The following is a 72,089-nucleotide window of genomic DNA, read 5'->3' as shown; positions in this document are numbered from 1 at the left end:
GTTTCTACCTACACCATTTCCAAGTTTCAACACTGACAGTTCGTAGAGGTGACCACCAAACTCCCAGAAAGACAGGAAAATGGGTGGAGGTCACCCATTCCCAACTCCCATGAGAGCCTGGGGATTTTGGTCACTCCTGATATCCATCTTGTCTGACTTCACATTCTCTAGCAGATCCCCACTGCTAAACTGAGACAAGCAATGAATTCCTACCAGAAGAGCACAGATAGGCAGGAAAATATCTTTGGAGGAACTTCCAGTGGAGCTGAATACCACTACTACGTTCCAGCTCTTGCTTACCATGACTGATGATGGTCTCCAAAATGGATATCGCCCACAGCAAGACTGATCCCTGGCTTGTCTACTACAACCACTACAATCCTTGAAATGCTGACCCCAGATTTCTCTTTTCTTGAGGGCTATGGAATTCCAAGGACTTCATTATTCTTGTACAACATGTCTTCAAGAGCTGGGTCCCTCTATGCAATGCATTAAGTTGACAATAGATAGAAATCTGACCAGTGTTCCCAGTAATGGTCCAACTACTCGTTGTAAACAGGAACTGCATACCATGCAAGAAGGATAAACTTACCTGCTGCTTTGTCTGTTCTCCCACTATAATATGTCTGATGGTGGCTGGAGAGGTACCACAGTTGACTTTTGGCTGGAAATGTGACAGTAACTCCTGCAATCCAGATGTCTTTCATTAGGGAAGCTCACAGGCCTAAGTGACAGAAGTAATCTGGTACAGCATCACAATGACCAGAGCAGAATCAACCACAATTTTTCTCAACTCATGGTGACTTCTAGGCCAGGGATAGCACCAAAAATATATAAAAACATATGTCATGCCCTGTGCCCTAGCATTTGTCATCTCATGGGTGGTTCATGTATTGCTAACACTTCCTAAAATGGTGACTATGCCCACTATAACTCCCAAATCCTTTCTAGAAAGACACATTACTGGATCCTTGTGAACAAATTCCCTCAGAGAGGATCCCCTTGATAAGGCAGATGGAATAGAGAAGGGATCATTAAGAAAATGATGGCTGGAGGAACCAGTTGGGATGGGAGATGCATGCCGAAAGTAGATAATGGACCAAAAATGATGACCTCTCAGTGTCTGTGTTGCAAGCCATAATGCCCAAAAGTAGAGACAGAGTATGAGGACTATTGTCTGCCATAGAGGCAGGGGGAGGGTTTGAAAGGGGGGTGTATACCCAGGATATTGGTGGTGGGGAATGTGCACTGGTGGAGGGATGGGTGTTTGATCATTGTGTGACTGTAACCTAAACATGAAAGTTTGTAACTATCTCACAGTGATTCAGTAATTTTTTTTTAAAAATTACAAAAAAGAGAGGATCCCCTTAGCTCTCAAATTACTTGCAGAGCTGAAGACCAAGGAAGCCAATCTTAACCCACTGCTCCTAGACATCATATAAACACTGCTCCTAGTAAAATCACATGGGTGAAAATAGTTGGTGAATTCTGCTTCAGGAGGATTGTGATGTGGAAGGCTGAAAGGTGTGGCTTCTGTTAATGGTAGGCCTTGACTCCTTTGACAATTTCCCTACTCAGACATGGAATAGACAGTTATCACAGTTCACTGGTAGATAGTATAACAGTCCTCTTTAAATTGCACTCGAAAGTAAATAGTGATATCTCTATCACTGTCCACAACCTCTTGCTAACTCTCTAAGCAAGTAAAGATGATGGGGTCTGAAATATGTTAGCAAACCCAGAGAGAGGGAGCCCTTGCCCACTTTGTGCATCACTGTCTGTGTGTGAGGGGATGGGGTGGAGAGCTTTCACCTTCATTTATGGAGCACTGACCACTGAGGCAGACAAAGAAGCCAATGAAATCATACCTAAGTTTCACTTGGGTGAGAAGACTACACTGCCACTAGGTTCAGTATGCTCAGGATCCAGTGGAAGCCAAGACTCACATGTCCTCCAGGTAGTCAGGTGCAGGATAGCTACACCTCCACTCTCAAACTCGCTCAAGGGCTCCAAATACACTGATCATGCTGAACATCATGATCATGCTGAACATGCTATCTTGGATAACACTGACTGCACTCAGTAAGAAGTAGTAAGTGGCACCCAAGATAATGTGATGGCAAAGTTTTCTGTGCAGATGGAGGCCTTGAACATGCTATGCCCAAGCTTCCAAGTTAGCATGCTGAAGAAACATGATGACACAGTCTCTGTTCAAACAATATTCAGGTCCCATGATTTGGGCCCCAGGTTCCTATCCTGACTTTCCAAGTAACTAAATATGGCCTTACACACTGTCTTCTGTACTCTACGCTTCTACATATCCAGAAGTAAATGTCTATGCAACTTTATCCACTTGGAACATGGTGTTTGCTGTTTACTCTTCCAGTCTTTTGGACCTCAGGATTAAAAACACCACTTAAGTTGTGAGGGATATGCTCCCACTGTGCAATGTATCCCTAAATGTTTTCCACTGTGTAGTTCTGATGACAGGTGTGACTGAGAACACATACACACATATATGTATATATATACATATTTCCCTCTATCTACTGTCTGAATCCTGAATCCCATCAAATATGGTGTATTCATTATGGAAAATCAGTAGGGTGTGTCTTATGATGTGTCGCGCAGATGCTTTCGCGGCCATGCAGTCCAGTAATATGTTCAATCATATGTGAGGCTCAGCCTGAGCTTGTGGAAAGTGTCCTGTAGTGTGGCGGCAGTTGGGTTGTGGAGGTAGGCTGCCAGGGATGGGTCCCAAATGCTCATTAGGAAGAAAATTCTGTACTTACCTGTTATCTCAAGGGACAAGTGAGTCAGCTCTGTTCCATAGCTCCTTACCCCAAGAGAAGTGATCTATTCTTCAAGTGAATTGGAAAATGGCAATTGTGTCCCTTGAAGTATCTTGTAGTAGAGAAGGGTTTTGGAAATGCCTAGTTTCTGCTCATCCAGTTGTAGATATCTATAGTGAATCATTTCTGTAAATGTTGAATCATGTATTTCAACCTTCCCAAAGTGGGAACAGTGATAAATATGATATATACTTGAGAGTTCTAGCAACCCTGGAGTCTAATTAGAATGAGAAGACTTGCTATTGCATCTCTCAGTCTCCAACAAGGCCTTGATAAACTATCACACCTTCCTGTGGATAAGGAGACATATGTCTGTCCACAGACCATGGAAAAGCAGAGTAATTTTGCCTATCTCACCTTGCAATGACTGCATCTAGGACTCCCTTCTGATGCCCTCCAAAGACGTCCATCAGCACTGAGCCCTTGAGGATACTCAGAAGTCATGTGGCTTCCTGGAATTCCACAGCTGAAAAGGATATCCCAAATACCTTAGATGCTCCATTCCCTAAGTGGTCTAAAGGTGACCATATACTCAAGGATTTTGTAACCTCAAATTTCCAACAGAGGCCCATGGTCAAAATCTTAAAGTTGTTGTTCTGGTATAATGCTTAACCAAAAAAATAAGACACTGTGGAATTACCGACTTATGTTCCCCAATTCAGCAATGGTGCCCATTTACCATATTTTCTGCTCTGAAAATGCTTGTTGCTTGCCTTTATGTGTTTCCCATGGTCAGGCAAAATCGTAACCCATTGTTTCAAAGTGACTTTCCCTCTTCTGTGTGATTTTGCATAACACTTTTACAACCTCGGCAATTATGACGTCCCAAAATTCAATGAAGTTCAAGGTGGTTGTGGAGGGTAATCAAGTCAAACATGCCTTCCAACTTTGGACCAACATCACACAAAATGAACATGGCAGAACTTTTTAAGGACCAGAGTGCCTGGTCCTACTGGGAGTGTTCTCGTTGTGGATGATCAGACAAGCATTGTGCTCTCTCTCCACCGTTTGTCTGTTGCTTGACTTTTTTTGTGAACCAGTCCATATTTGCCCCTAAGACTTCAGAAGACTCAGTTATGATAACTTCCATGTGTATTTTGCCATGGAAAATAACACAGCTCTGGTCACTGTAATAGGGTAATATCATAAGTACTGAGTCAAAGAGAAAGAAAGGGATCACATTCTCTTTTGCCCTGCAGGGTAATTCCATTACTCTTCTCTCCTGACTGGGTGTCATTCTGTGGAAAATACGCAAGACTCTGCTATATAAATTGCTCAATACCAACTGTGAAACAGAACATACACTGTTTGCTCCAAAGAGAAAGTTTGTGATCTCTGGCCCTGAAAGAGGTTTCATGGTTGGAGGATCCACTCATTATGTCAATCTTGTCTGACTTCACTTTATCTGAAACTTCCCCATTTCCAACTGAGACAAACAATGGGTTCCTATTATAAAGGATTCAGCCAGGAGATAAAATTCTGACAGGACTTGTAAGTGCAGTTCATCTTGTCTCCTTGAGCTCCTAGACCCTGCTGTCCATGCCCTCTGTAACTTGGGTCCCTACTCTATGGAAAGTTGAGCCCTCACTACTTCCTGTTCGAACTTCCTAGTTGTGATGCTGGAACTGCTTTTTTTCCCTCTGAGAACATGGCAGTCTAGGAATATGAAAATGTACCTTGCAGGGCTACATATCTCTGAAGCTGATTTTCTCAGTTTCCCTATTAACTTTCACATGGACAGGAAAGAATGCTGTCAGCACATAAGAAGGTTCCATACTCACAAAAAAATGGGGATTTTTATGAAATGTACAAAAGTCATGATTCTAAACTGCATTGTAGCCAAAACCCCAAGGGTTTGTTATCCTACATATATAGAACTTCTGAAGCAACTGGAAAGTGGCACCTAGGAGCTTGGTGAACTTCCTGAACCCTACTGTCTTTTAAAACATAAAGAGCTTTCATATGAGAAGCTCACAGCCTTAGTAGATCTACAGACCTGCACCAATGTGAAACTTCTGAAAAAGCACTCCAACCAGAGATGACACAATCACATATCGTCTCAAAAGACTGGTGTCCCTAGGGCGTGGGGTGGCTCTGAAGGTAGATTAAAGAAAAAAAACATACCCCATGCCCATGAATTTATCATCAGATGTGTGGCCTATACACCCACAGCCCTGGCTATGATAGTTCCTTTTTCCAGTATGAGCCCATATCCATTCTAAAACAACACAGTTATGTTGAGTTGCAAACAAACTTACCTCAGAGGAGATCTCTCTCAGCTATCTACTTAACTTTAAAAGTTGAGGAGAGTGTAAGGCAGTCTTAGAACACTGTTTCTGACCATCTTAGTCATGCTCTCCTCTGGGTCAGAAGCACACGTATGGGATGAGTCGCTGAGTTATCTTTCAGGAGGATCATGATGTGGAAGGCTGCCAGGAGTTTCTGATGTCTAGGTAAGGTGTTCAGTTCCTTTGTAGACAGGAATAAAAGAAATTTTTGTCCGTTTGCTGAGATAGAAAGGAGGCAGCAGAAAATCATGAAATATTTATCTCTCTCTGCCATGATTGCTACCTGTGCCAACAATTGAGGGTGATGGGGCTCAACACGTAAGAAAACACTGCAAGGCAGAGCCTGTGCACACTATGTACATCCATAACTCTGCAACACAGCCAACCCACTGCCTGACTCCTTGTAAAGAAATGTTCATCAGAGCCTATTTCGTAAATACTGCTAACTTCCCTGTAGGTCTGATGATCCAGAAAGCCAGAATTATACCATAGTCCATTACCAGAGAAGCTCACCTCCTCGTTGGTTTCATCACTTGTATCACTTGTCTTCCTGTTGATCTTCAATTTGCTCGAGCAGGCACCTGTAACGTCTCCATTTGTCCCTGTTGTGTGCTAGGGTAGCCCAATGATATCTGCTCTCTCCAGGAACAGGAAGAACCTCAAACCGTTCATTCAGGGTTTTTTTTTTCTTTTTGTGTCACACTCGGCAATGCACAGGGGTTACTCCTGGCTCTTCACTCAGGAATTACTCCTGGAGGTGCTCGGGGGACCATATGGGATACTGCGAATTGAACCCGGGTAAGCTGCGTCGAAGACAAATGCCCAGCCCACTGTGCTATCACTCCAGGCCCCATTCAGGGTTTTAACGAAGAAGTCTGACCATCTCATTGGTGGGCGGCCACCGCGGTCTTTTGACACCCCTTGGAATCCAGACCGTAATAGCTCTAGTCCAGCAGTCATCTCTGAATCACATTACATGGCCGGCCCATCTGATTTTTGATGTCTTGGCAAAGGAGACAGCATCCCTGATTCTTGACCGGCAACAGAGGTCAGAACTCCGGATTCCTTCTCTCACTTGAGTGAGACGTGATACTCCTAGCATAGCTCTTTCGATTCCTCTTTGGGATATCTGAATAGCTTTCTCATCCTGTTTGTGTAGGGCCCAGGTCTGTGAGCTGTACGTTAGCGCAAAAAGAATGGTGGAATAGAAAAGATGTGCCCGGAATCGGAGGTTCTTCGTTTTCTTAACCACTTCTTCAATGTTCTTGTAGGCGTTTCACACTGCTCTCTTCCTCCTGCACAGTTCTGGCGACAAATTGTTCCTCATGTTGAGTTCTCAACTTAGGTACACAGAGCTGCTGCATTTGGAGATGTTCGTTCCATTGAGAGCAAATGGAGCGTGAGGGACTAGTTCGTTTTTCATGAGCATCGTCTTGTTAAAGTTCCGCTGCAATCTGACCTTTCCACACTCGTGGTGGAAGTCGGCCAGCATTTTTGCCGCTTGGCTAATGTTTGGCATTATGAGAACAATGTAATCAGCAAAGCAGAGGTGGTGTAGTTGTTCACTCCCATTTCTTCCCATTCCAGTTATCGCATGAAGTTCTCGAGGGTGGCACTGAAGAGTTTCGGTGAAATGGTATCACCCTGCCGCACCCCTATCTTTACGTCAATGATCACTTCCTTGTAGAATGATGAGATCTTGGTGGTGAATCCATAATGCAGCTCACGGAGGATCCTGATGTACTGAGTCTGAACACTCTGTTTGGCTAGGGCTTCGATGACCAATTCATATAGATGGGAAAGGCCCATTGGATCCAATTACATAAATTCGTGGTGGAGAAGGTTGTCACAATTGCCTTGGAATCAAACCATGCACCTGTGGACATCTGTACTTGCAATTCAGAAAAGTTATTGATTTGGTTGAATATCAATAGGTGACAGACAGGTCATCTTTGCTTCATGAGAGGTAGGCAACGGTCAACAATCAAAGGGAAGGCCAATACTGCCAGTGTCATTATTGTATTGCAATAAAGTTTTTCTATCTCCATTCACCTCACATAGGTGACAGTATAGTTGGTGTCTGTGCAAAAGGACTTGAAAGGAAAAGTAGAAGTGAGAGATAGAATAAAGGCGCCTGCAATAGAGGCAGGTGGGGTGGGAGTGGGGGGTGATGGGAGGGAACTTGGGGATACTGGTACTAAGAAAGGTACACTGGTGGAAGAATGGGTGTTGGGATACTGCATGACTAAAATCCAATCATGAACAGCTTTGTAATGGTCTATCTCACAGTGATTCAATAAAAAAGTTTTTAAAAAAGAAATACTGACCTATTTTCTTGCCTTGCCTGCCATACTTGCATCATGCTCCCTGTGGACGTGCTCAACAATCTTCCTTACCATGGGCTCTTGAGCATACTAGGGAGCTATCTGGTTTCAGGATCTTCCCAGTTTAAGAGAAGAAGAATTGAAATATCACAGAGACTCCATGCCCTCAGTCGTCTCAAGATCACCATATATATGGAGTTTTCAGAACCTAAAGCTCCCACAAGAATTCCATAAGCTAAGATTATAAAGTTTTAGAATTCTCTTGGGGTTGTATGCAGTCAATGAATGAAATCAATGGTGTTTAATTGTGGTTATTACTAGTTCCAATATTCCTCTTACCAATGGTTTACACTAGCCCCATTTCCATCTCCTCCACCCACCCCCCAGTACATGCCCCTATATCTTTTACATCCCAAAGTAAAATCATGATCCTCTGATTACCAAGAGACTTTGCATAGTGCTCTTAATATGCATCAAAGAGCATTAATTGAAGGTAGCTTCAGAATACAGTGAGAATGAAGATACTTCCTGGTGTCTACACAAGTTCTTCTGGCTTACTTTCCCTCCAAATGCTGCACCAAATGTGTGCCAAGTATCTGAGATATATTACTTTGTGGATCTTTCCAGATTTTGACCTTGTGAGTAGTTTTGTTTGATATGAGTGTAATTACCCAAACCCCACACTCTGAAATGTAGATATATCTCACGCTGACCCATACCGCCGAAATGAACACTAAGCCATGAATTCCATTTACTATACCCCATAGAGCTGTCTATGAGGGATGTCTTGAGTGGCAGGCACTGTGGTGGGCTAGGTGCATGGTCCTGGTGTTAGAGGGACCATAGCGACACTTTCCTATGATTTGCCTGGAAAAGTCCTTGCTCTTTCATAACTATGTTTATTCCAGTCTGCAGACTGGAGATAGGATAATATTCTGTGTGTAAGAAGCTCAAGCTCCAGCTGTCTGCTAGAATAGGTTAATATGTCCTGGAATTTGACTGCTTAAGATCCTTGGACATTAAAGTCATTGTTCTACCAGGAAAGCCCGCTCCTGACATCGATCTTATCTGACTTCATGCTCTCTGGCAGGTTCCCGTTGTCAACTGAGACAAACAAGGGATTCCTATCAGAAAGTGTGAAGATAGTAGAAATACACGTGAAGGGCCAGTCAGTATAGTTGAGTACTATCATGGAGTTTCAGGACTTGACCACGACAACTGATGATCTACAACACAGTTCCCCATCTTCCAGGAAAATTGGACCATAGTCTGCTCACACACTCCCTTGAAATACTGCACTAGTTTTATCTATCTCTGGAGACTATGCAAATCCAAGACTATTTTTTTCTTGGCTAAGCTGTTTCTTTCTGAGGCTGTTTCTCTACTTAATCCACTAAGTGGACTGTAGATGGACCACTGTCATCATAGATTGTTGCTTCAGCTCTGTCCTAAACAGTTGCTTGATGCAATGTAAAGAGAGCAAAGGCTCCTGCTGTGTTATCTCCAAAGTACCAGGCTTGTTGGTAGCTGCACTGTCAGCATTCACTGGTTCCCTGTCACAGTGCCTCATGGAACCCAGCAGATTTTCATTTAGGCAGTTCACAGGGCCTAACAGATTGATCTATAGTCTATTACCGAGAGTGCAGCATCACAATGATCAGAGAGGAGCCAATCACACTGTCTGAAGTCACTGGTAACTTATGTGCCAGGGACAGCACCAAAGATGGATCAAAACACAAACCATGCCCCATGCCCCTGTATTTGTTTACTGATAGACATTCGTGAAACTCTACAACTCCCTGTGATGGTGACAATTCATGGAATGGTCCTGAATTATGTCGAGACAGACAAACTACTCTCTATGCAAACAATTTTCCTCACAAAGGTTTTGATTTATCTCTCAAATTAGATGCAGAATTGCACACCAAGGGAGCCAGTATTAACTGATTACTTGTAGTCATCTCATAAACACTCTTCCTAGTGGAAACATAGAGATTTGAAAGAGATGGTGGATTCTCCTTCAGGAAGATCATGATATGGATGGCTGAAAGGAGCGGGTTCGATTGAGGTGAGGCTTTGACTGCTTTGAATATTGTCCTACCAAGACATGGGATAAACTAACAGTTTGCCCCAGGTCTCTGAGACATGAGACACTATGCTTTGTCTAAGTGGACTCTGAGGAAACTCATTCTCTATTACGTGCATCTCTGTCTATGATAAAGTTTGGGTGTTGGAGCCTACACCATCATCTATGGAAAGGTGACTTTAGAGATGACCTAAAAGCCATGGAAAGCCCATCTAGATTTCACCATGAACAGAAGACTTCACTGCCAACAGCCACGGGATACTCAGTATCCAGGTGGATTCCAGGATTCACATGTCCTTGAGACAGCTAATCATGGGATGGTTGCACCTCTCCTCTCTAACTTGGCCCCAAGACCTCCAAAGATGCTGATCTTGCGGGACATCATGCTACCCTAACTGACAGTGATTTCATACTGTAAGAGAGAATCAGTGACCCCCAAGGCAGTGTGCTGCAAACCTTTCTGTGTATATGGATAATAGAATATTACTCTACCTAGAAATGGGATAAATGAGTTTGTCTCAGTTTGCTGAGAGGTAAAACACTGTCCTCCTTCAAACTGAACTCAGAGAAAATTCGTAGAATCTTTAAGTTCAAAAACTTTAACTATTTCTCCAAACATGTCAGGATTACGGAATCCAAAATATCAGCAAATGTAGACAAGGTAGAGCCTTAGACTATTACGTGCATAATCGTTTGTGAGGGCAGGTAGAGGGGAATTTTCATTTTGAACAATGGAAATAGGCATTTGAGTTTTCTGAGAAGTCATGGAAATCATAACTAGTCTTACCTGGGTGGAAAAATTCCTAAGCTATTTGCTTCAGTATTCTCAGGATCTACATGGAATTCAGAACTCACATGTCAACCAGAAAGTCAGACTGAGACTGGCTGAGTCCCTCCTCTGCAAGTAGCCCAAAGGCCTCCAAAGACGCTGATTTTGCTGAACATCATGCTATCCTGAATGACACTGATTGCATATTGTATAAAGCAATCAGCAGCATCCAAGAGAGCGCGCTGCCCAACCTCTATGCATATAGATACTGATATTTCCCTCCCCAGCCATGGGACAAATGAGATTGTCTCAGCTTGATGGGAGGTAGAAAACCATCCTCTTTTGAAGAGAATCAGAGAAAATTTGTACAGTTTCTATGCAATGAACTCTCAATATTTGCCCAATATGTCAAGATTATGGAGACAAAAATGTTTGAGCAAATGCAGGGAAGGTAGAGCCCTGGACTGCTCTGTGCATCACTGCTGGTGAAGGCAAGAAGCAGGAAGCCGCGACTTTTTTTTTTTTAATTTTTGCTTGTTGGTTCACACCTGGCGGTGCACAGGGGTCACTCTTGGCTCTGCACTCTGGAATTATCGCTGGTGGTGCTCAGGGGACCATATGGGATGCTGGGAATCGAACCCAGGTCGGCCGCGTGCAAGGCAAACGCCCTACCCGCTGTGCTATCGCTCCTGAACCAGGAAGCCGTGACTTTCACCAGGGCAACACAAAGATCTTTTGTTGCCTGGAGCCATAGAAAACCAAGCTAGATTTCACCTTGGTGGAAACACTTCAAAGCAATCTCCCAGATAGTGCGCTGTCTGACCTCTCTGTTGATAGGGTATTATATATTTCTCTACCCAGACATGGAATAAATCAGTATGTCTCAGCTAGTTGAGAGGCAAAACACTGTCCTATTTCTAACTGGTTTCAGAGGAAAATTACTTGGTCCCTATGCCAAGCAATTCCATTTCTCCCAACATGACAAGATTATGAAGCCCAAAAGGTCTCAGAAAATGTGGTATGGTAGAACCCTTGACCACTATATGCATCATAGACCCAAGGGCAGTAGGAGGGGAGCCTCTGTTCTCACTGGTGGAGAGCAAAAAACTTTGAGGTGCCTGAGAAGTCATGGGAATCCTAACTAGGATTCCCCTGGTTGGAAACATTCCATTGCAACTAATTTCAGGAAGCTCTGGACTCAGGGGTACTTCAGAACTCACATGTCCTCCAGGAAGCCAACCACAGGATGGCTGCAACCCTCCTCTTTAACTACACCAAGGCTTCCAAAGATGCTGATCTTAGTGAACATCACGCTATTGTGACTGATAATGATCGCATACTGAAAGAAGCCATCAGTGACCAACTAGAGAGTTTGCTACACTATTTCTCTTTACATATGGTTATAAGATATTGCTCTACCGAGATATATGATAAGTGTGTCTCAACTAGCTCAATGGTAGAAGTCTTTGTTCTTTTGAACTGGACTAAAAGGAAAATCACAAAGTCTCCATTTCCAAAAATGATCACTATATCTCCCCCCAAATGTCAGAATTACAAAGCCCAAAATGTCTCAGAAAATGTGGTAGGGTAGAGCCCTTGACCACTATTTGCATCATAGACTCAAGGGCAGGAAGAGGGGAATCTCAACTTTCACAAGTAGAGAGCACAAAACTCTGAGGTGCCTGAGAAACCATGGGAACTGTAATTAGGTTACCCCTGGATGGAAACATTCCAACTGCAACTAACTTCAGGGTGCTCAGGATCCAGGGGGACGCCAGTACTCACCTGTCCTCCAGGAAGCCAGCCTCAGGATGGCTGCAACCCTCATCTTCAACTACCTCAAACCCTCCAATCATGCTGATCGTGCTGAATTTCACACTCTCCTGACTGACAGAGAGCATACTGAAAGAAGCAATCCATGAACGTCAAGAGAGTACACTGCCCGACTTCTCTTTGCATATGGTTATGAGATATTAATCTATAGATATATAGGATTAATGAGTGTGTTTCAGCTAGCTCATTGGTAGAACTCCTTCCTCTTTCGAACTGGACTAAAAGGAAAATCACAAAGTCTCTATGTCCAAAAACTATCACTATTTCTCCCCAAAAATGTCAGAATTATGAAGCCCAAAACGTCTCAGAAAATGTGGTAGGGTAGAGTCCTTGACCACTCTCTGCATCATAGACTCTAGGGCAGGGAATGGAGAGTCTCCATTTTCACTGGTGGAGAGAATAAAACTTTGAGGTGAAAGGGGAGCTATAGGAATTCTAACTAGGTTTCCCCAGGGTGGAAACATTCCAACTGCATCTAAATTTGGGATGCTCAGGATCCAGGGGGATGCCAGTACTCACCTGTCCTCCAGGAAGCCAGCTTCAGGATGGCTGCAACCCTCCTCTTCAACTACCCCAAGGCCTCCAGAGACGCTGATCTTGCTGAACATCACGCAATCCAGACAGGCACTGATTGCATACTGAAGAAGCCTAGAAAGTGTGCTGCCCAATCTCTGTTCATCCGGACATTAGAATATTTTCCTATCCAGACATCAGATAGATGAGTTCATCCCTGCTTATTGAGTTAGAACACTTCTTACAAACTGGACTGTAAAGAATACCGCAAAGCCTCTATATCCACAAACTCTCACTACTCATCCACAAATGTAACAATAATTAAGCCCAAATTGTCTCAGCACATGCAGTGTAGATAGAGCCCTTGACCACTATGTTCATCAATGCCTTTGAGATCACAAATAGAGGAATTTCCACTTTCACCAGTCTGGAGCTCAGACCCTCGAGGTGCATGAGAAGCCATGCGAATCAAAACTGAGTTTCAACTGGGAGGAAGAAGTACTCCCTCACTAGCCTCAGGATGCTCAGGATCCAGGTGGAATCTAGGACTAATAGGTTCCTCCAGTAGCCAGTTTCGGGATACTTGCATTCCTCCAAATAACTTCCCCCAAGGCACACAAAGATGCTGATTTTTTGTCCTTTATGCTACTCTCACTAGTACCGATGGCACCTGTAAAAAGCAATCAGTGGTCTCCAAGAGAGTGCACTTCCAACATCTAAGCATATGGATATTAGTATTGCTCTACCAAGGAACAGGTTAAATTAGTTTGTCTCAGCTTATTGAAAGGTTTCTTCTTTTGAACTGGACATGGAGGAAGCCCACAAGTCTCTATGTCCACAAGCTCACTCCTTCTCAAAAGATGTCAATATTAGTGAACCTAGAGTGTCTCAGCAAAGACAGGAAATGTAGAACCCTTGACCACAATGCACATAACTGACAGGTGGGGAGCACAGAATCCTAACTAGTTTTCTGGGGATCCTAAATAGTTTTAACCTGGATGGAAGCACTGCCACTAGTCCTAGGAAGCTCAGGATCTAGTTGGAATCCAGGACTTTCATGTATTCCAGGTAATCTGCATTGTTATGTTTGTACTACTCCTTGAAAACTAGCCCATAGGGCTCTGAAGATGCTGATCTTGCTAAACATCATGCCACCATGACTGTCACTGATTGCATGCTAGAAGTGGTTAGTGACTTCCAGAACAGTGCACTGCACAAACACTGTGCATATGGAAATTAGGATGATGCTCTACCCAGCCATGGGATAAAAGAATTGGTCTAGGCTAGCTAACAGGTAAAATACTGACCTCTTTCAAACTGGACTCAAAGGAATCGCGGTCTCTATATCCACAAATTGTCACTATTTCTCCAAATATTTGAGATTATAAGACCCAAAACATCTTAAAAATGCAGGAAACATAGAGCCATTGACCACTATGTGCATCACTCCCTGTGAGGGCAATTAAGTGGGGAGCCTCCACTTTCTCCAGTGGAGAGCACAGACGGTCAAGTTGCCCAAATATCCATGGGAATTCCAACTACTTTTCACCTGGGTGGCATAGTCCATTGCTAGAATCCTAAAGATGTCAGGATCGAGGCAGAGTCCTCGTCTCAAGATGTTCTCCATGCACCCAGCCTCCTAATGCCTACATCTCTCCTTCCTAACTTGCCCCAATACTTCAGGTCATTACACTGATCTTGCTGAACATCACACTCTCCTGACTGACACAGAAAGCATACTGAAAGAAGCAATCAGTGGCTGCCAAGAGAGTGCATTGCCCGGACTCTCTTTTCATATGGTTATTAGATATTCTCTACAGAGATTTTGGTACATGAGTGTGTTTCAGCAAGCTCAGTTGTAGAAATCTTTCCTCTTTCGAACTAGACTAAAAGGAAAATCACGAAGTGTCTATGGCCAAAAACTATCACTATTTCTCCCCCAAAATGTCAGAATTATAAAGCTCAAAATGTCTCAGAAAATGTGGTGAGGTATAGTCCCTTGACCACTATTTGCATCATAGACTCTAGGGCAGGAAATGCGGCATCTCCATTTTCTCTGTTGGAGAGGACAAAATTTTGAGATGCCTAACAAACCATGGGAAATCTAACCAGATTACCCCTTGGTGAAAATACTCCAACTGCTACTAACTTCAGGATGCTCAAGATCCAGGGGGACGCCAGTACTCACCTCTCCTCCAGGAAGCTAGCCTCTGTATGGCTGCAATCCTCCTCTCTAACTACTCCAAGGCCTCCAAGCATGCTGATATGACTGAATATCACACTCTCCCGACTGATACTGACTGCATTCTGTAAGAAGCAATCAGTGATCCCCAAGAGAGTGCACTGTCCGACCTCTCTTTGCATATGGTTGTAAGATATTGTTCTACCGAGATGTGGGATTAATGAATGTGTCTCAGCTAGCTCAGTGGTAGAACTCATTCCTCTTTCAAACTGGACTAAAAGGAAAATCACGAAGTTTCTATGTCCAAAGTCTATCGATATTTTACTCCCAAAATGTCAGAATCATGAAGCCCGAAAAGTCTCAGAAAATGTGGTAAGGTTGAGCCCTTGACCACTGTCTGCATCATAGACTGAAGGGCAGGAAGACGGGAGTCTCCGTTTTCACTGGTAGAGATTACAAAACTTTGAGGTGCCTGAGAAGATATGGGAATCCTAACTATGTTTACCCTGGGTTGAAACACACTCCACTGCAACTAACTTCCAGATGCTGGGGATCCAGGGGAACTTCAGGACTCACCTGTTCTCTAGGAAGCTGTTCACTGGGTGGCTGCATCTCTCCTCTTAAACTCCCCCAAGGCCTCCAAAGATGCTGATCTTGCTGAATATCACGCAATCCTGACAGACACTGATTGCATACTGGAAAAAATCAATCAGTGAACGCCTAGAGAGTGTGTTGTCCTACCTTTCTTTGCAAATGTTTATAAGATATTGCTCTACTGCCCACAGAATGGGAAAGAATATTTATACAACACCCATCTGATAATGGATTAGTATGCGAGGTATACAAGACACTAGTAGAATTATATAAGAAAAAAAACTTCAAGCCCATCAAAAATGGGGAGAAGAAATGAACAGAAGCTTCCTCAAAAAAGAAATACAAATGGCCAAAAGGTACATGAAAAAAAATGCTCCACATCGCTAGTCATAAGTGAGATTCAAATCAAAACAACAATGGGATATCATCTCACACCACAGAGACTGGCACATATTCAAAAGAACAAAAGCAGCCAATGCAGGCGTGGATGTGGGGGAAAAGGGATTCTCTTTCGTTGTTGGTGGAAATGATGACTGGTCCAGCCTTTCTGGAAAATATGGACAGTCCTTCAAAAAATAGAAATTGTGCCTCCATATGACCCCGCAATACCATTTCTGGGAATATATCCCAAGACTGTAAAAATCACAGTAGAAAAGACATCTGTACCTATAGGTTCATTGCAGCACTGTTCACAATAGCCAAAATCTGGAATCAACCCAAGTGCCCGAGAACAGATAACTGGCTAAAGAAACTTTGGTACATCTACACAATGGAATACTACGAAGCTGTTAGGATAGACGAAGTCATGAAATTTGCATGTAAGTGAATAAACATGAAGAGTATCATCCTATGTGAAATGAGTCACAAAGAGAGGGCCAGATATAGAAGGAATGTACTCATTTGTAGAACATAAAATAAACATAACATGAGACCAACACCCAACAATAGTAGATATAAAGGTCAGGAAGTTTGCTCCATAGTTGGAAGCCTACCTCATGAGTGGGTGGGGAGAAGGCAGCTGGAATAAAGAAGGGATCACTAAGAAAATGATGGTTGGAGGAATTAGTCGGGATAGGAATTGTGTGCCGAGTGCCAAAAGTAGAAGGACCAAACATGATAACCTCTCAGTATCTGCATTGCAAACCATAATGCCTGAAAGTAGAGAGAGGATATGGGGAATATTGTCTGCCATGGAGGCAGGGGGAGGGTGGGAAAGGTGAGGGTATACTGGAGATATTGGTGATGGGGAATGTGCACTGGTGTAGGGATTGGTGTTTGATCATTGTGTGATTGTAACTCAAACATGAAAGCTTGTAACTATATCTCATGGTGAATCAATAAAATACAATTTAAAAAGGAAAAGATATTGCTCTGCCGAGATATTGGATTATGATTGTGTCTCAGCTAGCTCAGTGGTAGAAATCTTTCCTCTTTTGAACTGAACTGAAAGGAAAATCACAAAGTATCTATGTCCAACAACTATCACCAATTCTCCCCCCAAATGTCAGAATTATGAATCCCAAAATGTCTCAGATAATGTGGTAAGGTAGAGCCCTTAACCACTATGTGCATCACAGACTGAAGGGCAGGAAGAAGGAGTCTCCATCTACACTGGTGGAGAGCACAAAACTTTGAGGTGCCTGAGAAGACATGGAATTCTAACTAGGTTTCCCCCTGGGTCAAAACACTCCAGTGCAACTATCTTCAGGATTCTCAGTCTTCAGGTATAATTTAGGACTCACCTTGTCCTCCAGGAAGCCAGTTCAGGGTCACTGTACCCCTTCTCTTTTGATCCAATGCCTGCAAAGATGCTGATCTTGCTAAACATCATGCCATACTGACAGACACTGATTGCATGTTCTAAGAAGCAATCAGTGACTTCCAGTACAGCACAATGCCCAGTCTCTGTGGATATGGAAATTACAGTATTGCTCTTACGTGACATGGGATAAATGAGTTGATCTCAGCTAGCTGAGAGGCAGAACACTGTCATCTTTCAAGCTGGACTCAAAGGAAAATCAGAGCATCTCTATTTCCACACACTTTCACTATTTCTCCCAAAAGTATCATAATTATGGAGCCCACAATCTCTCAGCAAGTTCAGGGAAGGTGGAATCCTTAATCACTCTGTGCATCCTTGTCTTTGAAGACAGGAATAGAGGAGCCACAATTTTCACTAGTGGTGAGCACAGATTTTAAGGTTTTGAAGAGCCTTGAATCCTAACTAGGTTTCACCTGGGTGTTAATATTCCACTATCACTATTCTCAGAAGGCTCAGGATTCAGGTGGAGTCCAGGACTCACATGTTTTCCAGGAAGCCAGCCTCCACATGGACGTCTCTCTTCTCTCTAACCAGCCCCAATCTCTCAGTTCCTTACACTTATCTTGCTGAACATCATGCTCCCCTGACTGACATGATTTGTATATTGTAAGGAGCAATCAGTGACCTTTAAGATAGTGGGCTTCCAACCACTGTGCTAGGGAGGCCTTTAACATGTTGTGCCCAAACTCCCAGGTGGTTTTCAGTTATCCACACTGAAGACTCATGATAACCCGGTCCCTGTCCATACAATTCAATTCTCAAAATCAAAAAAGCTGGCCTGGTCTATTGCCCAAGTTTCCTAATATGACTTTCTCAGTAGCTAAGGATGGCCTCACATGCACTCTCCTGATCTTTGCCCTTCTACAGTTTCAGGAGAACTCTCCATGCTAAGTTATCCACTAGGATCATATTACCTGCAGCTTGGCTATCTAGTCTGCCTGACCACAGCAGGAAAATGATCAATTAAGGTTTGAGGTTGCTGCTTCAAGGGTCTAGTGTAACCATAAATGTTTTCAACTGTTGGGTCCAAGTACCATTATCAATCTATTATCAATTTGATTTAAATCCTGGGGAATCTATTTCCTAAAGAGAAATAAGTCACTATCTTAAGAAATTGGTACCCTGTGGCCATCAAAAGTCTCCAAAGATGATTAAAAGCATAAGACCTACAATAACCTACCTCTCACACCTACTGATTCAGGTCTGTTTCAGCCCTACTGTCCAGGGGCCCATGCCCGTGATTTTTCTGCAACCCCTGCAAAGGCAAACCTGCTGGCTCCTTCCTTTCTACAAATGTTATTTAGGGAGTAACCCCTCAAAAATTCCATACTGTTCTGTAATGCACTGGGCTCAATGATATTCTGTTCATAGTTTCTTATGTCAACATAAGTGATCTATTCCAGTCAGTTACAAATGGATGCAATAAGGGAAAATGTGTCCCTTGAAGAGCTCGTGTTACATAAGGGTGCTGGAAACTTCTGGCTTCCACTCACACAGCTGCAGAGGCATAAAGTTGAAGCACTTCTACAGATGTTGAGTCATATGAATATCACCCTTTCCAGACAGGAAACAATGACAAATATAACCCAATTCTGGCAGTTTTTGAAACCCTATTTGTAACTGGAGTCAGAAAACCCACCAGTACTATTACTCTGTCTGCAACAAGCCCTTGATAACCTGCAACACCTAGCTATAGTGAAGGTGTGTACATAGAACCATCCATAGACACTGGAGAATCAGTCACTGTCTGTCTAACCTTGAGTGAATTCTAGCCTCCTCGGCTCCCTTGGGATACTTTCCATGAGTTTCCTTCAAGCACTAAGCCCTTGAGAATGCTCAAAATCCAGGAGGCTTGCAGAACCTAAGCAGCTTAAAATAGCACAAATACCCAGGAGCTCCATTTTCTCAGTATTTCAAGGTCACAATATATTCAGTGCTTTCTTAACTTCACATACACAACAGAGGACCATGACCAAAGCCTATGATGTTTTTGTACTGGGATAATGCTAAACCAACGTGGAATTACTCAGTGTTCCCCTACCTCTCAGGAATGGTGTCCCCTACTTCATCCGGTTTTGAGGCCACCTGCTCCCTGACCTTATGTATCGTCCAATTACAGGGCAAATTCAAGACCCTTTGCCTTGAATCAGGTTCATATTATTGTATGTGATTTCGCCTAATCCTTTATCTACCTGCGAAATTATGAGGTCAGGAAACTGGGTAGAATGTTCCCAGAGGCTGAAGATGGTGGAAAAGAAATGCCTTCCTTCCATCGCTACACAAAGCCCACACCAAACAAACATTGTAGACAAACATTGTATCAGGGCAATGCCAGGGGATGAACCTGCTAGCAGTTTTCTCCCAGTACATGAGCAGACAAGCATTATGCAGTTCCTCCAGTTTTTTCTTTATCTTCTGCTTGATCCTTTTTGTGAAATGGTTCACATTTGTCCTTGATCTTTGAGAAGACCCTTCAGTTATAACACCTATGCATCCCTTACAATGCTGAATGACCTAGCTGTGTGCACTCTGTTGGTGGAGACAGAGAAAAAGACAGGGGTTACATTTTATTTTGCCTTGCAAGGTAAATTCTCTTACTCTTCTCTCCTTGACTAGTTTCTCATGTGCTCGGCAAAATAAGCAAGGCCCTGTGCGTGGATGTCAAGCTCTACCTGTGGACAAGAACACATAGTAATTGTGCCAAAGGAAACAGCTTAAGAACCCTGGCTCTGAAAGATAATCTTGGTCACAGGACTCACTCATGACACTGATCTTGTCTTACTTCACTCTATCTGGAATAGCCCCATTGCCAACTGAGACAAGCAATGGATTCCTATCAAAAAAGAAGCAGCGAACATTAGAAATACAAGACAGACTTCCAAGTGCAGCTGTGTGCTCCCACTGAGATGCTGGCCCCTGCCACCATGTCCCGGTAACTGTCCCCAACATGGGTGCCTACCCTATGGAAATCTGAGCCTTCACTTCTCTCTTTTCTACCTTCCAAAACTGCGATGCTAGTCTCAGCTTTCTCTTAACCCAGAAAATATGGAGCGGATGACAGGGGTTAAAGAATATTGTGTATGCATCTGGTGGGGCAACATGTCTGATGTTGGGTTTCTAGGTGCTCACCATTAACTTTCACATGTACTAGAAAGAAGAGTGTCTGGACATGGGCTAGCTCCATATCCAGAATGAAGGGAGGACTTGCATGCCATGCAAAGGTCAGAGGTCACAAATCCAGTCAGGATTATATTCAAAATGGTTTGTTATCATACTGATCTAGTTTTCTGACACAGCTGGACAGGAACAATTGGGAGCATGGTGGCCTACCTGACCCCAGATGCCTACTGGAACCCAGAGTGCTTTCCATACGGGCAGCTCACAGGCACTAGCTGGTCTCTAGGCCAGCACCAATGTGAACTGTATATAACATCTAACTGTCAAGAGTGGAATCAGGGGCCGGAGCAACAGTACAGCAGGTAAAGCATTTGCCTTGCACGTGGCTGACCCAGGTTCAATCACCAATCACCGCCAGGAGTAATTCCTGAATGCAGAGCCAGGAGTAACTTCTAGGAATCACTGGGTGTGACCCAAAAAAGCAAAAAAAGAGTGGAATCAGTCACACATTGTCTCAAGAGCCTTCTGTCCACTGAGTCTAGTATGGCTATCAGAGTGGATTAAAGCACAAATCATACCCCATGCCCATCTATTCAACAAGTGATGGGTGGCCTGTGAATTCACAGCCCTGGCTATGTTAGTTCCATTCCCAGGTTGAAGTCCCATATTCTTCCTAGATGAAAACAATCCTGTGTACTTGCAAGCATACTTACCTCAGAGAAGACCCCCATAGGCTATCTACATAACCTGCAGAGCTGTGGAGAGAGTATTAGCCTACTTTTCCTACTACTAATTTTTGAGATGCTCTTTTCCAGGACAAAGTCATATGGATTGGAAGAATTGGTGGGTCCTCCTTGAGGAGCATCATGATGTGGAAGGCGGCAGGGAGCTGCTGCTGATATCCAGGCAAGGCATTCAGTACTTTCAACAATGCCCTAGTCATATAGGGAAAAAAAAGTTTCTGTCAGGTTGCTGAGAAACAGATAAGACAAATAAGATACTGCTCTCAATAGAAAGGGAGACAGAGAAACCTTATGAAACCCCTATCTCTCTCTACCATGGTTCCTATCTGTACTGACAAGTGAGGGTGATTTGACACAAAGTGGCAGTCTGCAAACACTGGGAAGGCAGAGTCCTTGCACACTGCATGCAACCCTAATTTGGACTGGAGTCCTGAGGATTTCTTTAGCACAGATGGAGTAGTGAACTTTTACAAGTTTTAGAAGTCATGGAGATTCCCTCACCCCTAGATTTCACCTGGTAGGAACACTGCACTGCCAACAGCCTCAGGATGCTCAGGATCGAGGCAGAAGTTGATAAGGATCCCACTCATCAGCAGTTGAGTCCTGGGAGCCCAAGTCTTGGATTGCTACAGTTCCATTAACTAGTCAAAATGCCTCCAAAGTCACTGATCTTGCTGAGCATTATCAATCCCAGATTGACACTGACTGCAAGCTGCTTGAAGTAATCAGTGACCATGGACTAGTGTGCTGTCCATCCTGTCTGTGCATATGGAGGTCTTAAACACATTGTGCCGACACTCGAAGTTTGATTAGAATGTAACCTCAGGAAGTATCATGTTGACCCAGTCCCTGTCTAAGAGAAGACTGGCCAATCACTCTAGTTTTCTATCTTGAATTTCCAGGGAGCTAAGGATAGCAGGACAAACTCTGTCCCCTACCTATACCCTTCTATATTCCTAAAAGGACAGACCGTACAGCTTTACCTGCTAAGCACTGAATAACTCTGACATTCTGGAATTTCTAACATTAACAGAGAATACACATTCTTGTGGATGTGGAAGACCCAGAGGACCCAGAGGACAGTTGAACACTAAGGTTTATACATAGGTAGCTCATAATAAGAGCCATTAAGCAGGCCAATGCGATGTTTGATCTTGCAGAGCTGTTCTCTGTTGATGAAGGTAAAATTCCCATTATCTCAATAAAGCATAGCCCCCCGGGAAGGGAACTACTTCCTAGTTGGTTCAAAGAACAGGACCTACCAGAGCTCAGCCGTAACTCCTCCACTGGAATATAAATCAGGCACCATGCAGAGTCTTGTCCATGCTTGAGGATTTTTGCAAATCTGAGAAAGCCAAGCTACTACCTACCTCTTTGCAAGCAAATGTTCCTCAGAGACTATTGTTGAAAACTCTAGGCTTCCCTGTATGTCTCATGACCCAACGAACATTAATTATATCACTGCCCATTACCAGAAAAGCTCACCTTACTTGTTTATACATGGACTGGAAAGGGGAAATAGATAAACTTGCACAAACTCACATAAACTCGTGATGGAGAAGGATGCCCTGCCATCAAAGCATGGATCTGCAGACATCTGTACCTGCAATTTAGCAAAGATGTTGACCTGGTTGAACTCCGACCTTCCCAGATGGGAAACAGACAGATCATCTCTACTCCAGGAGATGTAAGCAGCTATCAACGAGCAAGTGGAATGCAGGTACCTATTCGTGCTATCAATCTACAAGATATTGCTGTCTCTATTCACCTCCCATAGATGGGAGTACAGTTGTTGTCTCTCAAAAAAAAAAACTTGAAATTCAAGGCAAAGACAATTAACTTTCACCTTGCCTTTCCTACAATATTTGATTCCTAGATCCTTATGGATGTCCTCAACAACTTCCTTAAATCCATGAGGTCTTGAGTATGCTACAAAGCTGCACTTTTTCAGGAGCTCCCTGGCGGTATCGAAGAATTGAAAGGCCAAGCGATATCCAAGCCTTGAACAGTCTATATACACAGTCTATATACCCTACATACACAGAGATTCCTAAATCTTAAGTTCTCATCCAAGTCCCATAACAAACATAATCAAATTTGGGGGTTGTCTTGGGTTTTAGTGCAGTATGTGGAAAAAATCAATGGCGGATTTTCCCTGCACTGCTAGCACTCTCAGCAATGGTTTTCATGTTATGTCTCCCCACACTATCTGGCAGAGGCCCTGATGTCTATCTGATACCAAGGCAAAATTATGACCCTCTGCTTTCCTCGGGGTTAATAGCTTTAAACAGGAAGTGCATTCCATGCAAAGAAAGCATGATTCTAGGCTGTTTCATCTCCCAAGTACCAACAATCTGCTTCCCCTCAGCATTAACGGGTCTGATAGTGGCTGGATAGGGACCAGTGTTAGCTAAAGCTCCAAAGGTAGTTCATAACACAAGCCATTCCCTGTGCCCCTGCACTTGTCCTCAGGTCAGAAGCGTATGCATCCTTAACATTTCCTATGATGGTGACCTTTCCTAATATAAGTCCCTAATCCTTTGTAGATAGACAAACTACTATGTCTTTTCAAACAAGCTTCCTCAGAGGGGAACTCCTGCAGATCTCAAATTGCCTGCCAAGTGAAGACCAAGGGAGACAGTCTTTGAACACTGCTCATGACCATTGTATAAACACTCTCCTCGTAGTGGAATCACAGGGGTGTGCAAGTTGCTGGATTCTTCAGAAAGATCATATTTTAGAAGGATGAAAGGAACTGTCCCATACAGGAGAGGCTTTGACTCCTTCATGTATTGCCCTACCCAGTCATGGGATAAAATGAGAGTTTGTCTCAGGTCACTGAGAGAAAGCACACTGCTCTATTTTGAAAGGAACTTTGAAAATTTGGGTAATTTCTATCTCTGTCTACATCTCATGCTATCTCTCTCACAGTCAAAATGATGGGGCCCAAACTGTCTGTGAACAAACCAAGGTCAGGCAGTGACCCTGCCTGCTATGTGCATTCCTGCCTCTGAGATGGGCTCAGGAGTATCCACATTCATTAATGGAGCACTGATGGAACAGCCACGGAAATATGAACTCAGATTCACTCATGTGGAAACACTCCACTGACACCAGCCTCAGCATGCTGAGGATCCAGTGCTAGCCAGGATTCACTTGTCTTCGAGGTAGCCAGTCTTGGGATGGCTGCACCTCCACTCCCCAAATCGCTCCAAGGCCTCCAAAGATGGCAATCTTGCTGAACATCATGCTATCCTGATTTATACTAATTGCATACTGTAAGAATCAATCAGTGACCTCCAAGGTATCATGGTGCCCAATCTTTGTGCATATGGAGTCTTTGACCCAGCTTTGCCTACAATCCCGGGTTGCATACAATTTTCCATGCCAAATCCTCATGTTGACAGTGTTTCTATCCAAACAATCCTCAACTAACAAAACTTGTAGAGACCAATTGCCCTCAGCTTCCTAGCCTGACTTTCTAGGTAGCTGAGCATTGCCTCACCTCTTGTCTCCTGAGCTTTGCCCTTCTACATGCCCAGAAAGACCCCTCCATGGAACTTTATCCACATTGAACATACTGTGAACTGTTTTCTAGTATATCTGACCATAGCAGCAAAGTAGCTATTTCGGTTGTGAAGGTGCCGCTGCAAGTGTCCAAAGCAACCCTGACTGTTTTGGGCTCTGTAGCTCTGAGAATATCATCAACTGGTAATCAGTTTATTATGAACCCTGTGAATATCATCTTTTCTAAAGGGAAACCAATCACAGGCTTTGGGAGTCCCTAACTTCTTCCATGGAAAGCCTCCAACATGGCTTGAAATGTAAGAACTACCATAGTCCCAAACTCAACCTTCTTGAGCTAGTCGCATTCAATACTAAGTTATCAAGAACTATATGGTAGTGGAATTTCCATGATCTCAGAAAAGGTTTTCCCACTGACTCCTTCCTTAAATCAAGTGTTCATCAGGGACGAATCCCTCATAAATCTATACTTGTCTATGACCCAAAGGCCTAGAGATCCAGCACTGCTTCAGAGCTCCTTACCTTAAGAAAAATAATCGCTTCAAGTCACATTCAACCAAGTGGGAAAACGGCAATAATCCTGTGTGCCTTGTAGAGTTTCATGGTACAGAAGGGTGCCAGAAATTCTGGGTTTCCACTCAATGGAGATGCGGACACCTACAGTGAAGAGCAATTCCTGATAAACTTTAAACTCTAAGAAAGCAGAGGGTCATCGTTTGCCTTTGTATCGGATAGACACGAGGTCATGCTCCAGGTAATGTGGAAGACAGAAGGTGAAAACCATTGCTGAGAGGCTGGCAGTGCCAGCAAAATCCGCCATTGCTTCTTTCCATATACTGCACTGAAACCCAAGACAACCCAAAAGCTTCATATGACTAACAAGTATCACCCTTCCCAGCCTGGAACCAGTAATAAATATGACCAATCCCTGGCAGTTTCAGTAACACTACAGTCTATTTGGAGTCAGAAAACCCATTCCTTAGTCTCCAACAAGGCCATGATAAACGACCACAACTTGGTAAGGTGAAGGTACACATGTGCCTGTCCATAGATATAGAAAAGCAGAGAGATCACCTGTCTTACTTTGAAATCATTGTTATCTCCCCAGCTCCCTTATGATGCCTTCCACAGATTCCTATAAGTACTGAGCCCATACTCAGAGTCCAAGGGCTTCCAGTACTTCCACAGCTAAATATAACATACATATATGTATATTTGTGTGTATATATACACACAGGACTGGAGCTATAGCACAACACGTAGGGCGTTTGACTTGCATGCAGACAACTGGGTTTGATTCCTCTCCAATAGGGAGCCCGGCAAGCTACCAAGAGTATCCCGCTTGCATGGCAGAGCACAGCAAGCTCCCGGTGGAGTATTCAATATGCCAAAAACAGTAATAACAAGTCTCACAATGGAGAGTTACTGGCACCTGCTTGAGCAAATCGATGAACAATGGGATGACAGTACTGTAATACTGTATATATATATGTATGTATATATATATATAGTACTATATATATAACACTGCAATACTATATATATATGTAGATGGTCATATATATGTGTGTGTGTGCATGTGTGTGTGTGTGAACATCTCAGAATGCAGCAGTTACGTGTACCTGGGTCAAGAACTCACCATGAGGAACGACTTGGCGCCAGAACTGCGCAGGAGGAAGAGAGCAGCATGGAATGCCTTCAAGAGCATCAAAGAAGTGGTTAAGAGGATGAAGAACCTCCGGCTCTGGGCATATCTTTTCGAATCCACCATTCTTCCTGTATTAACATACACCTCAGAGACCTGGGCCCTATGAAAACAGGATAAGAACCCTATTAGGGTATCCCAAAGTGGAATTGGAAGAGCTAAAAATAATATATATATATAAATAACATAAATATGTATATGATAGGTCACTGTCATCCTGTTGCTCATCGATTTGCTCGAGTGGGCACTAGTAACATCTCCATTGTGAGACTTGTTGTTACTGTTTTTGGCATATTGAATATTCCACGGGGAGCTTCCCAGGCTCTGCCGTGTGGGCGATAGGCAGATATCCCAAATACGCTGTGGAGCTCCAGTCCCTTACTGGTCCATAGGTCATCATATATTCAGACATTTTAAACCTCACATTCCAAATAGAGAGAAGTCCATCACCAAACTTTATGAAGTTTTTGTTTGGGGATAATGCTTAACCAATGGTGTATAGCACTGTGAAATTATCTAGTGGTGGTCCTCAAGTTATTAATGGTGTCATATAGACTGTATCTCTTAATGTTACCTGCCTGGACATTCTAAGGCAAAATTATAACTTTTTACCTTCAAAGGGTTTTCAATCATCTGTGTTATTTTGCACTTTTACTTACCTGTGACATGATGAGGTCCTGAGTGATACGAGAAAGTTCATGGTGGCTGTAGATGGTTATCAAGCAAAGGGTTCCTTCCAAATTTGGAAGAACTCTGCACCAAAAGAACTGTTTCAAGATAATATTAGGGGCTTACCCTACTAGTTATTTTCTCCCTGTGCATGACCAGACCAACACTGTGCTCTCTCTCGAGTATTTTTTTTCTGCTTTTGTTTTCGTTTGACTCTGACCATTACGCATCTGTCCCTCACCATAATGAAGAATCAGTTATGACACCTGCAAAGTATCCCTTGTCATGCAGAATCACCTGGTTGTGCACACTCACCTAAATAAGCTTCTCAGCATGAACTAAGAGAGAAAGAAAGGAATTACATTTTCTTATGTGTTGCAATGGAAATCCAGTACTCTCATTTCTAAGTCTCACTTGGTCTGAACAACAGCAAGGCCCTGGTGTATGGATCTTTAATCTCTAGCTCTGCACCATAATAACCAGTTTTTGTTCCAAAAGACCCTTAGCAGTGGAGTATGCATTTTGATTTGAGATCAAACTCATCACGGCATTTTTGCCTGACTTCACTCTATCTGAAAGGTCCCCATTGCCCACTGAGTCAAACAATGGTTTCCCACCAGAAAGAGTGCAATCAACAGAATAAATACAGAGGAACTTGCCAGTGAAGTATTGTTGATCTGGTTGAGATGCTGGCCCAAGCCACCCTCGTGTCTGTCCCCAACATGTTTCCCTACCCTGTGGAAATGTGATTCCTCACTACATCCTCATCTCCATTCCTAACTTGGGATGCTGATACCAGCTTTCTTCTTCCTCTAAAAATATTTAGAATCTACCTAAAATGTCCACATGTCACTGAGGCTAGTTTTCTTGGAGCTCCCCATTAACTTTCAAATGGGAAAGAGAGAACACTGTTAGCACATGGGGTGATTCCATATTCAGAGAGAAGTGGGGACTTGCATGCCATACACAGAGGTCATGGTTCCATGATGTGCGGTATCCAACAGGGAATTGGTTTTTGTTCTACATCTTTAGATCTTCTGACATGACTGAACAGGGTAAACTAGGAGTTTGGTGACCTTTCCCATATCAGTCCATTCTGGAACCCAGAACTCAGTGTGCCTTCTGGAAACTATTTCATGTATGTAGCTCATATGACCTAGGTCTGTAGGCCAGCGCCAATGAAAATCTTGTGAAGCATCACATTGTTCAGAGTAAAACAATTCACATATTGCGTCAAGAGATTTGTGTCCACTGGACCTGGCAGGTCTCCAAAAGTGGAATAAAGTATAAGCTATGCCCCATGCCCATGCATTCAACATCTGGTAGGCGGCCTGTTCATCTACAGCCCCATCAATTTTCCCTATCAGGTATGTCTTACATCCTTTCTAGACCAACACACACTCCTTTTCACGTATAAAAGTACTTACTTCCAAAAAGATTCCCCTTGGCTGTATACTTAACCTGCAGAACTGAAGAGAGAAGGAGCCATTCTTAGTCTACTGTGTCTAGCCATCTTAGAAATGCTACACCCTCACTTAGATTCACAAGGATGGGAAGGGTTTGTGGGTTCTTCTGTCCTAGAATTATGATAGGAAATTCTGTCAGGAGCTGTTGATGTCTAGGCAAAGCATTAAGAGCTTTGAACAATGCCCTACATAGAAAGGGAATAAAAGTTTTTGTCAGTTTGCTGAGATATAGGACATTGTTCTCAATGGAAAGGGAGGTAAGGGAACCCCCTGAAATCTCTCTCTCTGCACTATGTTGTCTATCTGTGACAACCTGTAAGGGTAATGGAGCCTTCTCACTGTGTGAATCCCTGCCCATGGAGAGAAGACCAAAAGCTTCCTCTAGCATAGATGGAGCACTGACCTTGTAACAGCCATGTAAACCCTCCCTAGGTTTCACACGGAAACACTGTATCATCTCCAGCCTCAGGATGATGAGAATCCTATTGTAAGTCAGGTCTCACATGTCTTCCAGGCAAAAACCTCCATTTTCAGCATTTTTGAGGTGTCTGAGAAGCCATGGGAATCCAAGAGTTTTCACATGGGAAGAATCACTCCATTGCCAGGAGCTCCAGGAACTCAGGATCCAGGTGGAATCTAAGCACTCACATTTCCTCCAACAGCTAGCCTTGGGAAGGCTGCACTTGTACTCTCTGACTAACCCCAAAGCCTTCACACCCTCCTTGCTGCATTTCATGTTCTCCTGACTGAAACTGACAGTATAGTGTAACAAGCAATCAGTGACCTGTAATAGAGCACGCTACCCAACTTCTGGTCACATGGTATTAGACTATTACTTTCTCTGACATGGGATAAATGAGTGACTCTCAGCCTGCTGAGAGGTGAAAAAAACACTGTCCTCTTTAAAACTGGATCCAAACAAAACTCGCAAAGTCACTACCTATGTCCACAAAGTCTATTTCTCCCAACATTTCTGGATTAGTTGCCCCCAAATGTCTCAGCAAATATAGGGAAGGCAGAACCCTTGACCACTATGTGCATCACTGCTTATGAGGACAGGAAGAGGGGAGCCTCCTTTTCCATCCATAGAGAGCTCGGACCTTGGAGGTTGCCCAGGAAGCCATGGGAATCCTAATTAGGTTTTACCTGGGTAGAAACACTTCACTGCCACGGGCCTCAGAATGCCCAAGATGCTCAGGATCCAGAGGGAATTGAATATTAACATATCCTAAGGCTGCACCTCAGTATGGATGCACCCTCCTCCCTAAGTAGCCCCAAGGCCCCCCCCAGACGCTAATCTTGCTGAACATCACTGTATTCTGACTGACACTTATTACATACTTTAATAATCAATCAGCACCTCCGTGATAGCACACTGCCCAATCTCTCTGTGTATAGAGACATTAGAATATTGCCATCTGAGTCATGGGATAACAGCTGTCCTCTTTTGAACGGGATTCGGACACTTACAAAGAGTCTATATATGTCCACAAACTCACTATTTCTCCCAACATATCAGGTTTATGGGGCCTAAAATTTCTCAACAAATGCAGAGAAGGTAGAGTCCTTGACCAATATGTGCATCACTTCCTGTGAAGGCAGGAAGAGGGGAGCCTGACTTCATGCTTCCTGGTAAGTCCCCATTGCCAGTTTGAAATAAGCAATAAGGTCCAACCAGAAAGGATGCAGCTGGCAGAAGAAATACTTGTAGAACCTGCCTGTGCAGCTCACGTGCTTTGAACTCAGGCCCCTGCTACTATGTTCTGGTTAAGATTTTCAACCTGTAATCTCTATAATGTAAAAGATTACGTCTAATTGCCTACTGGGCCTCCATTATTACCCTCTGGTCCTGGAACAAGCTTTCTATTTCCACTGAGACTCAGTGGAGAACACAGACCTCTGAGTTTGAGCAGCCATGGGAACTGAAGCTAGTTTTGAACTGGGTGGGAAACACTCCACTGCCACCAGCCGCAGGATGCTCAGGATACAGATGGAATCCAGAACTCACATGTCCTCCAAGGAGCCAGCCTCGGGATGGCTAAGCCTCTTTTCTATCTAGCCCCAAGGTCCCCAGACATGCCGATATCGCTGTACTCAAGCTCTCCTGACTGACACCGAGTGCATACTCTAAGACAATCTGTGACTTCCAAGATAGCCTGCTGTCGGGGGCTGGAGCGATTGTACAGTGGGTAGGGCGTTTGCCTTGCACGCAGCCAACCCGGGTTCGATTTCCAGCATCCCATATGGTCCCCTGAGCACTGCCAGGAGTAATTCCTGAGGGCAGAACCAGGAATAACCCCTGTGCATCTCCAGGTGTGACCCAAAAAGCCAAAAAAAAAGATAGCCTGCTGTCAAGCTGCTGTACAAATAAAGGCCTTGAATATACTATACCCAAACTCCCACACTGCTTCCAATTTTCCATGCTGAATCCTCAGTATAATACATTCTCTGTCCAAATAGTGTTCACACCCCAAGAGTAGGTCTTGACAATTTCTCTCAGCCTCCTCTCCTGACTTTTATAGTAGCTTTGGCTGGCTTCATCTCATCTCTCCTCTGCTCTTCTCATCTACAGTATTGAGAGAACTGCCCATGCAACTTTATCCACTTTGTTCACACTCTCTTTTGTTTGCTTGTCTAGCCTTTATGACCATAGCAAGAGAATGATCGTCTCAGGTGTGAGGGTGCTGTTCCTAGTGTCCAATGTAACCTGAAATGTTTTCAGTTCTGTAGCTGTGAGGACACTGTAGATCTGTAATCACTTTGTTTTGTATTCTGTCCTAAATTGATACAGACCACAGTCTAAAGAAGCAATTATCCTCTGGCCATCTAATACTTCACAAGGTATTTCAAAGCATAAGACCATCCGAAGCAACACTGTCACACCACCTTTGATGGTATACAGTCCATCCCTACTTTCTTTTGGCCCATTTCCTGGGATTGTCACTATTCCCAGACTTAAAGGGCCCACTGACTACTCCCTTGGTTCATCAGGAGGTTCCCCTTAAAAATGCTACTCCTTATTAGTAGAGCAGTAAACTCTATGATCCAGATCCATGTTATAGCATGTTGCCTCCTGAGTAACGATTTAGTTCAGCCCACCCAGAAGTGCACACCTACCTGTTGAACCTTTTCCCTAAGTGTGATGGATGCTCAGACTCCAGCTGTGCACCAGAATACACACTCATTATTCCAAAATAGACAGCTCCATATCTGTACCCTTGGAAGACGTTTCCTGGTAGAAAAAGCCATTCGGGACGTTCATGAGCCTGACTTCATGCTTTCTGGTAGGTCTCCATTGCCAATTTGAATTCAGCAATAGAGTTCAACCAGAAAAGATGCAGCCAGCAGAAGAAATTCTGGTAGAACCTGCCAGTGCAGCTCACGTGCTTTGAACTCGAGGCCCCTGCCACCATGTTCTGGTGAATATTTCCAACCTGTAGTCTCTACAATGTAAAAAGATTATCTCTAATCGCCTACTAGCCTCCATCATTGCCCTCTAATGCTGGCACCAGCTTTCTCTTTCCCCTGAAAATCAGGGGCTGTCCAAGAATATTGGGATTCCACCTGTCATGGTTACATATCTATGAGTCTGAGTTTCTAAGTGATTCTCCACTAACTTTCATATGGAAAATAGAGAATGGTGTCAGCACCTGGGGTTGCTCCATACCTAGATGGAATTATGTACTTGCATGCCCTCTATAGAAGTCACTATTCCATGCTACCTTATATCCAAATACCAACGGTTTATTATCCTATTTCTCTATGCCTTCTGACATAACTGAATTGTGGCAACCAGCAGCTTGGCAAGCTTCCCCAAACCAGTCCTTCTGGAACCCAGAGTGCTTTCAGCTCACAACCATCACAACCCATATTGATCTGTTGGTCACCACCAATGTGAATCTTGTGCATCAACACACTGTCCAGCGTAGAATAAATCACACAATGCCTCAGGAAATTGCTTTCCACTTTTACAAGGATGGCTTCCAAGGTGGATTAAAGCACAATTTATGACCAATGCCCCTGCTTTCGTTTCATTCTGTGGGTGGCCTGTGTATCCCTAGTCCTTCCTGTGATGGTGACCATTTCTCATATAAATCCTGAATCATTTCTTTAAGGACACTGTCCTTCAAACTTGCAAACAATGTTTCCTCAGGGTGGATCCCCAGAAATACTTGTCTTACTTACCTGTGGAGATGAGGACCTGGGGAACTAGTCATAGGCTAATATCCTCACCATCTTAGAAATGTTCTCATTCCAGTCAAAATCACATGGTTTCAAAGGTTGATGGGAACCGCTGAGGAAGCTCATGATGCAGAAGTCTGCCAGAAGCAGGTGATGTCCAGCCAGAGATGTTGTCTCCTCTGCACACTGCCTTACACAGATAGGAAATAACGGAAAGGTTGTCCTTGTTACTTATAGGAACTACATTGCCCACGTCTATAGGGAGAGAGACATCTGGATGTCTTTATGTCTATCAAGCAGCCACCCATCCTCACTATCATACTAGGTTAATGGAATCAAGGGGTCTATCCCCAACCCAAGTATGGTAGAGGGACCTTGCTTTCATGCCAATGTCTCTCCTTGTGTTGTCCTCCAACAGTGTCAATAAGCACTGAACTTTTATGATGCTCAGAAACCATGGCTATTCTTCACTAGGTCTACCATGGTAGAGAACACTCCACTGGTAACAACCTCAGGACATTCTGGATCCAGGTGGAAGCCAGGTCTCACATGTGCTCCACATGCAGTTGGCTCCAGGATGACCATAGCTCCACATCTTAACTCATCACAATGTCATCAAAGAAACTGATCTTGCTGAACATCACGCTAAACAGATGAACACTGAATTGCACACTGGTTGAAGCAATCAGTGACCACCAAGTGTGTTTGTGCCTCTCTTCTCTGTGCATACAGAGACCTTGATCTTGCTGTGCCCATGCTCTCAGATTTTGTCCAATGTTCCCTCATCGAAGCCTCATGAAGTTTCAGTCCCTGTCTAAACAATTTTCAGGACTCAAGAGCAGGATATCCTATATATCTTGGTGCCCCCAAATTAATTCTGAGGTAGACAAGCACCCCCCTTATTATCTTGTTAGCCCTTCTCTTCTGTAAACCCAGAGAAAACAGGGCCATGTAGCTTTATCTGCTAGGAACCCATTGTCTATGGTCTTCCTTCATAAATCAGTCTGACTTCAGTAGGAAAAAAATAATTTGTGAATAACACCCATCCTAGTGTTCAATGGAACTCAACATCTTTGGCTAAGTATCTCACAGGGCATTGCCAGTTCTCAGGTCAGAAGGATTTTAATCCTGTGGAATATTCTATTGCCCAGAAGTGCACAAATCACAGACTGAAGAAATTGCTACTTTATGGACAACAGACTGCTCCAAGGTTGGAATGAAGCAGAGAATGTGCAGAAACACCTCAATCCTGTTATCCGCTCCATTAGCTTGTCCATATTGCTCCTACCTCTACAGTGCTCAAGCCTGTGATTTGTTCCATAATCCCAGGCATGGAGGACCCACTGACCACTTCCTTGAAAACAAGTGTTCCTCATGGAGGATGTACATGAAAACTAACATAACCTGTAGCGCAAAAGACCCAGAGAGCCATTCCTTCACAATAGCTCCTTGCCTCCATAGAATCGAACTTGTTATATCTGGATTCACACAGATGGAAAGTGATAATGGGATCCCTTGAGAAGCTCAAGATAGAGAAGACTGCAAGAAAGCTGCTGACTCCCAGACACTCACCTGAGGACACCTAGAGTTTCAACATTTCCCTGCAGATGTGTACTTCCATGACCTGTTCAAAAATATCAGACATGGAGGGCCTACTGATTGCTTTCTTGTAAATAAATATTCCTCCAGAAGGATCCCCTCAAAAGTTTTATGCTTACATGCATGACTGAGGAGCCAGGGTGCCGGTTTGGATCCCATCTCTTGCCAGATTAGCAGTGTTCTTGTCGTAGTTAGTTTCTCATTGGTGGGAAACAAACAATGGGGTACTGTTGAGGAGCCTATGGTGAAGAAGGGTTTGAGAGCCACCAGCTTCCAAGCACTCATTTCTGGGAACCTACAACTCCAAGGGTTCCCCAAAGATGATGAAGTTGTTGAATATCACACCACCTACACTGCGAAGAATGGCAAGTTATCTCTGCACGGGGCAGAAAGGTTACCCAACTATACTCTAACCAGTTGCAGAGAACCTCCTGGTATCTCAATAATTTTTCCCAGCTAACTTGTTATTATTCATAGCCAAGCTCCAAAATAAAACTCAACTGAGAAGGCAGCACCCAGCCTGTCTGAATCTCTATATTCATGGAAATACCTCCACTTGCTTTGATGCAGCAACTCTTACTTGAGGGTGCTCAGAAGTGACTAGGCTTTCACACTCAGGTTCAACTGAATAGAACAGACCACTGGCAGATGCAGGTGAAAGGTAGGATCCATGTCTATTCAGGTAGCAAGCTCCGGGGTGATATTCACTTCCAGTGCTTCACCAGTTGTAATCCAACAGAAAAGCTTATGTTGCTAAGCATCCTGGTACCTACTGGGACACAAATTTCACAATTTGAAAAAGTTGGTATCTGCCAGTTAGGGCACCCGCACACATTAAGATTTCATATGGAGGCTTTATAAATGTTGCTACAATGTTCCAGGATTATTTGCGAGCAACCTTTCCTTAGTAAGGTCTCATAATGACCCTACCCTGACAAATACTGTTTCCAGACTTAATCTAAAAAAGAAGGCAGGACTTTAGGAAAATAAAAAAAAAGTTTGTATTCCTTTTAAAGGCATATTCATTCACCAAGTTCTAGCTGTAACCTTAGATCTTTTGAGTGGTTTTCCCAGATGCATGCTCTCAGGATCTACTTTTTTCTCTTGCTAGGCATTTTTATAAGTCTATTGTAGCCTTGCATGAACTCCAGCTATACCAGAATTGGTACTGATTACTTTGATTTTCTCACTCACTGGACCTGAAGAAATAAACTAAATATCTCAAAAATATCCATACACTAGAATTTATAGCTATGAAGTCATGTACATGAAATCAGTCACCGTTAACATGACGTGTGACAGAATTTTAAACTTTTATGTGGACAGAGTTTTTCTCAGATAAATATGTACATGTATTAAATATGTAGTTATACAGGAATACATTTGTATATATGACATACATGTACACAAGAAAGGGAAGAAAGGGAGGAAAGGAAAGAACAGAGAAAAGAAGAATGTTGGTTAAAAGGCAGAAAGCAGAAAATTTAAATTAGAGTAAAAATTAATGTTCATTTTAATGAACATCAAAAATAATACAAAGCAGTAATACAAATAAGAAGCGGTTCACTGAAAAGAAAAATAGCTGACCAACTGTAATGAGACTCACTAAGGAGGAAAAACACTGATACATCAAAAAGCAAATAGGTAAATTGGACATTTGAAGAAAGAGAAAGAATTTTTTCTATATTTGAAACATTTCTTTACTCAATCACCTTGAGATATATAGTTACAAAGTTCTTAATGACTGAGTTTCAGTCATACAATGTTCCAACACCAATTCCTTCAACACAAGAAGGTTTTTTTAGGGCTGGAGCAACAGCACTGTGGGTAGGGCGTTTGCCTTGAACGCAGCCACCCGGGTTCGATTCCCAGCATCCCATATGGTCCCCAAGCACCGCCAGGAGTAATTCCTGAGTGCATGAGCCAGGAGTAACCCCTGAGCATCTCCAGGTGTGACCCAAAAAGTAAAACAAACAAACAAAATCCCACAAAGACAAGAAGGTTTTTTAGAGTTAAAAAATAAAATTTAGACCACTTGTAAAGCTGAAATGATTAACTTGAAGAAATGTTAGCACTCAGAACCCTAGTGTTTTGTCTTCCTAGAACAACAATCATCTCCCACTTTACACAACTTAAGACAATGTCAGGAAGAAATATGAAATATAAATTGAAGTGATTATTTAAAAAATTCCACACAGCAGTTCAGTTCCAGACAAAAATCACCGGTGAATTCTCACCTTTCAAGAAGACTTAATGACCATATTTCACAAATTAAAAAAAAACCTATCATGAGGAAGAAAGCTTACTAACTAATTTTGTGAGGTCTACATTATTCTCATTCCAAGACTACAAAAAGGCATCTGAAAAAGAAAGAAAATATAAACTACTGTTTTGCACAATAGATACAAAATTATCTGGGTCCAGATAGATAGTACAGTGGATAGCGTACTTGCTTTGAAGTGGCTGACATGGGTTCAATTATGGCACCTCATATGGTTACAAGACCCCCTCCCAATAATGGTCTCTTAGTACAGAGCAAGAGTAAGCCCTGAGTACTGCCAGGTGTGACCTGAAAACCAAAGTCCTCAACCAAAATATTAGTAAGGGAAACTTGCAAAACATTCAACTGAATATATATCATGAATCAAGTAGGATTTATTTCCAAAAGCCAATATGGTTCAATCTATGTAAATCAATCAACATGATTGACCACATCAACAAAAGAGATAAATAAATGATAATCTCAGTAGATATTTAAAAATCCATTCACAAGAATAAACACCTATTTATGAAAGATGAAAACACTTATAACCTGGGAATGTTGTTCAAGTGATAGACAAGTGGTAGAACAGTGGTTTTCAACCTTTTTACACTTGTTTATAGATAAGGATAGGACTATTTCCTTAAGGTAAGGAGACAATACAGCAATAAGGGAGCTTACCTAGCACATGCACAACATGCACAACCTGGTTCAATTCCTGGCACCATGTGATTCCCCAATATCACAGGACACAGTCCTGGAGAGGCCAGTGGATGCAGTACTGAAAGCCTAAGCACCACTCTGGTGGCCCCTGTGCAGTGCAGGGCATAAGCAAAATCAAATGCTATCGGCGTTGTGCTGAACCCGCAGCCTGATTGGTCACGAATCACCACAGGGGTGATGTGGTGCACTATTGTGGAGCACCCCCGTTCAAAGTAAAATTTGTAAATTTCTAAAGCAGATGTTATCAAGCAGCAGTATAATTTTTACAGAAATTTCCACAAACTGCCACCAGCTATAGGCCAGAGATATTGCACATCAATGCCTGGCATATGTGTCTAAGAGTCTGCATCTTATACCTCGTGCTTCATGTTCACAAGGTGTAGCCTTGGTGACCCTAATTCCCAGTACTGCTCAGTATGGCTGTAGTCCAAGAGCACTGAACAGTGCTCATTCCCCCCAAAAGCTACACATGTGGCATTGCAACAACAATAATAATAAAAAACAATACTCTGTATTTTGGAAGGACCCACTCAGGTTGAAAGCTGCATACCAAAAGTAGAATATAGACCGAACATGATGGCCACTCAAAACCTCTGTTGCAAACTACAACACCCAACAGGAGAGAGAACAAAAGGGAATGCCCTACCACAGAGGCAGGGTGGGGTGGTGGGGGTTGGGGTTGGGGTGGTGGGAGGGATACTGGAAACATTGGTGGGGGAGAATGGGCACTGGTGGAGGGATGTAAACCAAATGCAAACATGAAAGTTCATAAGTTTGTAACTACATCACGGTGATTCATTGATAAAATAAATAAAAGAGAAAATAAAACAATACTCTCTAATAAAATGTATGTCGAAGTACAGGTAGCATTATGCACAATGCTGAAAATCAAAGCTTTTCCTGGGAGATTAGGGATAACAAAAGTGTTCACAATCACCATTACTAATAAGAAGTCCTAGAACTTCAAGTAAGAGCAGTAAGACAAGATAAATAAGAATACAAGTAGAAGAGTAAGTAAAATTATCAGTGTTTGCAGAAGATGAAGTTACACACAGAAAAATCGACTTATTTTTTAAAAAATAATCACGAAATCCCCATTAATCGTCGATTTCTCGAGCAGGCTCAGTAAACTTTCAATTCGTCCTTTCCCTGAGATCTTAGAAGTCTCTCTCTACTTGGCCCTCCCAAGGATGTCGCACTGGAGACTCTTTCAGGGTCAGGGGAATGAGATCCAGCTTGTTACTGGTTTTAGCATATGAATACACCATGGGAAGCTTGCAAGGCTGTCCCATGTGGGCAGGAAAAATTTATTATTTACTTTTTGCCTTTTTTAAAAAATAAATTTGTTAAATAGAAATAATAAATGAATATAGTTAAGCAACAGAATGCAAAATTATTATAAAATTGATTGTACTTCTGTACATAAATATTACACGAAGAAAATATATATAAACATTTTCTTTTTGGGTCACACCCAGCAATGCTCAGGGGTCACTCCTGGCTCTGCACTCAGGAATTACCCCTGGCCGTGCTCAGGGGACCATATGGGATGCTGGGACTCGAACCCTGGTCGACTGCGTGCAAGGCAAAAGCCCTACCCAATGTGCTATATCACTCCAGCCCCTACACGAAGAAAATATAAGAAAACATTCACATTTGCAATATTACTAAAAGAATAAAATACTCAGAATTAAATTTGACCAGGGAAGTGAATGACCTAAACTATAATATGCCATTGAAAGAAATCAGAGAAGATACCAAAAATGAAAAGATAAAACATGTGCATGACTTTGAAGAATTAACATTATGATGATCATTTAATCCAAATCAATACATAGATTAAATGCATGCTTATCGGTGATTCATTAAAAATAAACCAGAGAAGGCGCATATACTGCCTGAGCCAATGTGCTGCTTGTGCCCATGTGGCCGAGCACATGCAGTGCCTGAGCACATGTGTCACCTGCATCTCCCCTCTTGAGATGTGTACTTTCATGCTTTCGTGTCTAGTGCTAGTATGTGTGTAGAGCTCTCTCCACCCTTGTAGAAGCCTGTGTTCTCTCTTGAGCATGTTATTCTTACTATTCTCTCTCCCACTAATCCTTTCCTCCTTTCCTCAAAAAACTCTAAATAAAATCTGTTTACCTCAAAAAAAAGAAAACAAATAACAACCATAATAAAAACAACAAAATAAATGCAAGCTTATAAAAATTACAAAGGCATTTTTCACAAGGGAAAACAAATATTAAGAAAACAAAAATTAATATTAAAATATTAAGGTTTTAGCCAGCCCCTTCTTATCACCAGGTAACTTCAACTCCAGATCGATTGCTCTCTCTTCTTCCTGCCCCTGGGAAAGAACTCTCAACGCCAGCTCGGCTGGTGGGGGAGTGTCCTTTACGTCAGGGGGTGTGGCCTAAAAAGGGGGCATGGCCTATTTTCGGAGCGGTGCCCGCTAACGCGGCCGCAGTTATTTTTCTCTCTCACCTAAACTGCGCACTTGAGTCACAAATCCCTATTAGCTACTACTCGAAGACAACCTGGCCATCTCAATCACTATATGACTATAAGCCAGTAACTCATCCTAATGCAGAAAAAGTGTCAGGAATACAACTAGGTACACAAAGCCCCCATAAACAGACCATATCCTCAAGCCTTGACTAGAAGCCCTACATAAACTAGGAAGATCGCATTAATGTAAGGAACTATTCTAGAAGGGGGAAAAGATTACCATTATCAATTTACCTCGACTACAATCCCCTCCTGGAGCAAGAAGAATAGTGATATAGAATCAAGAACTTTCATCTCTATTGTTCCATAACAACATGAAGAAACATCGAAACCCCCCCCCCCCATAAACAGAAAATGAAGAAATTCCAGAAACCTCAATACAGGTCACCCACAAATACAACCTCCTCTCAGATAAAGAATTCAGAGAAGAAATTGTCAAGATGGTTGAGGAACTCAAAGCAACCATGGAACGGACAACCAATAAACTAATGGAGGATATGAACACAACCATGGAACAAACAATCAATAAACTAAGGGAGGATACGAACACAGCCTTGGAACGGACCACCAAGAAAATACAGGAAGAAATGAGAGCAGAAATTTCAAACCTACGAACAGAAATCACACAATTCAAGGAATCGGTAGATGAAATATAAAGCTCAGTAGTAGCCCTCCACAGTAGAATGACTGCAGCAGAAGACAGAATCAGTAAGCTTGAAGATGACCTGCAAAAAGCTTACAAACAACAACAAGTAATGGCAAAAGACCTTAAAATGGCTCTAGGGCGAATCAGAGTCGTAGGGGATGACCTCAAACGGAACAACATAAGAATCATGGGAGTACCAGAAGGACAGGGAACTAATACCAATGAAAAAAACACAGTTAAAGACATCATTGCTAAGAAATTCCTAGAGCTGGAGAATGCGGGCATCCAGATCCAAGGAGCCCGAAGGGTGACAACTAAAAGGGACCCCAACAGAAAAACTCTAAGGCATATCATAGCCACAATGATGGATGCCGTGGATAGAGACACAATACTGCAAGCAGCAAGGTCAAAGAAGACACATACAAAGGGGCACCCCTTAGATTTACAACAGACCTACCAGAGGAAACCCTCCAAGCCCTAAGATAATGGTGGGATATAGTGAAAAAGCTCAACGAAATGAATGTCTCACCAAGATTACTCTATCCGGCTAAATTCTCACTTAAACTCGAAGGAACCATACACTATTTCTCAGATAAACAACAACTCAGGAACTTCACAGACTCAAAACCAAACCTAAAAGAAGGTCTAAAGGGGCTGCTGTAAGACAAAGAAAAACCTTAACAAGAACAACAAACCCTACAGAAAGATGGCACATAATCCTATGACAATAATCTCTCTCAATGTCAATGGGCTAAATGCACCAATCAAGAGACACTGAGTTGCAAAATGGATTCGGAAACTAAACACAACTTTCTGCTGCCTACAAGAAACACACCTGAATAGTCAGAGCAAACACAGGCTCAAAGTCAAAGGATGGAAAACAATCCTACAAGCAAACAACTCCCTCAAAAAAGCTGGGGTGGCCATATTAGTATCTAACAACACAGGTTTCAGACTGAGAAATATTAGAAGGGACAGTGACGGTCATTTTCTATTCATCAAGGGATACGTACAACAGGAAGAAATCACACTCTTAAACATATACGCACCTAATGAGTGACCAACTAAATATTTAAAGCAACTCCTAACAAACTTTAAGCAGGACATCACTAGCACCACAATAGTAGTCGGAGACTTCAACGCCGCTTTATCATCTCTGGATAGATCAACAAGAACAAAACTCAGCAAGAAAAAAATGGCCCTGAAGGAAGAAATAGAAGAGAGAGGGCTTATAGACCTATACAGGGCTTTACACCCCAAAAATAAAGAATACACATTTTTCTCCAGTGCACATGGAACATTCTCCAAAATAGACCACGTGCTGGGTCACAAAACATACCTCAACAGAATCAGCAAGATAGAAATTGCATCAACCGGAGAAGCAGACCCTCCGCGCCTAAAGACTGTGATCCTAAGGTCTCCTAACCCATTTTGGCACCAGAGCGGATTCTTGCAGCCATGCATTTTGACTGTGAACTGAGCTACAACCTTGTGCAGCCCGGGGAGGGATTTTCCCGCTCCACCCAATTTTTCTGAGCGAAAATAGCGGCAGCAGCAGCACCCACGTGGTGAGAGCCACCCTCTAATACCCCTCAACCCGGAGGTATGACTTTTAGTGACGTAGCTTGTAGGTGGTCCTGGGAGGGGGGCCGTTCCCGGCGCGCCTTCCGCCCAGAGATCCAGAGCCGTGGCACGAGAAGCAGACCCTCCGTGCCTAAAGACTGTGATCCTGAGGTCTCCTAACCCATGTTGGCACCAGAGCGGATTCTTGCAGCCATCCATTTTGACTGTGAACTGATCTAAAATATTAGAAACCCAAAACTCAAAGTCTTCACTCTCAGCAATGAAGAGAAATTATTAGATGATGCCTATTCAGCAGGCCTGATTGTTGGGGAAAATTTCCAAACAATAATAGTGATTTCTATATGGAAATATGGAATGTACTCAAAGTATATAGAGAATAAAGGGAATATCATTATCTACTTATATGGGGGGTGGGTTGGGAGGAGGGTGTATTGGGGTTCTTGGTGGTGGAACGTGCACTGGTGAAGGGATGGGGGTTTAATCAGTATTTGACTGTGACTTAAACCTGAAAGCTTTGTAATTTTTTTTCTTTTCACGGTGATTCGATAAAATATTTCTTATTAAAAAATTGCATCAACCACCTACTCGGACCATGATGCACTGAAAATAGAAGCTAAGCACACACAGACACAGAACACCAAATTGAACACCTGGAAATTAAACAATTCCCTGTTGAACACCGAGTGGATCAAAAAGGAAATCAAGGAAGAGATCAAAAGATACCTCGAAACAAATGAGAATGAAGACACAAGCTACCAGAACCTATGGGACGTGGCTAAAGCTGTGTTAAGGGGAAATTTATAGCCCTGCAAGCATTCCTCAGGAGGGAGGAAAGGGCATACATAGAGAGCTTGACTTCACAGCTCAAGATCTTAGAAAAGGACCAGCAAAAGGAACCCAAGCCAGACCGAAGGAAAGAAATAATAAAACTTAGAGCAGAAATTAACGATGGGGAAACCCAAAAGACAATCCAAAAGATCAATAAAACAAAATGCTGGTTCTTTGAGAAAATAAACAAGATTGACAAACCGCTAGCAAGACTCACAAAGAAAGAAAGAGAGAACCCTAATAAACCGAATCAGAAATGAAAGGGGGGATATCACAACAGAAACCAAAGAAATTCAAAAGATCATCAGAGACTACTTTGAAAATCTCTATGCCATGAAACAAGAGAACCTAAAAGAAATGGATGAATTCCTTGATTCCTACAATCTCCCAAAACTGAATCAAGATGACTTGGAATACCTGAATAGACCCATTAATATCAAGGAAATTGAAACTGTTATCAAATATCTTCCCCCAAAAAAGCCCAGGCCCGGATGGACTCACTAGCGAATTCTTCAAATATTTGGAAAATATTTAAAGAGGACCTGTTGCCAGTTCTCTTCAAGTTATTCAAGGAAATTGAAGAAACAGGGACTCTACCAAACAGTTTCTATGAAGCTCATATCTCCCTACTACCACAGGCAAACAAAGACACCACAAACAAATAAAACTACAGGCCAATATCCCTGATGAACACAGATGCGAAGATTCTCAACAAAATACCAGAAATAGAATGCAACAACTCATTAAAAACTATACATCACGGTCAAGTAGGATTCATCCCGGGGATGCAAGGATAGTTTAACATTTGGAAATCAATCAACATAATCCATCATATCAGAAAAAGTAAAAATAAAAACCATATAATCATTTAAATAGATGCAGAGATAGCATTTGACAAGTTCCAAGACCCATTTATGATGAAAACTCTCACCAAAATTGGATTTGGAGGATCTTTCTTCAAGATAGTTGAAGCCATCTATCACAAACCCATGGCAAGCATTATTCTCAATGGAGAAATACTAAAGGCCTTCCCTCTAAGATCAGGGACAAGACAAGGATTCCCACTCTCACCACTTCTTTTCAACAGATTACTGGAAGTATTTGCAATAGCAATTAGGCAAGAAAAAAACATTAAGGGTATACAGAGAGGAAAGGAAGAAATCAAGCTCTCAAAATGTGCAGATGACATGATTCTATACCTAGAGAATCCTAAAACCACCATTAAGAAACTACTAGAAATAATAAACTTGTACAGCAAAGTTGCAGGCTATAAAATCAATACCCAAAAATCCATTGCCTTCCTATACGCAAATAGCAAGTCAGAGGAGAGTGACATTAAAAAAAAAATCCCTTTCACAATTGTGCCCCAGAAGATCAAGTACCTAGGAATCAGCCTAACTAACGAATTAAAGGATCTCTACAAGGAAAACTACAAAACACTACTCAGTGAAATTAAAGAGGACACGAAGAAATGGATACATATTCCCTGCTCATGGATAGAAATTGACAAAATGGCAATACTCCCCAAAGCACTATAGAGATTCAATGCAATCCCTATAAGGATACCCATGAAATTCTTCAAAGAAATTGATCAAACACTCCTGAAATTCATATGTAACAATAAATGCCCACGAATAGCTAAAGCAATTCTTGGGGAAAAGACGATGGGAAGCATCACCCTCCCCAACTTCAAAATTTACTACAAAGCAGTAACAATTAAAACAGCATGGTACTGGAACAAAGGCAGAGCCGCTGATCAATGGAACAGGGTGGAATATTTCTACATGCACCCCAAAATATATGACCACCTGATCCTTGATAAGGGGGCAAGAAATGTGAAATGGTACACGGAAAGCCTCTTCAACAAATGGTGCTGCCATAACTGGACAGCCACATGCAAAAAAATGGGATTAGATATCGACCTAACACCATGCACAAAAATCAGATCAAAATGGATTAAAGACCTCATCATCAGACCACAATCAATAAGGTACATCAAAGACAAGGTCAGCAAAACCCATCACGATATTGAAGCTAAAGGTATCTTCAACGTTGACACAGAACTAAGTAATCAAGTAGAAACAAAGATAAACAAATGGGACTATATTAAACTGAAAAGTTTCTGCACTGCAAAAGACACAGTGACCAGAATTCGAAGGCAATCTACAGAAATTGAAAGGATATTCACCCAATACTCATCTGATAAAAGGTTGATATCAAGGGTATATAATGCACTGGTTGACCTCTACAAAAAGAAAACATCCAACACCATCAAAAAATGGGCTGAAGAAATGAACAGAAACTTTCTCAAGGAAGAAATATGAATGGCTAAAAGGCACATGAAAAAATGCTCTTCATCACTAATCATCAGGGAGATGCAGATCAAAACAACTATGAGATATCACCTCACACCACAGAGACTGGCTCACATCCAAAAGAACAAAAACAACCGCTGTTGGCATGGATGTGGGGAGAAAGGAACCCTCCTACACTGCTGGTGGGAATGTCGACTGGTTCAGCCCTTTTGGAAAATAATATGGTCAATTCTCAAAAAATTAGAAATTGAGCTTCCATTTAACCCAGGAATACCACTCCTGGGAATATACCGCGGAGAAGCAAAAAAGTATAGTCAAAATGACATCTGCACCTGTATGTTTATCGCAGCACAGTTTACAATAGCCAGAATTTGGATAAAAAACCGAACACCTGAGAACAGATGACTGGCTAAAAAAAACTTTGGTACATCTACACAATGGAATACTATGCAGCTCTTAGAAAGCATGAAGTCATGAAATTCGTATATAAGTGGATCAACATGGAAAGTATCATGTTGAGTGAAATTAATCAGAAAAAAGAGACAGATACAGAAAGATTGCACTCATATGTGGAATATAAAGTAGCAGAGAAGTATGAGCTAGCAATGATGCAAGCTCTGGCAGAAACCCCTCTGTACTTAGTCACTGAAATACTAAAATACAGAAATCTAGTACCTCACGGCCGCTACTGTGGCCACACGACCTCATATCTCCTCATTCTCAGCAATGGAAAACAAATTATCAAATGCTTCCTTTCCAGCAGGTCCGACTCTGGGGGGAAAACTCCAAGCAATAATAGTGAGTTATTTTTTGTTTGTATGTAATCAAAGTAAAGAGAAAATAAAGTGAAATTTATCAACTACACAGATGGGGTGGGGAGATGGGGGTCGGGGGGGTGGGGGGAGGTTTACTGTGGTTCTTTGTGGTGGAATATGTGCACTAGTGAAGGGATGGGTGTTCGAGCATTATGTAACTGAGACTTAAGCCTGAAAACTTTGTAACTTTCAACATGGTGATTCAATAAAAAAATAAATTTTAAAAAAATCAGGTATGCATGTTTACAATAAAATGGTGAATTTTCATTGTTCATGAATATTCATGGTACTTTGCACTTACTCTGTAAGTAATATAGGCCTCGAGTCAGTGTTTCCTAAAATCAATATTTCACAAACTAATGGCATATCAGCTCATATGTTTAAATATTTACTCTAAGCAGTTTGAAACTTCTGTGGTACTTGTTTCTAAATCACAGGTTATTGATATTTTGCAAGGAACATTCCTTCCCAGCACCGTCCCAGTGATGTATCTTGAAGGCCAGTTGCTAAACATAGATATATGGCAGGAGGTTTCTCTGTTTTGCTGTAGCTCTTTTATTGCTCTGGATAAGTGCCACAAAGTCTTTTACTGTTAAAATCAGCTCTCCATTCAATGTAATCTCTGTAATGAAGTGGAAATGGGATGTACGTATCTCAGGCAGTGATCTGTGATCAAACCCACATTAATAAAGTGGTAAATCGATCAAAAAAGACTGAGAGCACAAAAACCTGGAATAAGTTGAAAAATAAAAATATAAGTATCATTATCAATATTATGATCTTTAAAAATTTTAACACTATAATCTTTTAAAGATACTGAACATTTTAAATAAAATTTCTAATAAAGTGTTAACTGAAGTTAGTCACCAGTAATAGGCCATTTTTAAAAAATGATATGTGGCGGGTAAACTACTTAGTGGGAGGTTATTAAATTATGTCTTTTTATATTTATGTAAAATTATAATATCCTTACACTGTCACTGTCATCCCAGTGCTCATCTATTTGCTCGAGCGGGCACCAGTAACGTCTTCATTGTGAGACTTGTTGTTACTGTTTTGGGCATATCAAATATGCCACGGGTATCTTGCCAGGCTCTGCCATGCAAGCAAAATAATCTTGGTAGCTTGCCGGGCTCTTCGAGAGGGGCGGAAGAATCGAACCCGGGTCTTCTGCATGCCCTACCTGCTGGGCTATCTCTCCAGCCCATAATATCCTTACAAATCAATATAATTTTCTAATTGTTTATGGGTCATAAATAGGCCTAAAATTCATGCATATACCAGATTTCCTATCTGATGAGAGGTTGCTACTGGAACTTTTACTGATTAATGTTATCAAATAATACAAAAATGTCAAAATATTACCAATAGCAGTAGTACAGGGGACCAACAGAAGCAATAATGATAAAGACCAAATTAAGTACCAACAGGCAATGTATCTGGGCCATCCGAGCTAATATTTTCATTTGACCCTATGTCAAAATTAATTCTGTAGTAATTTTGTCTACTTGTTAAATTTAATCTCTTCTAAATAGTCTCTTTGTTTCTGTCAAAAAATACAAGCACAAACTTTGATGAGCTGAGCACAAAATCCTCCTAAACTTGGTATGAACAGGTTCTCAGCATACAAATGAACTTTTGTAATGAAGTCAGTAGCTGAGTATTACCGTAGGACTACAAAATCCTATTTGGACAATGAGATCCGTAAGGACCTTAAAAATAAACTATATTCAAAACAGAAGGAAAATACATGCACACACACACGCACAAACACATACCATACACACATACACATTATAAATATGTATATAGAGATGCCTTTCATAAAATGTGGAAACTATCATGAAAGATTTTTTTACTTGAAACTGCCTTGGTTGTATAATTAGCCATGTCCTCATGACAGGATAAGAGTGGACAGAACTTTTTAAAATCTCATTTCTATTTTTATTATTTTTAAAATATTTTAAGAGGGGCTGGAGCGATAGCACAGTAGGTAGGGCGTTTGCCTTGCATGCGGCCGACCCGGGTTCGATCCCCAGCATCCCATATGGTCCCCCAAGCACTGCCAGGAGTAATTCCTAAGTACAAAGCCAGGAGTAACCCCCGAGCATTGCTGGGTGTGACCCAAAAAGCAAAAAAAATAAAAAATAAAAAAATAAAATAAAATATTTTAAGAGCCATAATTTTACAGTTATTGACAGTTGAGTTTTATGCATAAAATATTTCCACAGCAATCCCACCACTAGTGTCAATTCTCTTCCCATACTCCACTCACTGCCGCCCCACTGCCCCACCCACCTGTCTGCCACCTTGACAGGCACATTACAAATGTGTTGCAGCTTAGATCTTGGTTTCAGCATTGTGGTACCTGTGCTTCAGATATATACAACTTTTCCACATCACCAGTATAACCGAAGCACTGAGCCCTGTTCCCCTATTACTTCCATTTCTCAGTTTCTTCCTTTCTCCCTTGATTTCTTTCCTTCCCTGTCCTCTTCCCTGAACTCTGGGGTCAAGGCCGATCTAGCCATGCCCCTTTACTTAAATACAACTTTTTATACAGTTATTCTATATATCACAGAGAAGTGAGATCATCCTGTGTTTCTTTTTTAATCTTCTGGAGTACTTTATTCAGCATGATATCATCTAGTTCCAATGAGGTTGTTACAAACTGTGTAATTTCATTGTTTTTCTCACCTGTGTAGTATTCCACTATGTACAATTAATATATATTTTATATTTAATAATCCATTTATCTGTTGTTGGAAGCCTAGGTTAATTCAATACCTTGTCAGTTGTGCTAAGGGCAGCAAAGAATAATGGAGTGCATATGTCTTTTTAAATGGATGTTTTCCGGTCCAGGGGGTAGATGCCCCAAAGTGGAATTGCTGGGTCATATATAGCAGCTCAATGATAAACTTACTAAGGGCACACTGTCCCGATTTAAGTGGACAGAATTTTTGAATATTTATATTTTAAAATGTGTATATTTTCATCCTCTATAAAATGTAAATGTTATAAATTAATGTTACTTCAAAATTGATAAATTTAAAAAATGTACACCCCATGAAAAAAGAAAGCTATTTTAATACTCAGAAATAAATTTAAATAACTGAGACTTAAGGGACATAATCTTCTTCAATCTTTCCTTAACAGAACTGCAAAATTACTGTGATTACTAAACTATGGTAGTGGCTTAATAATTCAAAATCTGTGATCTGTACTAAACTGAGAACCAGTATGTGATTTAACAAATATTTCTAATATTTAAAAATGTGTGTGATATTACACTGGAACCTAGCTACAGCCATGCTCGAGACCCCTCTCCACACGTTTGGATGGGCCTCACGCATGAAGGTACTGGCAGAGGAAACCAGGTGTGTGTAATCCCAACAACGGCCAACATCCAGAGACTTAAAAGCGAGCTCCCAGAAGAGCAGGGCCGCTTTGCAGCCGTGCACTATCTTGTAGCCTACTTCTCCCTCTGGGAGAAACTGGCAAGCTTCTGAGAGTTTCCTGCCCATGTGGGACAGCCTTGCAAGCTTCTCATGGTGTATTCATATGCTAAATCCAGTAACAAGTTGGATCCCATTCCCCTGACCCTCAAAGAGCCTCCAGTGGGACATCATTGGGAGGGCCGAGTTGAGAGAGACTTCTAAGATCTCAGGGAAAGGACAAATGGAGAGGTTACTGAGCCCGCTCGAGAAATCGATGATTAACGGGATTTTGTGATCATGATTACAATACTAATTATCATGCATGAAAGAGTTGCATTTTAAACTGCAAACACAATGTGTTGTTGCAAACTATGGATCAATATCCATGTTAAAATATTCAGTGATCAGGTAACAGAATGCACACAGTTGACCTCATTCAAGTATAATTATGTGCATCCCCACATAAATTCAGTTCTTTTTACACTAGAATAATATATTTTCATTGAAACATGTAAAGAGGTTTTGAATATAAATTCAACATAAGTATCACATCAATTAGTGCTTTTCATCCTTTATACACCAGTAAACATGTCATCAAACTGGCTATTGAAAATTACTGACTTGAAGAACTTTAATAGAATATAGAAAGTTTCCTAATATGTTCATAGATTTACTAGTTACACAAAGAAAATCATCTTTATATTTTCACAATTCAAAATATAATTGACTATCAAAATTAAGATCTCATTATTTTATTATATTAGGAACCAAAAACAATTTGCTTTTTCCTAAAATAAAACTAGAAATTGTAAAAGCCTATGAAATGTTTTAATTTCCTGAGGGAGAAAACTGAATTTAAAATATCACCTAAAACTCTCCACCAAGGATTCACATAAAAGAGAAATTTTGAAATACCAAACTAAAGCAGCAAAACCTGAACTGCATAATTGATTGGGAAACTATGTCAAGAATGAGCTGACTGGAGTTACTTTGTGAAGCCCTTCCTTCCTAATTGTTGCAATAAATACCCATTGTTCCATTCGTTATAGTTAGGCTCTAAGCTGCAGAATAACTAAAATTCCTGTGAAATCAGAGTTCAAACGGAAGCCACATTTCATTCTAGATACAAATAGGTTTCTTGTTGATACTTGATTAAAGCTGTATGTATTTCCATTTTACTTAGTTTACGAAAATAGCCTCAACACATAGACAGAAAAGGGCAAAAGAAGAAAACAAGATTAGTTGGATGGACCATGAGCAGGTGATGTAAGTAGAGAAAAAAGTACAGGACAGAAAGAAGAGGAAAAAAGAAAACATATTTAAAAGAGAAAAAGTTGTATTTTTAATTTCATTTTTGTAATTTCCTATGTATGTAACTGACTTCACTATCTACCCTATAAAGTATTTTCATCAATTCTCCTACTTATAAATATATTACCTCAATTAGTCATAGTTTTGTAAAACAAAAGTACTGAGATTGCTGCTTCTGATTTGATAATAAATAATTAATAAATTACCAAGCTTCATGATTTGGACCACCCAAAAATGTCTGGCACAAAATCCTTCCAATTTAATTTTGACAGAATCCTTCTCAGAGAAAAAGTGTTACTAACTGCTGTGATGATGTGCAGGAATTTAATTCTTCCAATTTTTACCTATGTTCAATCAAAAGATTCAACTTCACCAACTAGGAGCAAAGTAGCTCTAGTAATTTGAAAATGGTACTTTACCACCTGGATGGCTTAAGTCAGTACCTGCCAGCAGTGATCAATAACTCCAGAAAATCAAAGAACTTTACCTAACAAATATGCTAAACTGGGGAAACATGAAGGAAGTAGTACATGGGAGGCTTGCTGCTCCATCAACTCTTGCTTCTGGCTGATATCCACCAGGCCTATTTTGAAACAGAAGGCAGAACTCCTTCCTACCACACGAGTCCCAGCTGCCACACCCTGTAGGGAGCCATTTTACCTTACTGATCTTATCCTGTCACTATTTGTTTATCACTAGCTAACCCCATGCCACACCTAGCAAAGGTTGCCACTCCTAATCTTACTGATCTTATCCTATCAGCATTTGTTTATTACTAGCTAAATCCCGTGCCACACCCTGCAGTTCTATTGGGGGTCCCGGCACCACCTCCTCCCAGCAGGGAGGTATAAATACTGTAACTGCCATAGAATAAATGCCTTTTCTCCCTCCTCCGGGCTCTGCGTCTGTTCTTTGGGCTGCGACCCACAAAGGGTTCTCCCTGCTGAACAGAACGAGACCTCCACATCGACTTCCACAACACCCGACTTGCATCATACTAAGGGTCCACACTACAGCTCCTCAAAAGAGTGACCCCTGGTTTGAAGCTGTTACCAACTGGATTCCATGGGACATTAAAAGACCTCATGGCCGCCCACCTATGGGATGGTCAGACTTCTTCGTTAAAACCCTAAACAAATGGTTTGTTGCTCTTTGTTTTCCTAGAGAGAACAGATACCATTGGGCTACACTAGCCACGACAGGGACGAATGGAGATGTTACTGGTGCCCACTCGGGCAAATCGAATATCAATGAGATGACAAGTAATACAAGTGATTGCTTACTCTTAAAGGATTAAGAACTTTTTAAGTCCCTTTATTAGTAGTACTTAGAAATAATCCTCAAATTTACCACTGTACCAGCAGTATGATGGGATTCACTTTTCCCACAGCCTTTATATTTTACATTTTTGCTCTGGGCTTTTGGCATTTTGCCAAGATATTACTAAGTAATTGCTTCTTAATTCCTATTTCCCTGAGGGTCTGAAAGGTATTTTATGTTTACATTGACCATACCATAACTTCTATAACCTTCCGAGCTGTAATCCCTCTTTAAACCACGAAGTTTCTCTTTTATGCCTAGAATCCCCTATAGCAGTTGTATGTGTCTTATGAATGTTTCTCTCGTCTGTCTCATACGCATCATTTGATCATTTTCTTTCTAATGTTGGGTGTCCTTATCAAATAAAAGCTTCAAATGTAAAAAATAAAAAAAGAAATAATCCTCAAATGCTCTTTGTCCGTAATACACCACGTTAACAAAAGATAAAAAGCATACAATCATGTCAATTGATGCAAGGTAAGGTTCTGAAAAAAGACAGTTCAGGATTTTTAAAAAACCTTCTTTAAAATAGAGGTGGAAGGAACCTTCCTCATGTTTGGATATTAAAGGTCTGATATCCAGGTGTTGTCAAAGTTGTACATGATCAAATAGCAGGGGAAATATATTTTCTATCTTCTACTTTTAATTTTCTATCATACATTTCATTTCCCTGATAGACATGATATCAATTTTCTCAGAAAATTATTGACAAGAGTTTTAACCTTTACATGCCCAGGGATCTTTTCTACCACAATGCAATTATTAACTTGCTCCTAGTTTGTATTGATGAAATTAGTCATAGTAGGATTACAGACATGAATTAGTATGATTTAGTATCAGCACTACTACTATTACTACTAAGAGGAAGCACCTATAGAAAAGTTATGCTTTCCTCATTCTGACTTGCATAGCAGGCACTGAATTTTTATACAAATTTTGCCTTTATGTCATCACGAAAGCCAACACTGAAAAGCAATTGCATTAACACAACATAATACCCCCACCACACATAGAACTGCAGTTCTCAATGGGGGGTCAAACATCAGATTGTGGCGCTTGGAACCTTTGGGATATCTCTCTAAGCACTGAACACATACAAGTCCTCCAAGAAAAACAACTGAATCCAGTAACTTTACTGCTATACATCTCCTTTCTTTGAGCTACTTTGAGCTTCTCCTTACTATATCCAACTTCAGTTTTATTTTCACATCATAAGGAAGAAACTGACATCTGCTACAGAGGAAGAGTGTGATAATGAGACTGATTAGATTAATGATGGTTATCCCATTGTCAGGCACTTGCACTGACCCTTCTGGCTTCTCTCCTGGAATCTTTTGCACAGCACACATAGCACTCCCTGTAGAGTGGTCCCATAAGGCAAGAGTGAACAGAGTTAAAATTACTTTGCTGAATTGCAAATTAACCAGCACTCAGGGGCTACATTACCAAGGCATGATTCTTGTTATGGTCCCGACTGACTGACAACATTTTATTCTGCCTAGTAAAAGTCTTCCATTAAATGGTATGCTGTGCAGGGAAAAGATGTTCTCTACTATCTGTGTTTTGAGCTCACTGTGGCCAGTACTGATCTTTACTAGGAACACAAGTTGTCCAGAACATCTAGGCTTTTGTTTGGAGAAGGAGTACTATAGATAAGAACACAGCCTGACATCCAAAGTATTAACATATGCTATGATGGACAATGCACCAAGTTGTTTTGTTAAATTTTCATTATTAAATGTACAGTATTCACTTGATTTTAATGATACAACACAAATTTATAGAGGATATTAGTAACTTTGAAATACCAAGAGTAAACTAAAGACAAGAAAACTTTTGAAAGCAGTCAAATCATGCAACATATATAAATAATATATTCTAGTAAATACAAAATTTAAATGTAATTCATGCATAATATATTTCTAATATATTTGTATGCATAAATGTATATATGAACGAAAATAAGAGAAACAGCACAGGAATAAACATTTCAAGAACCGTACTAAACTTAGGAGAAGCCACAGCCATTTTCTAAGTGTTCTCTCAGAGGTTTGAATGAATGCCTCTAGTCTTTTTTAAAAGTATATTTTTATTAGTGGATCACCGTGGGGGTACCGTTACAGACTTACAAACTTTTGTGCTTGTGTTTCAGTCATACAATGATTGAGTATCCATCCCTTAATCAGTGCCCATTTTCCACCACCAATGGTCCCTGTATCCCTCCCACCACCCCCACCTCCTTACCCCACCCCACCCTGCCTCTGTAGTAGGGCATTCGCTTTAGCTCTCTCTCCTTTTGGGTGTTGTATTAAGTGACTATCATGTTTGGTCTATAGTCTACTTTCAGCCCGCCTCTCCCATCCTGAGCAGGCCCTCCTAGCACCCTTTACTTGGTGGTCCCTTCTCTATCTGAGCTGTCTTTCTCCAGAGCATTTGAAGCTCGCTTCTAAACTGTGGAGTAATCCTCCTGGTACTTATTTCTGTTGTTCTTAGGTGTTAGTCTCCCATTATGTTACTTTACATTCCACAAATAAGTGCAATCTTTCTATATATGTCCCTCTCTTTCTGACTCATTTCACTCAACATGATACTTTCCCTGTTGATCCACGTAGATACAAATTTCATGACTTCATCTTTTCTGACAGCTGCATAGTACCATTGTGTAGATGTACCAAAGTTTCTTTAACTAGTCATGTGTTCTAATGCACTCTGTTATTTTCCAGATTCTATCTATTGTAAAAAGTGCTGCAATGAACATGTAAGTGTAGATGTTGTTTCAACTATACCTTTTTGCATCTCTGGGATATATTCCTAGAAGTGGGATTGCTGGGTCAAATGGGAGCTCGATTTCTAATTTTTTGAGAAATGTCCATACTATTTTCTAAAAGGGCTGAGCCATTCGGCATTCCCACCAGCAGTCTGTGTGTGGTTGACTTCTATCTTCAGTGCATTGTGGTCTGCAAAGGTAGGTGATACAATTTCTATCTTCCTGGTTCTATTGAGGTATATTTTGTGACCCAACAACTGGTCTATTTTGGAAAATGTTCCATGTGCACTGAAAAAAAAAGTGCATTCTTTCTTTTTGGGATGCAAAGCCCTGTATAGATCTATTAGCCCTCTCTCTTCTATCTTTTCCTTCAAAGCCAGTGTTTCGTTGCTGAGTTTTAATCTTGTAGATCTATCTAAAGGTGATAGGGCAGTGTTGAAGTAAGTCTCCAACTACTATTATGTTCTTAGCAATGTCCTCGTTAAAATCTGTTTGCAGTTGTTTTCAGTATTTAGCTGGTCCCTCATCATGTACGTACATGTTTAGGAGTGTGATTTCTTCCTGCTGTACATATCCCTTGACTAGTAAAAATTGGCCTTCGCTGTCCCTTCCAATCTTTTCCAACCTGAAGTCTATGTTGTCGGGTACTAGAATGGCCACCCCAGCTTTTTTGAGGGAGATGTTTGCTTGCAGGATTGTTTTCCAAGTCTGTGTTTGCTCTGACTATTCAGATGTGCTTCCTGTAGGCAGCGGAATGTTGGGTTTAGTTTCCTATTCCATTTTGCCACTCTGTGTCTCTTAATTGGTGTATTTAGACCATTGACATTGAGGGAGATTATTGTCATGGCTTTTGTGCCATCTTTCTGTAGGGGTTTGTTGTGCTTGTAGGGTTTTTTCTCGTATTACAGTAGGCCCTTTTGTCCTTCTTTTAAGTTTGGTTTTGTTCCTATGAAGTTCCTGAGCTGTTGTTTATCCCATGAAATAGTGTACCGTTCCCTCAAGTTTTAGTGAGAGTTTAGCCGGATAAAGTATTCTTGGTGAGGCGTTCATTTCATTGAGTTTTTTCACTATATCCCCTCATTGTCTTCGGGCTTGAAAGGTTTCTTATGGTAGGTCTGCTGTAAATCTAAGGGGTGTTCCTTTGTATGTGATTTCCTCCTATGACCTTGCTGCTTAAAGTATTGTGTCTCTATCTCTGGCATCTATCATTCTGACTATGATATGTCTTAGAGTCTTTTTACTAGGGTCTCTGTTAGCTAGAACTCTTCAGGCTCCTTGGATCTGGATGCCTGTGAATGTTTCTAGTCTTATCTTGCTAAAAGCAATGCTTTGTATTTATAGTGTGTGTTATTCCACAAATCCAATGTACATTTCAAACACAGTGCATACTTCCCAATTTCACTAAAGTATCTCACAAATTTCTCCTAATGTCCTCTGAATTGACTAGTATTAAAGTCATAGAGAAGTACTCAAGAGTACATAAACATTATGATTGGTATTAAACTCATCCAAAAGTACACAAGAGTCATATATACATTCTGGTAAAATCTCAAATGGCAACACTAACAAAGTCGATTTATACTGCCTTTCATTCTGTGGCATTTCAAAGCTGGAGTTAGGCCCAGTGTCACCCCCTACTGTCCTTACCAGCCATCTACTGTCATGGTGCAGTGACAGCGAGTCACTAACATATCTTGCAAACAAAGGATGATAAATTAAAACAAATATTTAGTTACAGAACCATGATTTGTAAGTTATTGATAGTTGAGCTTCAGGCATACAATATTCCAACCCAATCCCACCATCAGTGTCAACTTCCCTTTACGATGCTCCCTCCCGACATACTGCCCCCACCCCGCTGCCTTTCCTTCCTACAGGCACAGGACAAACTTCAGTGGTTGTAGTTTAGATCTCATGTTTTCAGTGTTGTTGAGTCTGTGCTTTTGAGTTTATGCCACTTCAAAGTTTTACTTTATAAAACTCTGGGTTTTTATGAAGTGGTTTTAAGCTTTAAAGTTCAAAGTATTTTGTGCAAGAGGTACAACAACCCCTGCAGAGATACAGATAGTGTGGAAAGTGAGCTTTATTCATGGGAAGATGGCTCGGTAGCAAAGCGATGCAGTGATTACTTCTAGTCAGTGAATTACATGAAAAATCAAATAAAGAAAGAGGAAGGTAGCCCACAGTTAAGAATGGTAATTGCATTAATGTCCTAACTCATAAGACACATTCATGGTTGTAGCTAGGCTACCCATTTTAAACTCCAGAATTGCCTGAAAAAAGGTAACAATCTGGGATTAGCTCTGGTTAACATTAATAATTACATTTATTAACATTAATATTTATTATTATCCCTGATTAACATTGCCAGTAAGTCTACCAAAATGTTCTGTGGAATCCAAGGCAGATCAGTTGGCAGAAAGGTTACATCAAACTATTTACCAGGAAGTCAAAAGGGCAAATGATACTCAATAATCTGTATCAGTGTCCATGTCAAAAAGGTTCCAAAGGTAGGAAATAATTTTCTCTGTAGTGACACTTAACACTAAAGAAGGCTTTGATGTTGCCGAGCACTGAAACACAGATGGTACTACCTGCATAAGATCTTGAGCGTCAGCAGGAAGCAAAGAGAAAAGTAAAAATTCCTTCCAAAACTCATCCGGCATAGAATGAATGTAATTTTGGTTATTTATTTAGGTGGGAAGGGCTTCCAAGCTGTGGTTCAATGCAAGAACCTGAGGGTGTGGTGTTTTTTAGGGTCCTGGTGTGTCATGGTCAAGTTAGGTCACCCAGCAATGCTTGGGGGACCATGGAGACCCGAGGATTGCAGCAAAATCAGCTATATGCAAGTCATTCAATATAACTTCTGTATTGTCTCTCCAGCCCCCATTATGGCTATTTGAAAAAATATAAAAAACTATGTAGCCATCATTATTTCATCTAATGACTAGAAAATCCTTCAGAAAACAGTGACAGCAAAAGATGCTGCGAGAAAGAAAAAATCTAAAATGTATGTCAAAAACCCAACTATTAATAACACTCAACTATGAATAACTATAATTCACAATGCTTTAGTAAATTAAAACTTTTAGGAAAAATGCCTAGAAAAACCTCAAACTAAAATCAGCTGACTCTAGTATGGGAGAAAATACAGAATAGGTGTCTATATTCTATTAATTTTCCTCTTAAAGGAACTATAAGATGTGCAAAATTGCTACTTTTCTTAGTTATATTTTCAAATAATGTGTTCAAAAGTTACAAAGAGCGGGCCAGAGAGATAGCGTACTGAGGTTAAGGTGCTTGTTCCGCATGCAGTCAATCCAGGTTCAGTTCCTGGCACTATGTATGTTCCCCTGAGCACTACCAGGAGTGGTCCTAAGCAAAGAAACACAAGTAAATTACTAGGTAGAGCCCCCAAAAAATAAAAAGAAGAAAAGAAAATATAGGTCAGTGGTGAAGTGAACATTTTAATCAGGAACCCACGATTGAACCCTGGTACCACATGGCCCCATAGCACTGCTGTGGTATAACCTCAAGTCCACCAAGCATTTTTGAATGAGGTCACGGAGGCCCCATTGCTAGGGTGGCACTGTGGTTTGCATCATCACAGGGCCCAAGTAACTGTACAGCCTCAGGTCCTAGCATTGAACGTCTCCAAGAGGTTGACCAAGTATGGGCAAAAGTAGCCTTGGGCTCTCACCGCCGTGATTGGGAGGCCCAAAAATTGCCTATATGACAAAGCACAATCAGCTACGGACCCCTGACATTTTCTATAAACCATTGCAAAGTTAGACCAGCAAGTTGAAGATGAATCATTCTAAATGGTCTCTTCACGGTTAGAGTTAGACAACCAATCTTTAGAATCTTGCAGATCTTTGCCTATTTACTTATGTTACATGACTATTTTGCTTTAAAAGAAATGGCATATAGAAAAAAATGTGTTCCTTCTATTAAAATTGCTAACTACTATTGAATATGAGTATTTTCTAATCAAGAGTATCTATATAATTATTTACAATAACTAAGGAAGGTCATCCAAAGTGTAAAATGCTCAAAACATCGAACAAGTTCTAGCATCTGGAAAAAGAGATCTTACCTGCTTTCACAACAACTTGGCAAAAAAGCACAACAAGAAACATATCCCAAGTGCATGTTCATGATGCAGATGTTCTTTCAGAGTTGCTCAAACATTCTGATAACAATCCTAGGAAGAAATAGTGAAATCATTTCAAGGAGGTAATATAGCCAGAGTGTGGTGCAGATTGGAGCCAACCAGTCAGGCCCAAATCCTGTCTCCAAGGCTCCAACTATTGAGTGACATGGATCAGGATCATAAAATCTCTATGTCCCAGTTTTCTCATTCACCAAAAAAAGTGCAATAACGGTTCCTCTATCACACAGCAATGTTGTGAAGATGAAATATGTTGTTTTAGGTGCTGTGAAACAGTTCAAAGGAGCTAAACTTAATCCCTAGCACCACAGAGCACCCCAAACATTGTGCATGAGTTTCACCTTAGATCCATGATGCAACACTTTAATTATTACATTAATGCTTTCAAGAAGGTACATTTACCCCCATTTTGCATATGAATAAGTTGAGATTCAGAAGTAAGACAATTCATGTTCATACCTACATTTGATTCCAGGGCTTAAAGCTTATCCACATACTACATGGTTTGATTAAGAAGCACACGATTAAGAGCTTGCGGATTGGACACTCATTCAGGAGTTTAAGAAAAAAAATCAAATTTCTGTGAAGCTAATGGGTCAATGCACAGGCTTAGAGCAGTTAGTCCAGCTGAAAGCAGATAAACATTACAATTTGGGAACAAGGAATGGAAACAAAGCATCTCCCAAGTGACCCTGGCCTAAGCTAATCCTGTTTACTCCCTTCAGTTCTTGGAAAATTTACTAACCATCTCAAGATCACGGTCCTGGGCCCATCCAATGTCCTTTACACTCCTTTCTCTACAACATCTGTCCTAAGTGACACAAGCTCCCTCTGTATTAGGCTTTGGGAAATGACTTTGGGAAGTGTTTGTGCATGGTCATAAATTTCCACATATAGTATTTAAAAATCAGAAACTGTTTCTTTCCTGGTGATTGTAATAACACTTATTTACATATCTACCTCCCATATCACTGGAGTTCAAACTTAAATACATCTTGGTTCCCTCCAATTTAGTTATCACAGTCCATTGCTTCTCGGCCCTTTGGCTAAGATCAAGTTTATTTATCACAGTCCAGCGAGCTCAGTCATTCCTGTATTCATCTTTACTGTCTCTCCAACCCATTGTCTTATAAATAAAACATGTGTCCTAATGTATCCCATCTTCAGCCTGTCCATGTTCAGTCTTTCTATCATTTGTTCCATCTGCTTTCCACACTGCTCAGTTTGGGCTTTCTTGACTACTTTTATTATTTTGGGACCTCTTTTCCTCACAGATTAGAAAAATAATTAGTAGTAAAAATAATAATAGAAATAAATTAATCAATCTCCCCTGCAAGTTTCCTATATTTCATCTGATAGGTTAAACTCTAAACTGTAGATTATAGCATTTATTGAGCACTTATTCTATAGTAAAATGTGTATTCTCACTTTAATTATAACATCAACCCTTTCAAGAAGGCATCATGTTTATCCCCAATTTCCAGATGAGTAAATAGAGACTCAGAGATAAGACAATTCTACATTGTCTTACCTACATTTGATTATATCTACATTTGATTCCAGGAATTTAAACTTATCTACATGGTATACCATATGAACAAGCACAGGGACATGTGACCTGACCATCGGACATTTCACTTGGGAATTTAAGTAACAGTCAAGTTGCTATGAGGTTAATGGGTCCTTAGCTCAGCTTAAAAGTCACTATATACTATTGGCTGAAAGCAGATAAACCTTACAAGTTGGAAACAAGAGATGGAAACAAAACATCTTCCGAGTGACACTGACTTAAGCAAATCTCTGTGTACTTCCTTTTCACAAGCAACTTTTTTAAGTATACAAGAGAGATGAGAAATGGGTTAAAACAGTTTAAAGTCAATGGTAGAAAATGTGCACTGGTGAAGGGTCGGGTGCTTCATCATTGTATGACCGAGACTTAAACTGAAAACACTGTGACTACTCTCATGGTGTTTCAATCACTGTCACTGTCACTGTCATCCCGTTGCTCATTGATTTGTTTGAGCGGGCACCAGTAACGTCTCTCATTGAGAGACTTATTGTTACTGTTTTTGGCATATCCAATACACACGGGTAGCTTGCCAGGCTCTCCGAGAGGGATGGAGGAATCGAACTCGGTTCGGCCACATGAAAGGTGAACACTCAACCGCTGTGCTATCACTCCAGCCTGTGTTTCAATCAAAATTTAAAAAAAAATTAAAAAAATTGAAAAGACAGTTTCAGGTCAAAACCTACCAGGAGTCCCTCCAACAAATAGCCTTCCCTTCAGATCAGATCGGGTTTCAGTTTCATATACTTCTATAGGTTGGAAATACACGCTACATCAGCAGCTGCTCTTGTTAGTATTATTCTAATTAAAATGGAAGGGAATGTTTTAGTCTAGCACATAGAGGATAAATGAGAAAGGTTTCCAGGAAAAGGTCCATGATTATTTTAGAAAACAACTACAATGTGTTCTTTGAATTTAAATAACAACAAAGCAGTAGAGACTCAAGACTTGATGGAAGGCAAGAAGAAAACATGAATTTGAAAAAAATTCTTCTTTTCACTAGCCCACACTGAGCACCAGTCACATGGTAATTACCAAGGTCATGTTCTTTTACAGATATTTTCTCACATAATCTCTCCTTGTTTCTTATCCATGACATTTTTGAAAAGAACACTGAGAGTATAATCGAATGGTATACTGTGACCCATCTAACATTTGACAATGCTAAGATTCAAACTAATTGAATCTAGTGGAAAAAATTTAAACCTTACTTGGTACTTTAGCAGTTTAGGTAACAGGTTTATCTGCTTGGTGTAAAGAAATTGATTTTTACTTTATGAATGCCACCCTCTTCCTCTCCTTTCATGTGTTTTCACTACAGTGGCAGGTTGTTTATAAGTAGAGGGCTGACTTTAATTTCAGACATGGGGTTGGGCTTTCAAAAGATTCAAATCCCCACAGGCCTGTAGCAGTCTTCAAACAGATTTTCCCCAGTTAAATAAAGTATGACAGATGGCAGCATACTGTGAGCCGAATATAATAATGGAGTAAATAAAAACACCCCCCAATTGATATTTGTTTCACAAAATGAAAACCAGTTTTGAAGGTTACTCTTTTAAATTCACATAAAAGCAGATGACAGAGACAGGATCCAAAATTATCTCAATGAGCTGAAATGATAGAATAATAAATTTAACAGGGTGAAACTTAATTTAGCCAAACGTGAACTCAAGTCAGTGTCTGTACCAAAATGAAATGAAACAAGTAGAAGTGATGCCTGAGTACGTATAATTCAGAAGATCTGACTAATCAATAGATGTTTTTAGAAAGGGAGAGCTTATCTTTTGCTCGAATGAGTCAACAGTGTAAATATGTTGCTGATGTATCAGAAGTAACATGCTGTGCAGATTGAAATATACTGGCGGTCCAAATTCAGGGACAATCAAATGGTACCTACCAGATCAGACCTAATGCTCTTTTTGAGCCACACCCAGCAGTTCTTAGGGCTTATTCCTGGCTTTACACTCAGGAGTCACTCCTGGCAAGGCTTGGTGGTGGGTTGCTGGGATCAAACCTTTGATGGTACGTGCAAGGCAAGCACTCTACCTGCTGTAATTTCTTTCTGGACCTTAACCTAACCCTCTTTAAGCGTTAAGTCCACATTTTGAAATTATGTTGACAAGCATGGCACACTAGAAAACATCAAGTAGTCAGTTGGTCAGAATGGTAGAAAGTTTGGAAACTTTCACAATGAATGAACTGAAGTTCCTTGGAAACAAAGTGACTTGGTAGGAGTAAAATGTATGTCTTCAAATCTTAATTACTATCATATAAAAGTGATTTGCATGACTAAAATGAGACAGTCAAAGACCCTGGCACACTTATAGAAAATTTTAAGTAAAATGTGGCCCAATATTCACAGACTGTCCATAGTTTGAAAACACCAAAATTGCTACTGATGCAGAATTAGATAGCCACTTTATATTCTGATAAAACAGAGGGTCAGGCTTTGAAAATTTCAAAGGGGATTCTTATTCTGTATCCTATTACTATTATCAGACATACCCAGTAGGTACTTAAGCACTGTTTTATACGATGCATGAAAATCAATCTCTCATAATGTAAAATTTGCACGAATGAATGGAAAATAAAACAACAATAAAGAGCAGAACGTATACAGGCAGCTGCATTCATTTGGGCAATTATGTCTTTATTTAGAAGCACATAGGCTTACTCAAATCAGGATGGGGTTTCCAGAAAATAAGAAAATTAGAGAATTCTATTTAAAAGTTGCATTTCCTATTTTGAAAAGAACACAGAACACTGCACTGTTTGACTTTTGTTACATAGAAAAGATGCACCCTTAACACACAAAGATCATGAGAAATCTGGACAATTTATACATTTATCCTGGCAGAAGCAGTTATGAATGTGAAGTTCAGCCAATGAATGAGTACTGGAGCCAAGAATCTGCAAGGCTAGCAGACAAGGCAAAGAGGATTCCTTAGATGCTAAAGCTGATTCTGGAAGAAAGGGAAACAAGAGAAGAATACACAAGGCGGCAATATCTCTACAATACTGTGAACTAGAGTTAATGAATGGTCCAGGTGCTGAAGTCCAAATGTGGTGTAGCAAGTTTGTTGGCAGGGTAAGCACTATGACAGATGGTGTTTGATTGGAATGGCATCAGAGAAAGGAGAAATGACGACTGTTTGCTTCATTCAATACAAAAGGAATAGAGAAAAGGAATGATAAGTATCTGAGAAGAACTGAATGTAAGTAATTATTTCTTGGGCATTCATCTTGTTTAGCAAAACTGCCAAGGACCAGGTAATAAAACTCTAAGACCAAGGTACACCCTACCTAACAGCAAGACAGATTGAATTCTGGAAATGGATTCTAGTTTTCTTTGGGAATTTTTACATACCTTTTAATGTCTGCCAGAAAATCCTGCTGCATCAAAGCTCCTGGCCCAAAGGAGAGACATGTTTTATGAAACTATGAAAGTAACCCAATTGTGCTTATTTATACAAAGCAAAATAAAGATGGGAAGACTATGGGAGAGGGATGATAAAAATATGCAGAGTCAGTCCCACTGTGTGTAGGCACATGCTAAAAAATCGTCATGTGTATCACCTCATTTCATCTTTGTATCTAGAATATATGAGAAGTATAATCTCTGTATTTTCACATGCAGAAAAACAAACTCAGAGGGGTACAGTTATTTACATAAGAGGAAAAGAAAAGGAAATAAGCCAAGTTTCAATTCAAGTTTCTATGAAAAGTTCACAAATGGCTGAAAACGTAAATGGAAAAAAATCTGAGTACAAAATCTATGTAATAACAAAACATCAGGTTCACATGCATAAAAAGAAACTAATGCAAGAAAAACAACACAATGGAAAGACAAAAAAATCAATGGCAATGCTCCTAGGCACCTCCCAACATTTGAACAATCATCAAGAATAATTCATAAATGGAAAATTTTGGAGATAAACTCTAGTTTTATTTGGGGGGGTTGCCACATCTGGCTGTTCTAGGGCTTACTCCTAGCTCTAAAGCCAGAGACCATTACCAGTGGTTCTCAGGGGACCGGATGTGGCAAAAGGTAATGAACCAGGTCAGATGCAAGGCTTCTCCTTAACCAACTCCATAAACTCTTGTGAAAATAAAAAGTCATCACAAAACAGGAACTCCCCTCCTTTCTACCCTCAGGTTTTGAGAGCAACAACAGCAAAACAAAGGAAGAACCAGAAGGAAACAACCCTAAGAAGAAATTAGCTGGACAAATACCCCAGGAAGAGAACTAACCGTGGTGGACTCAAGGAATTAAGTCAGAAAAGTAAAGGAAGGAGTGAAAAGCAGATTATAAAGACAGAGAGATGAACAATCCATGAAGATAAAATATGTTCTTCTGCATGGGGTAAACTGAGGCACGTAGTATGCCAACGCTTTTCAAAGAGGCTGGGAGAATTTAGGAAGTAGCTTGTCCTAATGCTCTGACAAATACAGAGACTAAGTAATGAAAATTCCCAATTACTTCTGCAAGGACTAGTTGAGATAAAGGGCATAGAGTCTGTTCTCACACTAAGTAAAGCTAAGCTAATGTCACTGACCCAAGAAGTACAAGAACCAGGAGAGTCTCTATTCAACTCTTCTTACTTTTAATTACAGAAGATATTCGGAGAAGTACAATTTGATGTAATTCTCCCTTGAAATGATATGTCAGCATTGGAGAAATTTGTGAATTGTAGAAATAGGTAGAGTTGTTGCTTTGTACACCAGGAGCGCTGGTGTTAGAGATAGCAGGGCCAAAGAGATAGCATAGGGGTGAACGTGCAAGCTGTGTGTGCGGCCAGCCTGGTTCAATCCCCTGGTACAGCTGTGGAAGCCCTTGAACACTTCTGTGCTGGTTCAAATAACCCCAGCACTGCATGGGCCTAACTGGAGATCAAGTTTGGGGCCTCACATTGAAGCTCTGTTGCTAAGAGTGGCCAGGAAGGTCTCTCTGGCTCCTATACTCAGCTTCAGCAGTATTCAAAGTTTGTGTGTGTGTACCTGTGTGTGTGTATTCCAACTCAGGGAGTCCACCACACAGCCCCTCAGACCATGAGTGTGTGGATACTAATATTTTAAAGGAGAAAATGGAAAGAACAGCGAAAATAAGCATGATCAGACTGATGCATTATCTCTCTGAATTTGAATAAGTGGAAAAAGAATAATAAAATTTCAAAATAGCACTAAAAAGAAAAAAATTAAATGCAGATGACATATAACTGGTGCAAAAGCACAGATAAACAAATTATTCAATGTGCGCTAATAGCATCATGACTGTGCAGCACTTCGTTGTATTCATATTTGAAGGCTTTTTTTGTGGATTTTCTGAGACCAGAACAAAGAGTGGGAACACTGGCAAATATAACAAGAGAAATTAATTTAGGACCACAAAAGAAAATGCATGTAACTATGATTCGATTTCCTATGTTCTGTGGGTTAAAAAAAAAACTATATACTTCTCAAAACCACCATGGCAGCATGGCTCAAGTGTGAACAGGCTCAACTGCACTCGGAATTACTCCCAGCAGAGGAGAAAGTGTTTGCTAAGAAGGAAAACACTTACATTAAGCCACAAACCACCTGCTTCTTCTGACAAAGAATGTCCATTATAAGACAAACTTGAAAGCTCTGGTGGGTTTTCGTTATCTAAAAAATATAATGAGCCCATAATTTCCTGTTATCAATTTTGTCCATTACACTAAAATGAACATTACAGGGTAGCCTGGCATTCACTGTTCTGCTTTCTGACTGACAGACTTCAAAGACTATATAGTACAGCCCATCAAGCAGGATTCTCAGAGTTCAAAGTAAATGCTAATGGTTTCTTGAAGAAAAACGTAAGTATGTCAAACTCACTGAACCTGGTCCGACAATAATTGAAGGCAAAGGCATTTTAAAATATAAGAATTAGCCAATGCAATGGAATCGTCAACCTGTTGTCTTGGGCAAAAGGTTATTTACTGATTTTTTACAAAAGCCACAGCATCCTTTTGGCCAATGCCTAGGAATGTTTGTTTCTGGTATGGATGATGGTTCAAATGCATCACGAAGAAACTGCAGTACTTTCTGGTAGCCCACAGCATTGTTCTTAATTACCCTGACATATTTTGATCATGATGATTTCTAGAATTCACTTGGTGTCACTCTGCCCCTTTGGCTGTATTTCTGACTAGATTTATCCTATAGTCTTCTTGGTGCCCCTGCATATCATATGGGATTCATGTTCTGCTTTTGGCAAGTTAATTTAGGCACAAATCCCTCCAAGCTGGAGCCAGTCCTGTAACTGCATATTTTGGTAGGATAGGCTCACTTTCTTCTCATTTCTTCAATCTAGTATAGCAGCCCAATCCAAACTGCCAACCAACCTGGCAGAAGAAATAATGTGGGAAGGAGCAGACTTTCTTCATAGCATGGCTATCTTCACATTAAAGCTCCTACTGTTCAGGTTTTCTGCTGGTAAAGTTAGTGGGTATAATAATATAATTGGCTGTAAGGCTGCAAGTTTGTTTCCATCATCTAGTTTCCTGAGACACATATTCTGGCCTCTGCAACACGATATTCACAGACTTAGGGGACAACCACAATGGCAAACTTATGGACTATATTTTAAGTTATTCTTGCGGAATAGGCTCTATCTAGGCAATTTTTTCTCTCAGAATTCCCTTCAAAATAATTTTGGTTATGCATAGAAAGTCACATATTTCCTCATCCTTTTCAATACAGAAGCTTATTGGTTTTATTTATCTCAGGGGCAAGTCTCCTAGATCTAGACCCTATAAGGATTAAGGCAAAACACTCTTCCATACAACTACTTATGACATACATATGACATTGGCAAATCATATACCAATACGACTTAGAAAAGTCATCAGATGTACCTGGGTGACAGTTTTACCAAACAAAGCTGATGAGTGATGTATTTGCCAATGAGAAAAAACTTCCAAGAACCAGTGGTTCCAGATGGTATGGTGTGTTTGGCTAACTGGCCAAACACATCTAGAGGATCACAGTAGTAAGTGAGCTCAGCCAAACACTCAAGATCTGTGAGAGACAATCTCCATACCTGACTTGTGCTATATAAATAGGACACAACACACCACAGCTCCTGACCTTCTGTTCTGTCTGGATGACATCACTGGGACTAATCAAGAATGGGGGGCAAGGCATGTCCTTTCTGGCTAGCTTACAACAGCTTCCAAATCTGACCTGTGCCATATAAATGGGCCAACAGCACAGCTTCTGAAGAGACAGATCCAATCAGCAAGATTCTGATGAATCTCATATTGTTCCTCTTGAACTCATCCCATAGTTCTCCGGTATGCTATTACTTTCTTTTCAGACTATTTTTCACCTTCTGCTGTTTCCAGGTGGTTTCCTCCTTCTCATATTTGAGCTCCTTGATTTTTTGCTCATCTTCTGTTATTCTGCCATTTAGAGTTCTGTAGATTTTTTTTTGTATCACATACTTCGTTCTTTGCTTCTGTAATTTCTGATTGTAGTTTTTTTTTTTAAATGTTGACTCTTACGCTTTATTGTGATTTGTTGATTCCTCGGGCTTTCACATTTCTTTGAACTTGCTCAATATTCTCATCATAGCGTCGCTAAGACGTTGTCTGAGAATTTACGGGTGCTTTTATGTCTTTGGTGATATTTTTTAATCATAGAGCTTGGTGTGTTTTCTCCATTGGTTTTCTAGTGTTCTTGCTGTGTGGGGGTTGAGTCTTTGTAGTTAGATCCGCTGTAAGGTACTGAGGGATTAAGTGAGGATGTCATCTTTCATTTCTACCTGTCTTCACCAAATGGCAGGAAGAATAACTGTGACAGAACATACACTGGCATCAGAAGCATCCATCAAGGACCTGATGGTACAAGTGCAAAAGATCAAGTACGACATCACTGGACTGACAGGGACGAGAAGGCATCGATTACATCACGCCATTTTTGACACTGGAGAACTGTTCCTCAGAATATGTGAATCATTGGTGCTGTTGGTGTCCTTGTGAACAAGAACTTGGCCATGAGAATCGATTTGTTCGAATGCCTAACAACCTTAATGGGACGCTTACGTTTGAATAGATGTGTCTCATTGCCAGCAGTTTCTATCTTCGTCATCTATGGAACAATATCCAACTACGGCTAAAAATGAGAAATTCTACATGGAGCTGAAGAAGTTCTATAAAGAAGGCCACACCTTCCACAAGGTGGTGTCTTAATAAAAATTAAAATAATAGAAACCATTCCTTATATCGAAGACACGAATACATAAGCATACATTTGATTTCATAACATGTTTTAAAGTTTTGGATTTTGTATCAAATTCTTTAAGCCATCTAGATTATAATTGTATATCAAATGGTATATTAGATTTTAATTTTGCTTGTTTTATGTTTCAATATGTGAGCAACCAATTTTCCCAGCGTAATTAATACTTCAAATTCTTCATTTTTTCACTTATTTATAGTATTAGTTTTGAAATTAGAAAATATCTTCTGAGATTTGTTCATAGTATCTAATTGGCTTATATCTTTTAACAAAGGTGATGTTATATAAATTCTTCTCAATTTGTAATAAAATATTGAAAGCTGCTAGAACTATATTTTATTCCTGGTTCTTCAAAATTTGGACTATTCTTGACTGCACGAAATATATATATTACAATAATTAATTTTATAAATTTAAGTAAATTAGAATTTATTGCAAATTATTTTAAAAATTTGAGAAAGAACATTGAAAATTACATATGGTACAAAGGGTAAAGAACTTGGGTGCTAAGTTCTCCTTTCGACTACTGTGTAGACAATGTCAAGCCACTGGTATTTATGAACAGAGAAAATGGCAATTAGAAATGGCTTAGGTTACAATATGGGAGGATTTAACTAATGTCTCATACAATACTTATGAAATAATAAGACTATGACAACATTTATTAAATGGTAATTATACAACCCTACCAAAATGAGCCAATATTCAAAAGTACCATACACTAGCCAATAAAGACTGAAAATAGGTTAGTCTTAGGAAAAGTTCATCTCTAATTCCCTCAGCTGCAAAATGTGTCTACAATCCATGGTTTATATACAAATATATGTACATCTTCATTTGCTGCTACCAATATGAATAATAAGGAGAATATTATGAGTATACATGAGGATAAAGGCCTCTCTTGTCCTTATCCCCTATAAACTTCCATTTCCATTACCACTTTTCATATTTCCCCATCACCAAAACATTAATAGAGAATGACAAGTTGTAAGTAGTTTATCTGTCAGACAGAAAACTAGTTGACGATGTTGTGAGTCACTCAGTTTACCACTACCAGGACTGAAACACTGTATTTGTTAGAGTTATAATTGGTGGTGACTTATTTTTCTCAGTTGAGTAAATTTTGTGGCATTTTCAAAGCTGCATAGAGGACACCTCTTCCTAATAGCACATTTCCTTTTCTTTTACAGCCTACTAACAATGACCAGAGGTAAAGAGAGCTAGAGTAGTTGGTGTAGGGAAAGGCTAATAATGGTTAACCTCAATTTAGGATAGTTCAGCTACAGAATTCTAAGGTGATGTATTGAGGGATTTACTTAGACTGCACAATGCATAATTTATCCTCCTCAAGCACATTCCCTTCACATCCCCAACAGGACTTGATACCAAAAACATGGATCATTTAATTCACTGAATAGATTTCTCCACCTCTGAGTTTGCTTTCTAGGAAAACCACACCTTGAAAGGAACTATGGGCAGTCTTGCAGACTTGGAGAATTTATTTTTGCTTTTTTTAACTTTGTGTTATGTATTATTTTAAGTCAAACATACTTGTATACATACCACCTTTAAGAAAATAGCAACTACTCAAACATACACACTGAACATATTTCTGTGTTAAAGAAAAATGATGTCTCTTTTTTTAGTCAGATTATCTTGCTCCAAACAGAGATACCTGAAATCAAAACCAAAATAACAAGAACGACGAGCACTTTTTCTCTTTGGATACATGATTAATTCCTCATTTACAACTGAATGCCTAAATTGAAGACATAGTTCTGAGAGACAGTATTTTACTTTTTGGATGGGGTCTCCTAGTGGGTTCTTTATGGATACTGAGAAAAAGTTCTTGTGAGTGAAAACATTAATCTTTTATCATGCATTTGTTCTGTAAATTCTATTCTAATTCTCAAAATTAAGTAGTATTTCATAGGTCTCTTTGACCAGAGTGTTTGTTAATATACTTCCTATTAATTTCAAAATCACACACTTCACCGGGCTTGAAATTGGTCCTGAGGGTGAGTCTGACAGGAAGAGAGCAAGATTTTGCCCCAAGAGTCCTCTGACTGCATTACTAACCAGCAGAGTTAATTCTGGCTGCTAAGTCGCTTACATTAAAACAAAACAAGAATTGTATTTCCATTGGCTGACATTATTTTATTTGACTGAAATGACAAGACTATAGTATATTCGTTAAATTTTCCATTGCTATTCTGGTCAATCATAAGCAATTTATTTGGTTTGTTTTGATGACATAAATGACAGGGTGTCCAAAGAGTTTCTGACTCCGTTATCAGATAAGATCACAACCTCATTATTTTAGGGATAGAAATACCTAAATAATTGAGTGACTGGAAATAATTTTTATGCCTTTATTCAACTACTATCCATAGGCAGGGCCTAGAAATTTTTCATTTAGATAAGATTGTACTACTAAATGGTTCTTCTGACTTCTTTGACACAACTCCTAACTGCCAACATGTACATTTTGCTTTTTTCTTCTAATTTTGATTTAGGCGATACAATTTACAATGCTCTTAACAGAAGTATTTCAGGCATATAATGTTCCAACACCACTCCCACTAACAGAGCAATGTGTGCTTTTTCAAAGACTAACTTTACAAACTACAGAAATTGGCACCAGAAGTAGGATGAATTAAAACCTAACTACGAAATACAGAAATTGACACCAAAACAAGGTGAACTATAATCTAGCTTAACAAATACAGAAATTAGTACCAGAAGTAAGATGAAACTGCATATATATGGTCATGTAGCTTAGCAGAAAGGAGACCCAAAAAGACTGCATGACTGCAGAGCTAATTAATTCACTAAAAATTGGGGTTGGAGCAATAGCACAGCGGGTAGGGCGTTTGCCTTGCACGCGGCCGACCCGGGTTCGATTCCCAGCATCCCATATGGTCCCCTGAGCACCGCCAGGAGTCATTCCTGAGTGCAGAGCCAGGAGTAACCCCTGTGCATCTCCAGGTGTGACCCAAAAAGCCAAAATAAATATATATATATATATATATATATATATATGACACTATCAGCCTATTGGATAGAGATGGTAAAAATATATGCTAGGGCTATGGGGGCACAGTTTCCTGTGGAAACTTTCCTGGACAGGCATGTAGCCCCATATAGAAGTCCCTCACAAAACTCCTGTGCAGGAGAGTTTTGCTGCTAATAATATTAAAATGGCAGCCACCAGTTATACCTCCCATATCCATTAAGATTCATTTTTTGGCCTCTTATTTGAACTCTCACCAGGGCAGCCTGGCTACTCCAACCACTTTAGGTCCA

This window comes from Sorex araneus, chromosome X (assembly GCF_027595985.1).
Source record: "Sorex araneus isolate mSorAra2 chromosome X, mSorAra2.pri, whole genome shotgun sequence".
NCBI lineage: Eukaryota > Metazoa > Chordata > Mammalia > Eulipotyphla > Soricidae > Sorex > Sorex araneus.
This window is presented reverse-complemented; position numbering follows the sequence as displayed.